The sequence below is a fragment of the Triticum aestivum genome, chromosome 2B, assembly GCF_018294505.1.
Source record: "Triticum aestivum cultivar Chinese Spring chromosome 2B, IWGSC CS RefSeq v2.1, whole genome shotgun sequence".
In the NCBI taxonomy this organism is placed as follows: Eukaryota; Viridiplantae; Streptophyta; class Magnoliopsida; order Poales; family Poaceae; genus Triticum; species Triticum aestivum.
The window spans coordinates 468,590,214-468,662,302 of NC_057798.1; positions in this window are offsets into that span (position 1 = coordinate 468,590,214).

Consider the following 72,089-nt stretch of genomic DNA (forward strand, 5'->3'; position numbering starts at 1 on the left):
TGTCGCATGTAAGTAATGTCGGGGTTCCAACCTTCCGAAAGAATTCCTTCGTTTTGCCGTACCTTATGCTCACATGTCGTACTTTTATAGAAATGGCAGTCGGGACGCCGTACGGAACCCGCGGGGTCCCCTCAGCAAGAGGTGCCTAGACAAGGTAGGCTTGAAAGCAGGGCAGTTAGGAGTGAGACGCAGGCGCAGAGGTATTCATTAAACTTGCCCCGTGGTTTATTTGGTCTTTTTGTCGAGGCGCGATGGCTTTAATTATGTCCTGACAGTAAACGCCGGACTATGTCCAGGGACCCTACCGGGCACGCCTCCAGCATCCGGATTCTAGGACCGGATTCACGGGTGGAGGCTGATGTGGGAACAGTGCCAAACTGTCCTCCTGCAGAGGATACGGATATGCTTTCCGCCACAAATTCTGAAGTGGAGAGCGCCATGAATCACCGGCGCCGACGGGCCGTACTCCGCGGTGGTATTTTTTCCGGAGAGGCATTTAATGCCTTCAATTCTAGACACACATATATCCGCGCTACTCAAGATGGACTTGCCAGAGCAACGAACCAGTATGTGAAGGATATACGGGTAAGAGAATTTAATAAGTATGTGTAGTAGTAGCCCCTGAGACTTCAAACAGTTGGCACAACTGATTTAAGGATGATTGAATGCATAGGTTCTTATAGAGAAGAATGCCCAGTTGTCTCAAGAGCTGGAGGAATGTAAGGCCCAAATGAAGGCCAATGTAGCTGAACAACAGGAATCCAAAAAGGCTTCTTCTGGTAACAATTTCCTTCTACTAGTTTGTTTGTTCGGCATGGTTTATAAATCTGATGAAAGATTCGGCAGACAGTCCCGGAGGAAATCCGAAGACTGTGGGAGATAAGGAGCTGCATCTGCAAAGTCAGCTGAAGGCGGGCGAACGCACGCTGACGCAGTCTATTCAGGAGAAGAATAAGCTGCAAGATGCTAATCTCCGACTGAGCCGCGAATTGAAAGATGTTCGGGCTCAGCTCGCGGACTCTGTGAAGGAGAACCGGAGGCTTCGACGTGGTATTTATAGTAAGTGCTTGAACGAACTGTAGTATAGTTCGGCGAGGAGGTGTATTGATAGAGTTATGTCTGCAGGTATGTTGACGGGCCGCCCTGAAGGGGAGATGCCCGGTTCTGCAGGCGATATGCTGCAAGAGCTTTCGCAACTGCACGAACGAGCTCGGTAGGTGATGCAGGGTATTGCCCATGCTTTGTGGCCATCCGCTTCCCTGCCAGAAGGCATGAGCAAACTTGTAGAGATGCTTAAAGGAGCACGGCGGCGCTTCCGATTATGGAAGGTACCGGCTTGCCGGCAAGGTGCGAGAGAAGCTTGGGCCATGGTGAAGACGCGATACGCGAAGGCTGACCCGAACCATATGGCCGAAGTCGGACCGGTTGGGTCAGATGGACAAGAGATACCCGTTAGTCTGGTATATGACCAAGTAGAGTTAGCTGCAAAGTATTCCCAACGGGATTGTAAGCTAGATAGCCTGTTGGATGGTATAGAGGAAGAGTACAACCAGTCTAAATGACTATGTAATTTGAATGGGCTCATGTACTCCCTAGCCGGATTGAAAATCATTTGTCATGGCGTACCTTTTCGCTGCAGCCCCCGGATCCGACAGTCTGGGGTGTATCCGAATACCCACACAGTTATGAAAAACCGGGGTATGCGTGGAAACCAGGCGCAGGGGTCATAAGTGCTTGAACAGACAAGTACCCAACTAGTTATGTTATATTACATGGATAGTAAGAAACATCTTCTAGAGAGAATAGTTCCGTCAGGGGTTCCTTTCTCTGGGTGCGCATGCATCGATGTGCATGTCCAAACTGCGAACAGAAGCGCAGGAAACAAAACATCTGGGTATTTTTGTTGTAATAAACGAGAACATCTTTTGTTCACCGACCGAATATTCCCTTAAGAACGCTAGCTTTCGGCTTCACCCAGTCTGAGGTACACATCCGGCTCAACCGGCAGTAACAATCGCAGAGGTGCTCCCCTAATGACCTAGCCGAATTAACGGGAACGTAGGGCATAAATACAAGAGCCAGGCAACCCAGCATGGCCAAAACTTAAGTCATAACGATGCATATAATGGTGAAGAAAAGGCACATATGGAAAGAAAAATGCATATGTGGCTGGCAAGGAGCCATTAAAGTAGTTGTATTTAGCTTCCGAATAGGAAGCCCCCAGGTATAGTGTGCACACGTAATGCGGCCGGAGTGCTCAGGGCATCCATACAGTTTTAAGACTGTATGTTAAAAAGGAAAAAAGGGGGGCGAGAAAGGAAAAAAAAGGAATGTAATTGAAGAGGCGGAGTGAAGGAGACGAACACTGAGTTCAGCGCTAGGCGTAGAATCTCCGGAGTCTGGCCGTGTTCCTTGGGTTCGGCTCGAGACTGTTATCAGATGCACTGCACAGACGGTACGCTCCTCCGGTGAGAACTTTATCAATGATGAAGGGACCATCCCACTTGGATTAGAGCTTGTCCTTCTTCTTCTCGGGGAGGTGCTACGTCTTGAGCTTGTGTTGGTTTTCCTCGAAGAGGAGAGGTCTCTCAGTTTTTGAGAACCAAGGTATCAATCCAGTAGGAGGCTCCTCAAAAGTCCCATGCACCTACACAAACAAACTGAGAACTCGCAACCAACGCGATAAAGGGTTTTTCAATCCCTTCACGGCCACTTGCAAAAGTGAGATCTAAGAAAGATAGTAAGATAAGATAAATATATTTTTGGTATTTCATAATATAGATGCAAAAAGTAAAGATGCAAATAAAAGTATATTGGAAGCAAATATGATAGGAGATAGACCCGGGGGCCATAGGTTTCACTAGAGGCTTCTCTCAAGATAGCATAAGTATTACGATGGGTGCACAAATTACTGTCGAGCAATTGATAGAAAAGCGAATAATTATGAGATTATCTAGGCATGATCATGTATATAGGCATCACGTCCATAACAAGTAGACCGACTCCTTCCTGCATCTACTACTATTACTCCACACATCTACCGACTCCTGCATGCATCTAGAGTATTAAGTTCATAAGAACAGAGTAACACATTAAGCAAGATGGCATGATGTAGAGGGATAAATTCAAGCAATATGATATAAACCCCATCTTGTTATCCTCGATGGCAACAATACAATACGTGCCTTGCAACCCTTTCTGTCACTGGGTAAGGACACCGCAAGATTGAACCCAAAGCTAAGAACTTCTCCCATGGCAAGTAAGATCAATCTAGTAGGCCAAACCAAACTGATAATTCAAATAGACTTGCAAAGATAACTCAATCATACATAAAAGAATTCAGAGAAGATTCAAATATTATTCATATATAAACTTGATCATAAACCCACAATTCACCGGATCTCAACAAACACACCGTAAAAAGAGATTACATCAAATAGATTTCCACAAGAGAGGGGGATAACATTGTATTGAGATCCAAAAAGAGAGAAGAAGTCATCTAGCTAATAACTATGGACCCGTAGGTCTGTGGTAAACTACTCACAACTCATCGGAGGGGCAAGGATGTTGATGTAGAAGCCCTCCATGGTCGATTCCCCCTCCGGCAGAGTGTCGGCGAAGACTCCAAGATGGGATCTCGCGGATACAGAAGGTTACAGTGGTGGAAATTGTGTTTCGTCTGCCTCTCGGATGTTTTCGGGGTACGTAGGTATATATAGGAGGAAGAAGTACGTCGGTGGCCGCCCGAGGGGCCCATGAGACAGGGGAGCGCGCCCTACAGGGGGGGCTCCTATCTCGTGGCCGCCTCGGCTGCTTATTGACTTGCACTCCAAGCCCTCTGGATCACGTTCGTTCCAAAAATCACGCTCTCGAAGGTTTCATTCCGTTTGGACTCCATTTGATATTCCTTTTCTTCGAAATACTGAAATAGGCAAAAAAACAGCAATACGGGCTGGGCCTCCAGTTAGTAGGTTACTCCCAAAAATGATATAAATGTGTAAAATAAAGCCCGTAAACGTCCAAAAGGGGTAATATAATAGCATGGAACAATCAAAAATTATCAATACGTTGGAGACGTATCAAGCATCCCCAAGCTTAATTCCTGCTCGTCCTCGAGTAGGTAAATGATAAAAAAGAAATTTTTGATGTAGAATGCTACCTAGCATAATTCTCAATGTAATTTTCTTTAATGTGGCATGAATGTTCAGATCTAAATGATTCAAGATAAAAGCTTATAAAACATAAAAATAATAATGCTTCAAAGCATACTAACAAATAATAATGTCCTATCAAAATAGCACAGCCAAAGAAATCTTATCCCTACAAAATCATATAGTTAGGCCATGCTTCATTTTCATTACACAAAATACTCCCATCATGTACAACCCCGATGACGAGCCGAGCAATTGTTTCATACTTTTTAACGTGCTTCAGCTTTTTCAACTCTTACGCAATACATGAGCGCAAGCCAAGGACATAGCACTATGGTGGTAAATGGTGGTGGTTGTAAGGACAAAAAGGGAGAAGATAATCTCACATTGACTAGGCATATCAACGGGCTATGGAGATGCGCATCAATAGATATCAATGTGAGTGAGTAGGGATTGCCATGCAACGGATGCACTAGAGCTATAAATATATGAAAGCTCAACAAAAAGAAACTAAGTGGGTGTGCAACCAACCTGCTTGCTCCCAAAGACCTAGGGCATTTTGAGGAAGCCCATCATTGGAATATACAAGCCAAGTTCTATAATGAAAAATTCCCACTAGTATATGAAAGTGACAACATATGACACTCTCTATCATGAAGATCATGGTGCTACTTTGAAGCACAAGTGTGGAAAAAGAGATAGTAGCATTGTCACTTCTCTATTTTTCTCTCATTATTTTTTTCTTTCTTTGGCCTTTTTTTTGGCCTTTCTCTTTTTTCTTTTTTTTTTCTTTTCTCTTTTTTTTGTAAAGTCCGAAGTCTCATCCCGACTTGTGGGGGAATCATAGACTTCATCATCCTTTCCTCACTAGGACAATGCTCTAATAATGAAGATCATCACACTTTTATGGATTTACAACTCAAGAATTACAACTCAAAGCTAGAACAAGATATGACTCTATGTGAATGCCTCCGGCGGTGTACCGGGATATGCAATGAATCAAGAGTGACATGTATCAAAATTATGGAGGTGGCCTTGCCACAAATACGATGTCAACTACATGATCATGCAAAGAGCAATATGACAATGATGAAACATGTCATAATAAACGGGACGGTGGAAAGTTGTATGGCAATATATCTCAGAATGGCTATGGAAATGTCATAATAGGTAGCTATGGTGGCTGTTTTGAGGAAGGTAAATAATGGGTTCAATACCGGCGAGAGTTGCGCGGTAATAAGAAAAGCTAGCAAAGTGGAAGGATGATTGTGCGTATATCCATGGACTCACATTAGTCATAAAGAACTCATATACTTATTGCAAAATTCTACTTAGCCCTCGAAGAAAAGTACTACTATGCATTCCCCAAGAGTTATAGATTGGTAGGAAAATACCATCGCTCGTCCCCGACTGCCACTCATAAGGAAGACAATCAAAAGAGCACCTCATACAATAAATTTGTCACACAACTTTTACCATACGTGCATGCTACGGGACTTGCCAACTTCAACAAAAGTATTTCTCAATTTCATAATTATCCACTAGCATGACCCTAACATTACTACCTTTATATCTCAAAACAATTATCAAGAAACAAATTGATCATAGCATCCAGTTCAATTTCTATGATAGTTTTTATTATACCCAACTTGGATGCTCATCATTCTAGGACCAAATTTGTAACCAAAGCAAATACCATGCTGTTCTAAAAGACTCTCAAAATAATATAAGTGAAGCATGAGAGACTAGAAATTTCTATAAAATCAAGCCACCGTCGTGCTCTAAAAGATATAAGTGATGTACCAGAGCAAAAATAATCAGGGTCAAAAGATATAAGTGAAGCACATAGAGTATTCTAGCAAATTCTAATCAAATAGGCTTCTCCAAAAAGGTGTGTACAGCAAGGATGATTGTGGTAAACTAAAAAGCAAAGACTAATATAATACACGACGCTCCAAGCAAAACACATATCATGTGGCGAATAAAAATATAGCTCCAAGTAAAGTTACCAATGAACGAAGATGAAAGAGGGGATGCCTTCCCGGGGCATCCCCAAGCTTAGGATTTTGGCTATCCTTGAATATATTGGGGTGCCTTGGGCATCCCCAATCTTAGGCTCTTGCCACCCTTTATTCCATAGTCCATAAAAGCTTTACCCAAAACTTGAAAACTTCACAACACAAAACTCAACAGGAAATCTTATAAGCTCCGTTAGTGAAAGAAAACAAAACCACCACATAAGGTACTGTAATGAACTCATTCTTTATTTATTTTGGTGTTAAACCTACTGTATTCCAACTTCTCTATGGTTTATAAACTATTTTACTAGCCATAGATGCATCAAAATAAGCAAACAACACACGAAAAACAGAATCTGTCAAAAACAGAACAGTCTGTAGCAATCTGTAACTAACGCAAACTTCTGGAACTCTAAAAATCATACCAAAATAGGACGTACTGTACAATTTGTTTATTGATCAGCAGCAAAAAGAATCAATGCAAAAGCTCGTTTCTGTGATTTATTGAATTTTTTCTCGTGAGCACAAAGTTTCTGTTTTTCAGCAGAATCAAATCAACTATCATCATAGTTTATCCTATAGGTTCTACTTGGCACAAACACTAAATAAAACATGAAAACACATCTAAACAGAAAGTAGAAGCAAAATTTATTACTAAACAGGAACAAAAACAAAGAACATAAAGAAAATTGGGTTGCCTCCCAACTAGCGCTATCGTTTAACGCCCCTAGCTAGGCATAAAAGCAAAGATAGATCTAACGAGTGCCATCTTTGGCACTTGATTCATAAGTAGCCGCATGATAGATTCATAAGTTAATTTGACTTTCTTTCTTGGAAAGTGCTCCATGCCTTTCTTTAATGGAAATTGGAATCTAATATTCCCTTCCTTCATATCAATAATCGCGCCAATCGTTCTAAGGAAAGGTCTACCAAGAATAATAGGGCAAGAAAGATTGCAATCTATATCAAGAACGATAAAATCCACGGGCACCAAATTTCTATTTGCAACAATAAGAACATCATTGATCCTTCCCATTGGCTTTTTAATGGTGGAATCCGCAAGGTGCAAATTTAACGAGCAATCATCAAGATCATGGAAGCCTAGAATATCACATAAAGTTTTCGGAATCGTGGAAACACTAGCACCCAAATCACACAAAGCAAAACACTCATGATCTTTAATTCTAATCTTTATAGTAGGTTCCCACTCATCATTAAGTTTTCTAGGTATAGAAACTTCCAAATTAAGTTTTTCATCATAAGATTGCATCAAGGCATCAACAATGTGTTTGGTAAAAGCTTTGTTTTGACTATAAGCATGAGGAGAATTAACAACGGATTGCAACAAGGAAATACAACCTTTTAAAGAACAATTATCATAATCAAATTCCTTGAAATCCGAGATAGTGGGTTCAATGCTATTTAAAGTTGTGACTTCTCCAATCTCACTTTTACCAAATTTAGCATCAAGATCTAAAGACTCCGAATTCTTGGGACGCCTTCTAGGAAAAGTTGATTCATCATCAGTCCCATAATCATCAAAATTCATATTGCAAAACATAGATCTAATAGGAGACGCATCAATAACTTTAAGATCCTCATCATTATTTTCATGGAAACTAGAAGAACATGCTTTTATAAAGCTATCTTTTTTAGCACGCAATCTAGTGGTTCTTTCCTTACACTCATCAATGGAAATTCTCATTACTTTGAGAGACTGATTTATATCATGCTTAGGAGGAGATGATCTAAGTTTAAGAGAATCAACATCAAGCGAAAGTCTATCAACATTCCTAGCCAAATCATCAACTTTGAGCAATTTTTCTTCAAGCAAAGCATTAAAATTCTTTTGAGAAATCATAAAATCTTTCACACTATTCTCAAAATCAGAGGGCATCTTATTGAAATTACCATAAGAATTATTGTAGGAATTTCCATAATTATTAGAGGAATTACTAGGGAACAGTCTAGCATTAAAGCTTCCTCTATAAGCATTGTTTCCAAAACTATTCCTACCAACAAAATTCACATCCATAGATTCATTATTATTCTCAATCAAGGAAGACAAAGGCACATCATTGGGATCAAGAGGAGTGTTTTTAGTAGCAAACAATTTCATAAGTTCATCCATCTTTCCACTCAAAACATTGATTTCTTCTATAGCATGCACTTTTTTACTAGAAGATCTTTCGGTGTGCCATTGAGAATAACTAGCCATAATATTATCAAGAAGTTTTGTAGCATCTCCTAACGTGATTTCCATAAATGTGCCTCCCGTGGCAGAATCTAAGAGATTTCTAGAAGCAAAGTTCAAACCGGCATAAATTTTTTGTATGATCATCCATAAATTCAAACCATGAGTAGGGCGATTGCGAAGCATCAATTTTATTCTTTCCCAAGATTGGGAAACATGCTCATTATCAAGTTGTTTAAAATTCATAATATCGTTCCTAAGAGTGATGTTCTTAGCGGGAGGAAAATATTTAGAGATAAAAGCATCTTTGCATTTGCTCTAAGAATCAATACTATTTTTAGGCAAAGACGAAAACCAAACTTTAGCACGATCTCTAAGTGAAAACGGAAATAAATTCAATTTGACAATATTGTTATCCGTATCTTTCTTCTTTTGCATATCACACAAATCAACAAAGTTGCTTAGATGAGTAGCGGCATCTTCACTAGGAAGGCCGGCGAATTAATCTTTCATAACAAGATTCAGCAAAGCAGCATTAATTTCACAAGACACAATATCATTAATAGGAGCAATCGGAGTACTAAGGAAATCATTATTATTGGTATTCGAGAAATTACAGAATTTGGTATTATCTTGCGCCATGGCAACAAGTAATCCAGCACACAAGCAAACAGAAAAAGGGAAGCGGAAAAGAGAGGAGGAGATTAGGAAAGAGAGTGAAATAAAATGTCAAAGGTGAAGTGGGGGAGAGGAAAACGAGAGGCAAATAATGTAAATGCGAGGGAGATGAGTTTGTGATGGGTACTTGGTATGTCTTGACTTGAGCGAAGACCTCCCCGGCAACGGCATCAGAAATCCTTCTTGCTACGTCTTGAGCTTGCGTTGGTTTTCCTCGAAGAGGAGAGGGTGATGCAGCAATAGTAGCGTAAGTATTTCCCTCGGTTTTTGAGAACCAAGGTATCAATCCAGTAGGAGGCTCCTCAAAAGTCCCACGCACCTACACAAACAAACTGAGAACTCGCAACCAACGCGATAAAGGGGTTGTCAATCAATGCAAAAGTGGAAGATAAGATAGTAAGATAAGATAAATATGTTTTTGGTATTTTATAATATAGATGCAAAAAGTAAAGATGCAAATAAAAGTAGGTTGGAAGCAAATATGATAGGAGATAGACCCGGGGGCCATAGGTTTCACTAGGGGCTTCTCTCAAGATAGCATAAGTATTACGGTGGGTGAACAAATTACTGTCGAGCAATTGATAGGAAATAGAATAATTATGAGATTATCTAGGCATGATCATGTATATAGGCATCACATCCATAACAAGTAGACCGACTCCTGCCTGCATCTACTACTATTACTCCACACATCGACCGACTCCTGCCTGCATCTAGAGTATTAAGTTCATAAGAACAGAGTAACACACTAAGCAAGATGACATGATGTAAAGGGATAAACTCAAGGAATATGATATAAACCCCATCTTGTTATCCTCGTTGGCAACAATACAATACGTGCCTTGCAAACCTTTCTGTCACTGGGTAAGGACATCGCAAGATTGAACCCAAAGCTAAGCAGTTCTCCCATGGCAAGAAAGATCAATCTAGTAGGCCAAACCAAACTGATAATTCGAAGAGACTTGCAAAGATAACTCAATCATACATAGAAGAATGCAGAGAAGATTCAAATATTATTCATAGATAAACTTGATCATAAACCCACAATTCATAGGATCTCGACAAACACACCGCAAAAAGAGATTATATCAAATAGATCTCCACAAGAGAGGGGGAGGACATTGTATTGAGATCCAAAAAGAGAGAAGAAGCCATCTAGCTAATAACTATGGACCCGTAGGTCTGTGGTAAACTACTCACAACTCATCGGAGGGGCAAGGATGTTGATGCAGAGTGCCGGCGAAGGCTCCAAGATGGGATCTAACGGATACAGAAGGTTACGGTGCTGGAAATTGTGTTTTGTCTGCCTCTCGGATGTTTTCAGGGTACGTGGGTATATATAGGAGGAAGAAGTACGTCTGTGGCCGCCTGAGGGGCCCACGAGACAGGGGGCGCCCTACAGGGGGGCGCCCTCCTATCTCGTGGCCGCCTCGGCTGCTTCTTGACTTGCACTCCAAGCCCTCTAGATCACGTTCATTCCAAAAATCACGCTCCCGAAGGTTTCATTCTGTTTGGACTCCGTTTGATATTCCTTTTCTTCAAAATACTGAAATAGGCAAAAAAACAGCAATACGGGTTGAGCCTCCAGTTAGTAGGTTAGTCCCAAAAATGATATAAATGTGTAAAATAAAGCCCATAAACATCCAAAAGGGGTAATATACTAGCATGGAACAATCAAAAATTATAGATACGTTGGAGACGTATCAGGAGGCGTAGAACGAGTTCTCCAATGTTATTAATTTTGGCCCGTACTTCTGTGCTATGATACCTTCGAGCCTGTTGCTGATAGAATGCGGAACAGGCTTTAGCGACATCACGCTCCTCCTCCAAAGCATCTAAGTTGTCCTGCCGATCTAGCTCGGCTTCCTTCTCTTCATACATGCACACGCGAGGTGAGTCATGGATTATATCGCAGGGCAGCATTGCTTGTGCGCCGTACACCATAAAAATGGTGTGTATCCGGTGGTACGATTCGGCGTGGTCCACAGCCCCCAGAGTACGGAGTCTAGTTCCTCGACCCAATGCGTGTCTGATTCCTTCAAGGATCGCACTAGTTTGGGTTCATTGCCACTCATGATAAGACCATTTGCATGTTCGACTTGACCATTTGTTTGGGGGTGATAGACAGAGGCATAATCGAGCTTAATGCCCATTTTGCCGCACCAGGTTTTCACCTCCTCGGCTGTAAAATTCGAGCCATTGTCGGTGATGATACTGTGGGGGACACCGTAACGGTGTACAACCTCCGATATGAAGTCTATCACTGGTCCGGATTCAGCCGTTTTAACTAGTTTGGCTTCTATCCATTTGGTGAACTTTGTCCACCATGACCAATAAGTATTATTTTTCTTATGGCTTCCCCCTTAAGGGGTCCCTCCATATCCAGCCCCCAGACCGCGAAGGGCCAAGTTATGGGGATTGTTTGGAGAGCGGTAGGGGGCATATGGCTCTGATTGGCAAATAGTTGACAACCAACGCAATGTTGGACAAGGTCCTATGTGTCCGCCCGGGCTGTCGGCCAGTAAAATCATGTCCGAAAGTCCTGGCTTACGAGATCTCGGGCTGCCGCGTGGTGCCCGCCTAGTCCGGAATGGATTTCGGCTAAGAGCTGCCGCCCTTCCTCTTCGGAGATGCATCGTTGGAGCACTCCGGTGGCGCTCTTCTTGTAGAGCTCTCCTTCATGGACTTTGTAGGCCTTAGAGCGTCGCACAATACAACATGCCTCATTTTGATCCTCGGGGAGCTCTTGCCTATTTAGGTAGGCCAAGAAAGGCTCGGTCCATGGGGTGATGACAGCCATTATTTCGTGGGCCAATGGTGTTATTTCGGTGGCAGAGCCTCCGATTACATCAGAAGGTTCAGAATCTGGGGTTGTGTTTAGAGACGGACTAATAGTGCCGACTCCCCTTCCCATGCCACGGACGGCTTGAACAATCTTTCTAAGAAGATATTACGTGGGACGGGGTCGTGTTTAGCGCCGATGCGGGTGAGGATATCGGCCGCTTGGTTATTTTCTCTGACCACATGGTGGAATTCGAGTCCCTCGAACCGAGCTGACATTTTTAGGAAGGCATTGCGATAGGCCGCCATTTTTGGTCCTTGGTGTCAAAGTCTCCATATACCTAAGATATTGCGAGGTTCGAGTCCCCACGCACTTCGAGGCGTTGGATGCCCATGGAGACTGACATCCGATGACCATGCAACAGAGCCTCGTATTCGGCTGCATTGTTGGAGTCTGTGTATAATATTTGTAGGATGTACTGCACCGTGTCTCTTGTGGGGGATGTCACGATGACACCCGCTCCCAATCCGGCCAGAATTTTAGAGCCATCGAAATGCATGATCCAATTTGAGTATGCGCCGTATTCTTTAGGGAGTTTGGCTTCTGTCCACTCGGCGATGAAGTCAGACAGTACTTGCGACTTAATGGCCCGCTGTGGTTTGTATGTTTTGTCGAACGGAAGGAGGTCAATAGCCCATTTGGCAATTTGGCCTGTTGCGTCGCGGTTATTTATTATGTCATTGAGTGGTACTTCGAAGGCCACCATGATCGAATACTCTTGAAAGTGGTGTCGTAGTTTCTGGCATGCCATGAAGACCGCGTACGCTATCTTTTGATAGTGTGGGTACCGAGATTTGCATGGAGTGAGGACAGTGGACACATAATATACCGGCTTTTGGAGCGGGAACTTGTGTCCGTCTGCCTCTCGTTCGACGATGAGCACTGCGCTCACAACTTGGTTTGTTGCGGCTATGTATAATAGCATGGGTTCGCCAATGTTTGGCGCGGTCAGGACTGGGTTTGTGGCTAATAGTGCCTTCATTTCTTCCAGTCTGGCCGTGGCCGCATCCGTCCACTCGAAGTGTTCGGTGCATCGAAGAAGGCGATACAGAGGTAGTGCATTTTCTCCTAAGCGGGAGATAAAGCGGCTTAAGGCAGCCACGCATCCAGTTAGTTTCTGGATCTGCTTGAGGTCTATTGGGATAGCCAACTGTGGCAGAGCTCGGATTTTGTCGGATTTGCTTCAATTCCTCTATTGGAAACAATGAAGCCGAGCAATTTCCCGGGGGTACTCTGAAGACACACTTCTCCGGGTTGAGGTTGATGTCGTATGTTCGGAGTTTGTCGAATGTAAGCCTCAAGTCATCTATTAAAGTTTCAAACGTGTCTTGTTTAGATGACCACGTCATCTACACAGGCCTCTACTGTCTTGCCGATTTGTTTTTCCAGGCATGTCTGAATCATGCGTTGATAGGTTGCACCGGCGTTTTTGAGCCCGAAAGGCATGGTATTAAAACAGAAAGGGCGGTATGGTGTAATGAAGGCTGTTGCGGCCTGGTCGGACTCCGCCATCTTGATCTGATGGTATCCGGAGTATGCATCGAGGAAACACAATGAGTCATGTCCTGTGGTGGCATCGATAATTTGGTTAATGCGTGGGAGGGGGAAGGGATCCTTAGGGCAAGCATTATTAAGGTCCTTGAAATCGACACATAAGCACCAAGATTTGTCCTTCTTTGGTACCATCACCACGTTTGCTAGCCAGTCCGGATGTTTGATGTCTCTGATGAATCCGGCCTCGAGTAGCTTGGCTAGCTCCTCTCCCATGGCTAGCTGCTTAGGCTCTGAGAAGCGTCTAAGAGTCTGCTTGACTGGCTTGCATCCTTTCAGTATATTGAGGCTGTGTTCGGCCAGCCTGCGTGGGATGCCCGGCATGTCCGAAGGGTGCCAGGTGAAGATATCCCAATTCTCACGCAGGAAATCTCGCAATGCGGCGTCTATTGTGGGGTTCAACTATGTCCCAATTGAAGCTTTCTTTGTAGGGTCCGTTGGGTGGACCTGGAATTTGACTATCTCGTCTGCGGGTTTGAAGGAGGTGGATTTAGATTGCTTGTCGAGTATCACGTCGTCTTTGTCCATCATTGCTCGCAGCATTGTTAGTTATTCGGCCGCGAGGGCTTCCGATAATGCTTCCAGGGCAAGGGTGGCGGTTTTATTTTTGGCGTGGAGTGCAACGTCCGGGTCACTAGCTAGAGTGTTGATTCCGTTGGGCCCGTGCATTTTGAGTTTCATGTACCCGTAATGGGGTATAGCCTGGAAACTTGTGAATGCGTCCCGCCCCAAGAGGGCGTGGTATCCGCTGCAGAACGGGGCCACTTGGAATGTAATTTCTTCAAACCTATAATTCTCCAGCGTGCCGAATACCACATCTAGTGTGATTTTTCTCGCGCATCGTGCCTCCCGACTAGGGATGATTCCCCTAAAGGTTGTGCTGCTTTGCACAATGCGGCTCCTGTCAATTTCCATCTTGTTAAGGGTTTCCACATAAATGAGGTTTAGCCCGCTTCTGCCGTCCATGAGCACTTTAGTGAGCCTGAAGCCGTCCACGATTGGACTAAGGACCAAAGCAGCTGGTGCTCGGACTGTTCAGAACTGAGGTTCATCACTGGCATTGTAGGTTATAGCCGTGTTGTTCCATGGGTTTATTGTTGCCACATGGCAAACTTCGGCGAGGCTGCGCTGAGCTCGCTTGTGCCTATTAAAGTCTCGAAGACTGTAAACACCGTATTGTTGTCTCCGGCGGGATGTTTCACTGATGTATGTTCCATCAAGAGATCCTTGCCGCTCCATGCTACCCGCCAGAGTATCCAACATGCTCTAAGGCTATGTGTTGGCGTAGTATCCAGTGTGTTGTGAATCTTGCACAACCTGTTTAGCCATTCTTCCAATACGGTTCCGCGCCTTGCGGCGGGCTTTGGTTTTTTGGTACTTGAATCGGGTGAATTATGAAAGCTTACCATTTTAGTTCGGACGGAGGATTTGGTTAGATCCGGATTGTCCCAAAAGCTTGTTTGGGTTTTCCAGACGCTTTCCATCGCACAGTATTTTTGCACTATGGCCGCTAAGTCAGCAAAGTGTACTATGTCACGGCGACTTATAGCATTGAGAATCCCTTTGTCCGTGCATTTTTTGCAAAAGAGGGAGTTTGCGTCTGCCTCACGACAGTCCTTAACCCTGTTTATCACAAGGAGGAATCTGGCCCAGTAATGATGTGTTGTTTCTTGGGGCTCTTGTCTGATATGTGAAAGATTGGATAAATCTACGTGGGTGGGTGGATCTGAATCTGAATCCTGACCAGATTTGGGACCCAGGGGCAAAGAGGCTTCCGAGCTTAACGACTCGGGTTCATGGGCGTTACCTGATCTCTTTGGCCCGCCACCCGATTCTGAGTCCGGGGCCTGGGTCATGTCCTCCCTTGAGCGGGTGTCCGGCTCGGAGAGCTCGGAAATCCGGACATAGTTCGTCTTCAAGGTGGAGGGAGAATTAGGATGATGCTCTTCCACCGCCGCTATCTCGTGGGTGACCGGTGGAGAGTGAATCTCCCATTGGTCGGGTTTAAGCCCGATCCGGTCATAGTCCGTAGCGACGCCCAGGGCGGCGATACGATCCAAGAGCTCATTGAGGGAGAAGATCTCCATAGGGTCCATCTGTTCGGCAAATTCCGAATCAATGTGGAGGTTATTTTTAATGACCTGAGAAGTCATTGTCGGCGCGACAGCCGATCGGGCAGCCATAACGAAGCCGCCCAGTCGGAGAGTTTGGCCTAGAGCCAGGGCTCCCCCGGAGGTGATGTTGTCTTTAACAACGAGATGAGCCATCAAGCCTTATCGCGATGACAAAGTGGAACTCTCAATGAAAGCACCAATGTCGGTGTCAAAACCGGCGGATCTCGGGTAGGGGTCCTGAACTGTGCGTCTAAGGCTAATGGTAATAGGAGGCTGGGGACACGATGTTTACCCAGGTTCGGGCCCTCTCAATGGAGGTAATACCCTACTTCCTGCTTGATTGATCTTGATGATATGAGTATTACAAGAGATGATCTACCACGATTTCAGAGGGGCTAAACCCTAGAAGCTAGCCTATGGTATGATTGTTGTTGTTGTCCTACGGACTAAACCCGCTGGTTTATATAGACACCGGAGGGGGCTAGGGTTACACAGGGTCGGTTTACAGAGAAGGAGATCTACATCCGAATCGCGAAGCTTGCCTTCCACGCCAAGGAGCGTCCCATCCGGACACGGGACGAAGTCTTCTATCTTGTATCTTCATAGTCCAACAGTCCGGCCAAAGTATATAGTCCGGCTGTCCGGATACCCCCTTATCCAGGACTCCCTCACCCGCCGCCTACTGCTTTGGTGCACATGTCCTCCGATGATCGTTCCTCCGAGGCCATCATGGACAATATGGTGGAGGAATCCTCCGCCCTGCGGCAGAGGGAGCTCGTCCGCGACTTCCCCGATGATGATGATGAACCTCCGATGGTGGAGGTGCCGCACCCTTCTGGAGTCACCACGAGATCTGGGATGTCCTCTTTGAAGCAGCCCAAGCGGGCGGCCACGAAGAAGGGTAGGACCGTGTTGATCCCTCTGGGCGGTGTTCCACCTTCGTCGACGACGTCCTGAGCAGCTCCAACCGCAAGCTCTCCTGCTCCCAAGAGCTCGGCACCAGCCGCTCCGCCTCAGCGCCCACTGCTGAGCATGAAGAGGAGCTATGCCTTCACCGGCCAATAAGCCTTTTCCTTAACCTTGTTTGTTGACTCTCGAACAGATGCCTAATACCCTCGTTTGTCTTTAGGCAGCAGCCGTTGAAGAAGCAGAAGGAGGGCATAGAGATTGCTGCGGCCGCAGGCGCTGAAGTCGCCGCCACGACCTTGACGAAGCAGAATGCTGCTGCCACAGCAGCCCCAATGGTGATGCCATCTCCCGAGGATGTGGGAGCCCGCCCTCAGGATGTGCCGGTGCCTTCGGCAAGCCTGACCCCTTCGGCGCCCAGCCTTGCCGTGGCTGCTGAGGTTGACCATCCTCCGGAGCCCCCGGTTCTTCCCGAGGTTGAGGTTTCTTCTGTCTTGGCGCCGAGGGTGTTTTCTCCTCCGCCCAGCATGTGGTCGAGTCATGGTGCTCCTGCCGCCTCCGGGGCCCTGTAGGAGGCAAGGGCGGCGCTAGACCTCCTCCAGGGTAAACTTCAGGGCCCGGATCATCGTTCAGCACAGGGATGCTTGGGGCCGATTTCTGGTTGGCTCCGGGCCGACACGTCTGTTCGCGGGGCCTGGGGCTCTGTGGAGGAAGCCCAGAAGGTGCTCGGGGTGACCGCCACCAAGCGCGACCTGGCACGGAAGGAGGCCGCGGGAGCTGAGGACCTGTGCCGCGTGGCGGAGGCTGAACTGAAGGCTCTTCAGGATCGATAGGCCGCCCAGGCCAGCTAGCTCCAAGAGCGCGAGGAGAAGCTGAAGGCCGAGGAAGCTGTCGTCGCCAATCGAGATGCTGAGGTGAAGAAGGCGACCTTAGAGTAGGTCGGAGAACATGACCACCTGACGAAGCTGAAGGAGGAGGCAGAGGTAGCCCAAGCGGCCCTCGCCGAGGTCAAGAAGGTGGCCGCCATGGAGCGCAACACTCTTACTTCCCTTGAGGCACATTTCCACAAGGCCCAGAAGTCGCTCTTTGGAGATGATCCCTCGAAGAAGGCAGTGGTGACGACCCCATAGGAGAGCCCTGCTGCTCTGCTTCCTAAAGTCTTGGCGGTGCTTGAAGATGATGTTGACGGTTTTGCCTCTCTGGTGGAAAGCGAGGCGCGGTCACTTTCTTCCTCGGCTCTGACGTATGTCTTCAACCATCTTTCTCTCCAGGATGTCGGCTTCGACCTCTCCTCCTTCCTTATTCCGGTGGATTCCAACTCCGAGGATGCTGCTGCTGTCGCCGTGAAGAGATCTGTGGACGCCATGCTGAGTAAGTTCCTGGTCGTCGGTCCTCCGACTGAAGTCGATGGAACAGGCGACGCGCCTGGCGACGAGGCTCTATAGGCGGGCAGTGGTGACGCCCAAGTCTGAAGAGGTGGCCTGGTGATTCTACTTTTCCCTGTCTATCCTTTATCATGCAACATGCCTTGGGGAGGCGTTTAAAACTAATTGCTTGGAACAATATGTCTTCTAATAACTAGATTATGCTCCTTCAACTTTTCCGTTTGCTTTGTTGTTCTACATTTGCAGAGCCCGGCCCCACGCGTACCTCAGCCACCGTTGGGTCGTCCGGATTGCCAGGACGAGCCCAAGGGGTGAGGGGCCACGTGACCAGTTTGGCTCCTGAGACGCGATGCTCAGGAGTCCTCCTTGACGTACGAACAACTTAGGAAAAGGTGCAGGGGCAAGCCTAGGTGTTCTGCATCGGCAGGGCCCGGCCCCGCGCATGCCTCAGCCATTGTTGAGTCGTCCGGATCACCAGGATGAGCCCAAGACGTGAGGGGCTACGTGACCATTTAGGCTCCTGAGACGCGATGCACAGGAGTCCCCCTTGATGTGCGAACGGCTTGAAAAAGAAGGGTGAAAACCAGGTCTTGGCGTTCTGCGTCGGCAGGTGTCGGTGTCAAATCCGGCATATCTCGTAGTAGGGGTCCTAAGCTAGGCGTCTTAGAGCGATGGTAACATAGACACGGGGTTTTACCCAGCTTCGGGCTCTCTCGAAGAGATAATACCCTACATGCTGCTTTTGATTGTATTTGTATGGGGTGTAGTACAGAGTACATGTATCTACCACGAGATTGTAGTAATGAATATGATATTGTCTATTTACTAGCCTGGCCTCGGTTTATATAAGACGCCGGAGGCCTAGGGTTTAGGAGAGTCCTAGTCTTGGGCGCCAAGTCTTGTGGAGTCTTCCTTGTATGCGGCAGGGGTGGTCCGAACCGGCCCATGAGTATGCGGCCATGGGGGTCCTCGGCCCAATCTAACTGATTGGGAGACGACGTGGTGAGTATCCCCTAGTCCAGGACACCGTCAATAGCCCCCTGAGCCGGTCTTCAAGTTGGGGACGCTCCTTGATTCTTCCGAACTGTTCTACATCTTCGGTTGTCGGTCTTGAAAACTGGTTCAACAAATCTTCCCATCTTCGATCTTGAGGATCGCGAAAGTGAATCCGAAGAGTTTACACGTCGGGTATCCAAGGAGCCCCTTTAAGTTTCCGGCCTTTATTAATGCCTTATTATTTTTATGCCATACCTCGCGTTTGAAGTTGTTCCCGAGCGGCAACGTCGTCTTGCGTCCGAGCTCCAACTCCGGACTGCATTTGAGGTATCTTTTGCAGCTGAGCACCAACGCCGGACCGCTTCCGAGCTCCAACGCCTGAATGTATCCGAGCTCCAACGTCGGACTATGTCCAGGCTCCAACGCCGGACTATGTCCAAGCTCCAACACCGGACTGTATCCGAGGTGTCATGGATCACCTTGGTTCAGAAAAGTTGAAGGAGTTTAGCCGAGCTTAATGCCGGAAATGCCCTCTACGAAGCCAGCCACTGGCGTCCGAGCTTTATGCCGGACCGCTTCCGGGGTGTCTATTGTAGTCGAGCGCCGACGCCGGACTACATCCGAGGTGGTGCACCACCTCGGCCATGGGATGATTTTTATGAATTTAATTCCGAATTATGCAATGTAAACTATGTCGAGATGTATAGCTAGTATCCCTCAAGGTGCGTGTTGGCCTAATATCCGGGATGCAGCTGAAGGAAAAAAATCAAACCGCTGACCCTAGTAGCCCCTGAGACTCAGGCCAATTCATAAAATCAGCCTGAGGATCAATTCCCACCTCAGCGACATAATTAGGAATAGAAACACGGTGTGCAAAGTCCTCGAGACTCGGGTTGGGTGCGGCCGACCAACCTGAGGATAATAATCTCCTCGACAACTATATTGCATTTTAAATTTTCTGCATTGGATTGTCAATGCAGTAGCCCCCGAGACACTGGTCGGGTGGCAACACCATATGAGGGGATCGATGTGCCCTTTTAATATTTATAAATAATAAGCCCGAAGCCCAGTAGCCCCCGAGCCTTAATGCAAGCATGGGAGGCCGAATTAAGGATCGATATCCATAGTAAAATCACAAATTATATGTAATGACTATGTATCCAAGTACTTTACGTCATTAATGCTCAGATCCGCATTGTACAAAACTCTGTTGACCGACCATCGGCTTCAACCTCCTCGGCCAGCAGCCGAGGAGTGTTTGTCCTACTTTATAAAGCCTTTATGAGGGCAAAGATTTACGACAAACAAGGCAATCCGGCCATACGGTTTTATAAACAAAGGTACGCAGAGAGACATGTTATATTATTGTTTAACATAAGAAACATCGTCCAAAGAAAATAGTCCCGCTATCGGTTGGGGTGTCATGTTAAGCATGATCATGAAACCTTAGTTCCGATCAATATGGGAGGAAAATACTGAGGATTTAGTTTGGGGAAAGCTTCAAACTCTATGGTCTAAATGAACCCAAATTTTTACTTCCGTTGCGACCGTTTATAGTCTGAAAGTGGCCCATCGTCGGCTTCTACCCCTTTGTAGATGCTACGCAGGGTGTTTCCGAAATAACAAAACAACCCTTAGCCGATGTCTCGGTGCCTAAAGGCAGTTGGGTTAGCGGAAACGAGGCAATCAAATATGCGGGCTTTATAACTTTCACTTAGTCATAGGAGCTTAAAGTTGGGAGGTCAGCAAGTAGCCCCCCGGTTAGTGTTCAGCGACATCTGAGGTCAAGCCGTAAGCAATTCGGCCAATGCTATGAACGTCCCATCATTTAATACTGTCATCGGACCGCTGACCAGTTTACGCTTATTGTAACAGTCAGTTTTCGGCTTTCTCCACTAAGGTGCTTAACCATGCAAGCTGGAAGCACAACCGCAGTGGTTCTCCCTTTGCACATCTAGCCGAACAAAGCGGAACGTAGGAGGCAAGCGCAGGAGCCGGGCAACCCAACTATTGACAGAAGACACAATTCAAAACTGATGCATATATAGCAATATCGAAGATTTTTTGCCGAATCTCTAAAGGTGTCCGGCGTTTCACTTCAAGACTTATGTGGAAAACACGCAAATAGTTGAAAAGTGCCATAGGATTGGAAAACCAAAAAACGTCAGTAAAAACTCGACGTCCGAACTAGATCTATTGTTCGGTGCCAATCGGAAAATTGGTCTTGGAGAAAAAAAATGTGCTTCTGTCGTGCTTTAACATGACACATCCTATCTCAAGACTTCAAGCGGGCCAGCCTACGGCTTCAACCTCCTACCCTGAAGGCGGAGTACTTCTCGTTAGGCCAGTTTAGCAAACTTTAGTGGCTTTGAGAGAGAAATTAGGCTCCCCGGCTATTGACCGCACACTCGCGTCGAAAAAAGGACTGATAGAAAAAAAGACTTTGCAATGACTAAGAAGAAGAACACTTATTATAAAATAGCTCACATAAATTTAAGAGCCCCTGAGTGACTTGGGTAAAAGAATTTTATGTATAATGATTGTATGTACCAAAATACTTATATCATATCTGTGTTCACCCGAACTTTATACGCGTCTTAACCGACCGTCGGCTTCTCCCTTTTCGGTCAAGGACCGAAAAGTGTTATGTACTCCCCCTGTCGAGAATATCGACGGTGTTTCCGATAACCAGGAAATCAGGCCATAAGGCTGTAATAGACAAAGCGTGCTCAGGGAACTTATGCTATATTACCGACGAAGTGTAAGAAGCATCTTCGAAGAAAATAGTACCCCCACCGATACCTTTCTTCGGTTGCTCACTATGAGACTTGTGCAATAGATTTTTTGTACTCATGAGTTCCGTTGTGTGCCGAGCATTATTGAAAATAGTAAGAGTGCTAGCTTTCGGCTTCACCCAGTCTGAGGTCCGGCTCGGATGAACCGATTGTGACAATCGCAGAGGTGCTCCCTTTACTCCCTAGCCAAACAATCAGGAACGTAGGGGTAAACACAGGAGCCAGGCAACCCAGCTTGCAAATCGCTTAAGTCAACATGGTGCATATTGTGGCGTAATACACGAATAAGGAACGAAGTCGTACAAATATAATCATTTGCAAGAGGAAAGGCTTCATAAAGGAAGCCCCCAAGTAAACGGGCTATTTGAATTTGTGTGTCACAAACAAAGTTTGGACAAGGAAGTTTTTCACAAACAACTTTTTGCTAAAAAAAGTATAATGCTTGGTCGGACTGAACAAGGTTTAAAACTGGAAGATTTTGAGCATGAAAGCGACTTAGCTGATTAATGTGTTCGGCATTGATGACGCGGTCCGAGCTTGATGAGGGACAAGGTTCTATCCCCCAAGCCGGTCCCGAGGTGGCGGTGCGAAGAGCTCGACAATCCGAAGTGGTGATATAGCATGGCCAAGGCAGGTCGGCAGAGTGACGCCGAAGTCCCCAGCGTGGGGTAATGAAGTGTCGACGAAGCCCCCCGTCCGGGCGAGGTGACGTGGTATGTCGGTACGCCGAGGTGACAACACTGCCCGACCCGGATCATTTTTCTATGCACAAAAAATAGTGCAAACCAGAGATAATAGTAATAATAGTAAATTAAAAAAATATTGCATAATAAATAATTTATGCAAAGTGAGTAATAAAAGAAGTATGGCATGTGCGCCGAACACTCGATGAGTAGAGCTTTCTCGGCGTGGCTGAAGTCCCCGAGGCAACCGAACACGTCGGTATGGCAACCCGACCAACAAGTTGATCATGCGAGCTGATTTACGCCGATTGGGACGACGGCGTCGGCTTGCCGAAGAGACCACGTGACGCAGTCGAAGTCCATTACCTGCTTAATTAAATAATATAAAGGGAGAAAGGAAAAAAAGAAGGTAAAATCTCCGTGTGGTTGCGCCGAGCCGAACTCTCTTCGGGCTCAATGGGCGTCATTGCGCCAGGTAATGCGTGGTGTAAGTCAATTGCCTGTACAGATAAAATAGTGCAAGGCCAGAGGTGATAATATATATGCTTTTTTTTAATAAAAAAATCCTCTACTTACTTATCTTAAGTAAAGTACATAATTAAACAAGTATGGCCTGAACACCGAGGTCGTCCCGATAGAATGGCCGCAGACATGCTGACACAAGGACGCGCGCTGAGGCGACGCCGCAACTTGATCGATGCAGGTAGGACGACGACGTCCACAAGATGACTACGTCAATGCAGCCTGATGACAGCATAATGATGCCGACCATGGTGGATGAAGTTTGCTTGACATGCAGGACTGGTCGTACTGTCATCACTTCGACATAAAAAATCGTGTTGCAAATTAATAGTGCATTAGTACACCACCTACACATAAAAAGTGTCGGATGACAGCAGCTTACTTAACAAGATTGCTCCTCATCAAAAAATTACTGTTTTAGTACTTGCATACTACCTCCGTCCTGGTTTATAGGTCCTCTTTGTAGTTTGTGCCAAATTTTGACTAAAGATTTAACTAACAAAATGTTAATGCATGTCAAGAAAAATTATTTCATTGGTTTCGTATTTGAACATAGTTTTCAGAAATATAATGTTTGGTGATATGCGTGAACATTTTGTTAGTTTAATTTATGGTCAAAATTTGACACGAAATATAATGGGGACCAATAAACCCGGACGGAGGTAGTAATTGCTAAGAAGTAAAGCAATCAAAACGGTCATCCTTGGCAATATAGGATTCCAATAGAAACCGGACTGTCCCATAATTGCTTGCACAAATATTTCCTATCGACACGCTTCGTATATCTGGGTAGAAAAAACACGTCCATATTTGTACGTGACTGTTCAACTATTAATTTATGATAATATTTCTATGTGACATTACAACTTTAAATCACAACCGTTAAAATGAGAAATTAATGGATAAGATAATTTAATCTATGTGGATGAACGTGGTGGCTTATTTGTCTCTTGTCTTAATTATATAATAGATTTTTTAAAGGAAAACAAATTAAATGGGCTTCCCTGGACGCGTGGCTGCTTGGGACCATATCGTGTGTAGCCGTAGGACGTGTGGGGCGGCAGCAGCCCTACATCTGCTCGCAATCCGATGAATTGATGGCAACTACAAGTCCGATGATAATGTGGTGACGCAGGCGCCTTCTTGTTCCCTTGTCATCAAGTATCGTATGCATGCAAAACCAGCTCCACCTTTAATAAATCAAAACCTTGAAAAACATGCTGCAAAATAGTACTAGTATACTAGTACTAGTACATTAGGATTTGTCTTATGCATGTTCGGTCGGAAGTAGCAGGCGACGAGTAAGCACTTAGCAGATAAAATAAAATAAAAAAGGGAAAGAGGATGGAGAGAGCCTCCCTGTTGCAGCCGATCTGGGCACCTGCCGGCCGGCCCGCCTCCACTGTGCAACGTGGGCAGTACGGGCACACGCTATCCTTGGCCGGGTCGCCGCATACGCAAGGTAGCCCGGATTCGAAGTACTACCGGACGGCGGATAGAATTGCTACCGCTGAAATATTATTAATCCGATCTGTCCGCAAACAAATAGCACAATGCGGCAGCAACAATTTTGCAGGAGATAAAATTTACAAAAAACAGATCCGACTGAAAACAATATCACCTGATCATCCCATCGATCCGTGACGATCACCTAGTAGACTCTCAATGAAAGCATCAATGTCGGTGTCAAATCTGGCATATCTCGTAGTAGGGGTCCTAAGCTAGGCATCTTGGAGCGATGGTAACATAGACATGGGGTTTTACCCAGCTTCGGGCTCTCTCGAAGAGATAATACCTTACATGCTGCTTTTGATTGTATTTGTATGTGGTGTAATACAGAGTACATGTATCTACCATGAGATTGTAGTAATGAATATGAGATTGTCTATTGACTAGCCTGGCCTCGGTTTATATAAGACACCGGAGGCCTAGGGTTTAGGAGAGTCCTAGTCTTGGGCGCCAAGTCTTGTGTAGTCTTCCTTGTATGCGGCAGGGGTTGTCCGAACTGGCCCATGAGTGTGCGTCCATGAGGATCCTCAGCCCAATCTAACTGATTGGGAGACGACGTGGTGAGTACCCCCTAGTCTAGGACACCGTCAGAAGGGCCCGGCCCCGCGCGTGCCTCAACGATCGTTGGGTCGTCTGTATCACTAGGACGAGCCCAAGAGGTGAGGGGCTACGTGACCAGTTAGGCTCTTGAGACATGATGCTCAGGAGTCCTCCTGGACATACGAACATACCATCATACCTTTTCCTCGCCGAGCTCTCGCTTGGGAGGGGTGCGCGAAGACCAGGCCCGTGAGGCCTGGTGAGGATGGGTACACCAGGCGTGACCTGAGCGTAGCCCCCGTGCCTAGCCCCCTCACGCTACCCTCCCGAGGGAGAGCAGCACGGTTAGGCTAGCTACTGAGCCCGGAGGCTCCCTGAGGTTAGTGCGGCCGCGAGGCCACCCCTAGTTGTTTATCACCAGCGTGGAGCATGCTGCTTCCGCACTTGCCCGGACATAGCCGCTCCTCGGCAGTGTCGACGGCCAGCGCGGAGCACGGTGCTTCCACTGGTGCGTGGAGGGGGCTCCCTCTAAGGAGAGCCCCTGGGGCGTCTACAGCCCCGCCCTGACACGTGGCTTGCACGGCAGGGCTGATGGAGGTGTGTAGGGGCACCCGTGAGCCAGCGTGGGACTCACGAGGCCCTACCTCAAGGCGGGTTGCGCCTGGTCTTGATGGGGGATGCTTGAGTTCATCTTGTGAGATGGTTAGGCAGCCTGCGCCGAATGAGTCTCCTGAGGTTATTGCATGAGAAGGCCAGACACCAACGACCCCAGGAGGTGATGTGAACGGGACCGGCCTGCCAGACAGAGCCTAGCCGTTGGGTTTATCGACACTGCAGGGACGGGCCCGAGCACAGACGCCGTGCCTAGTCTTCTCATGCAAAGATCCTGAAGAAAAACAATCGGTGCGCAGTTCTCGTGGCCACGGGGACACCAGGTCGCGCGCCCTCACTCATCCACCCGCGATTAGCTCATGCGAGAAGGCCCCAAGAGCCATGGGAGGTGACGTACACGGGGACTGTCCCATGAGACAGAGCTCAGCCACTTGGGTCTAGCGACGCTGCATGGACGGACCCTAGCACAGACACTGTGCTAGTCCTTAATAATGAGGCGGTCGCGGGAGGGCTTGCAAGGGTGCGAGACATTCTTAGCGACGAAGCACCGGTCAGGCAATCAATAATTCAAAAGTAGCTTGCAAGGATTGTAACTAGCTCTGATAGATGGAGAAGGGATACATGCCGCAAGGACGGAACCACACGGCCTGGGGATAATGCAAGCCGAGGGGTGCCCCCAAACTGAACGAACTAGAGAGATATCACCTGGTACCGTTGCTGAAGAGGTGTTGAAGTAGCCAAAAACGCGCGCCGCTGGAGCCATTCCTCATGAGTCGCTCTGGTGTCGGGCCTCAGGAGACTCGGAGGGACCGAGAGGCTCTTGAAGTTGCTCCTCCATCTCCGCCAGGACCGCCTGGTGTCTATCCTCGCAAGCCATCTGAGCATCCCTCATGCAGCGCTGCAACGCCTCAAAGGGACAAAGGGACACGACAGTTTATACTGGTTCAGGCCACCGTTGCGGTGTAATACCCTAATCCAATGTGGTGTGGTGGATTGCCTTGAAGGGCTGAGGATGAACTAGTACAGTGGATGAACAAGCCTCAGGAGGTGAGGTGTTCCTAAGATGGTGTGGTGTATGCTAGCTCTACTTGCCTTGGTTGCGTCCCCTTCTATGGTAGTGACTAGTCCTATTTATAGTGGCCTTGGTCCTCTTCCCAAATATGAGCGGGAAGGGATCCCACAACGGCCGGATTTGAAAGGGGACAAGTAGTACAGTCTGTCCGGACAAAAGTAGTCCTCGCCTACGAAAAGCCTCTGGTCGTGACGCTGCGGGGGGCTCGTCGATGACCTTAGTCCTGCCGGTCTTGGTCTCGTTGCACCAGATTGGAAACCTTTGGCTGATTCCTCGGGACTCCGCACCTGTGCCCTGTCTTCTTTGCACCGATGAAGAAACCTGCGCTCTGCGCCCGCCTGGCGCCCGCCTGGCCTTGGTCGTCATGGCTCACGTCAGCTGAGCCTCGTGAGGTACGTTGCATAGAACTCTCCGCCCCTTAGGACCCAGCCTGAGGAGGCCGATTCCTTCAGGGGTCTTGGCGTCATCCTCCTCGCGAGGCTTGGCCCCTGGCGAGGGTCTTGTATTGTTGATGTTGAAGCCGGGCCGTACCAGGCCATCGAGGGAGCCATGTGGTGGGCCGCAGGCAGGCAGGGCTGGATACCCCCGAATCCAGGACACCGACAGTAATCAACTACAAGATGTAATCAACACTACTAGTCACCCACTAGCACCAATCTATAGTTTTGGTACAGAGATTGAACTCAAGAGATGAATTAGGGTTTGAGAGGAGTTGTTGATGTCAAGATGTTGATGAAAATAGCCCTCCCCAAGATGGAAGAGTTGTTGGTGATGATGATGACGACGATGATTTCCCCCTCCGGGATGGAAGTTCCCCCAGCGGAATCGCTCTGCCGAAGGGCAAAAGTGCTCCTGCCCAAGTTCGGCCTCGAGGCGGCGGTGCTTCGTCCTAAATGTCCTCCCTTTATTTTTTTTCTAGGTCAAAATGACTTATATACCAGAAGATGGGCACCAGAGGTGGGCCGAGGAGGGCAGCACCCACCAGGGCACGCCTGGGCCTCCTGACGTGCCCAGGTGGGTTGTGCCCACCTGGTGTCCCTCCTCTGGTACTTATTTGCTCCAATATTCCTTAAATATTCCATAAAAAGTCCTTGGGGAGTTTCAGCTCATTTGGAGTTGTGCAGAATAGGTAGCTTGAGATAGCTTTTTCAGGTCCAGATTTCCAGCTGCCAGAATTCCCCCCTCCCCCCTTGGTGCATACCTTGCATATTATGATAGAAAAGGCATTAGAATTACTCCAAAAATCATTATTATACAATAAAACAACATAAATAACACTAGGAAAACATGATCCAAAATGGACGTATCATCGTCTCGAACCGCCTGCCGCCTCTGAGCCGTTGTCCTCACAGCCTCGCCTCGGGCCGGCCCTGTCGGTGTCAAAACCGGTGGATCTCGGGTAGGGGGTTCCAAACTGTGCGTCTAAGGTTGATTGTAATAGGATACGAGGGACACGATGTTTACCCAGGTTCAGGCCCTCTCTATGGATGTAATACCCTACTTCCTGCTTGATTGACCTTGATGAATATGAGTATTACAAGAGTTGATCTACCTTGAGATCGATATGGCTGAACTCTAGAAATCTAGCATGTATGATTATGGTTGTGTCCTATGGACTAATCCCTCTGGTTTATATAGACACTGGAGGGGTCTAGGGTTGTACAAAGTAGATTACAGAGAAAGTTATCTACATATCCGAATAGCCAAGCTTGCCTTCCACGCCAAGGAGAGTCCCATCCGGACACGGGAAGAAGTCTTCTATCTTGTATCTTCATAGCCCAACAGTCCGGCCCATGTATATAGTCTGGCCATCCGAGGACCCCTTAATCCAGGACTCCCTCAGTAGCCCCTGAACCAGGCTTCAATGAAGAGTTGTCAGGCGCGCAGATTGTCTTTGGCATTGCAAGGCAGGTTCCTTCTCCGAATACTCCAACATAGTCTTCGAACATAGAAAACATGTCCGGCTCTGCAAAACAAGTACCACACACAAACATAGAGAGTATAATATTTCACGAGTCCAATCCGCTGACAAATTTTTGTAGCATGACATCACGTCACCGCCCGAACATTATTCGAACCGTTTTTAGCCTGTCGCTCCATACTTCGAGGTGCAGTTTCATTGGCACGTCCTGTCAAAGCAGAGATCGTGTCCCCTTATTAAGGGAATCACATCAATACATGTATTGGTAACCCTACCGTTCCATGGGCATGATTCCTTGGGAATAGGCATGTTTTAAGGCCTAGGAGGGATGTTTGATATCCATTGCCTTTATAAAGGAGCAGAGGCTCATCCTTCTTCCTTTACGCCAAGTCTTCTCAACCTCTCCCACCTCGAGTTCCAGCACCCAAAGTTCAACTCAATTGCTTTGCGCTTCCCAATCATGACCGGTCCCAGCTTTCAAGGCTGGTGGGTGGCCTCCTCTGTCACAGAGGAGGATATCGCGAAGCTTCGAGAGGCAAGATACCTGACCGCGGAAATCCTCCACAGGCTTCCTGCTCAAGGGAAAGTTATTCCTACTCCCAGATCCAGTGAGAGGGTTGTATTCATCTCCCACTTCCTCCGAGGGCTAGGATTCCCTCTTTGTCCCTTCGTCCAAGGGCTCATGTTCTATTATGGGATAGATTTTCATGATCTAGCCCCGGATTCTTTTCTTCACATCTCGTCGTTCATTATTGTGTGCGAAGCCTTCCTCCGTATTCCCACACACTTCGGCTTGTGGCTCAAGACCTTTAATGTGAAGCCGTAGGTATTCAATGGGAAACAGCCGGAGTGCGATGGTGATGCAATGAGCAAGCTCGCCAATGCTACCTGGCCAAAGGGCTCCTTCACAGAAACTTCCGACCTATGGCAGTAGGAGTGGTTCTACATCACCAAACCCCATGGTACCAGGTGGGCAGCTACTCCTACGTTTCGATATGGCCCTCCATTACAGCTTGTGTCATGGATTAATAAGGGGCTGGACTGGGGATCCATTGATGAAGTGCAGACGCTGCAAAGCTGCATTCGGAGCCTCATTGAAAAGGACACCGATCTCATCAACTTAATCCAAGTAATGTTAGTCCGGCGGGTCCTACCGTGCCAACGACGGCGTCTCCGCATATGGGAGTTTAATCCAGAAGGACCACGAAACCTTCAACACCTCTCCTGCGCGACGCTCAGAGGAATGTGGAAATCATTCTTTGGGACACGAAAACAGTGGCCGGGTACCACAGAGGACATCCATCTAGACTGCAACCATCCGGATACCCAAGTAAGTACTCGACTTCCGAACACCGCTTAGTCAAATTCCTCATAACAATATATTGAGAAAATCATGCTCGGCCAGGGCTAGATAAAGAAGGCGGAGAGAATCAGGTGTTCGGCCCCTCTTCCTGAAGACTCAGCCGATCTATTGTTAACAAGGATGCTGGCTCCGGCACCCACCCAAGTGCCGGCGAGGGAAGACAAAGAGGAGAGCGAGGAGGCTCAAGGTGGCCTCCAGTTTGGAGGCACGGCAGGCACTTTGTCCGGGGAGATTAGAACTTCTACTTCTGAAAGTGGAAGGGAGGAGCAAACTGACACCCCCCTCTCCTCATGGAAAGAAGACGACCGCCTCCGAAGACTTGAAGAGAGAAGCTTCTAAGCGGGGAAAGATATCTCGGTTAGGGGGTTCTAGTCTGGGAGGTGAAGTTGACACGCAGTCTCTCTGTAAGGATAGGCCCTTAGCTGAGTCGTAAGTGAACAAGGGTGTTTTAAACATATCCCAATTTTTCGTGGCTGTAAGGGTAACATTTAAAGTATGTGTTTGCAGTCCGGCATGCAACCTTACTCAACAGTCCTCTGCTACCTCTTGAGCACTACGTTGGTTTTCCCTTGAAGAGGAAAGGGTGATGCAGCAAAGTAGCGTAAGTATTTCCCTTAGTTTTTGAGAACCAAGGTATCAATCCAGTAGGAGGCTCCACGCAAGTCCCTCGTACCTACACAAACAAACAAGAACCTGGCAACCAACGCAGATAAAGGGGTTGTCAATCCCTTCACACCCACTTGCGAAAATGAGATCTGATAGAGACAATAAGATAGGATAAATATTTTTGGTATTTTTATGATATAGATTGAAAATTAAAGATTGCAAAATAAAGTAGATTGGAAACTTATATGATAAAAGATAGACCCAGGGGCCATAGGTTTCACTAGTGGCTTCTCTCAAGAGAGCATAAGTATTACGGTGGGTGAACAAATTACTGTCGAGCAATTGATAGAAAAGTGCATAGTTATGAGAATATCTAGGCATGATCATGTATAAAGGCATCACGTCCGCGATAAGTAAACCGAAACGATTCTGCATCTACTACTATTAATCCACACATCGGCCGCTATCCAGCATGCATCTAGAGTATTAAATTCATAAGAACAGAGTAACGCATTAGGCAAGATGACATGATGTAGAGGGATAAACTCAAGCAATATGATATAAACCCCATCTTTTTATCCTCGATGGCAACAATACAATACGTGCCTTGCTACCCCTGCTATCACTGGGAAAGGACACCGCAAGATTGAACCCAAAGCTAAGCACTTCTCCCATTGCAAGAAAGATCAATCTAGTAGGCCAAACCAAACTGATAATTCAAAGAGACTTGCAAAGATAACCAATCTTACATAAAAGAATTCAGAGGAGATTCAAATATTTCTGATAGATAAACTTGATCATAAACCCACAATTCATCGGATCTCGACAAACACACCGCAAAAAGAGTTACATCGAATAGATCTCCAAGAAGATCGAGGAGAACATTGTATTGAGATTCAAAGAGAGAGAAGAAGCCATCTAGCTAATAACTATGGACCCGAAGGTCTGTGGTAAACTACTCACAACTCATCGGAGAGGCTATGGTGTTGATGTAGAAGCCCTCCGTGATTGATTCCCCCTTCGGCGGAGCTCCGGCGAAGGCCCCAAGATGGGATCTCGCAGATAAAGAAGGTTGCGGTGGTGGAAATAGGGTTTCGTGGTGCTCCTGGATGTTTTCAGGGTATGCAATTATATAGGCGAAAGAGGTCGGTCAGGGGAGCCACAAGGGGCCCACGAGGGTGGGGTGCGCCTAGCACCCTCGTGGCTGCCTCGGCTGCTTCTTGACGTCCACTCCAAGTCTCCTGGACTGCGTTTGTTCCAAAAAGATCGCTCTCGAAGCACTACAAAAAAATACACTTCCGTGATGATACGTGTTTGTCACAGTAGGCCGCGTTTTTGTCATGCATGTACATCCATGATGATTTTATGACAGAATCAGGATAGTCATACATGTGCTGTCGTAGAAGTGTTCCATGACATTACCAAAATTATCATCAGGAAGTGTCCACTTCCATGACAATAAACCGCGCGTCACAGAAGTGCTTTCGTCAAGGGTAACCGACACATGGCATCCACCGTAACGGAACACCGTTAAGCTATCGGGTACGGTTTTATATCCGATAACCCCTTAACAGCCCGGACTAGTGGGGATTTTCCACGTGTAAAATCATCATTGGCTGGAGGAAACGCGTGTCAGCTCCTCGTTGGCACAGGTGTCACTCATCCAATGGGCGAGATGCACTTATGAAATGTTGACACATGGACCGGCCCAAAAGTGACCCATAAAGTTTAAATGGGCCGGCCCAACTAAAGGCCCACAAGATTTTGCGGTCCATAATGGGCCGGCCCAGCAAAAGGCCCACGAGATTTTGCGGGCCATAATGTGCTGGCCCAGCTAAAGGCCCACAAGTTTTTGCGGTCCATATTGGGCTGGCCCAGCTAAAGGCCTGCGAGATTTTGTGGGCCATAATGGGACGGCCCAGCTAAAGGCCCCCAAGACTTTGCGGACCATAATGGGCCGGCCCAGCTAAAGGCCAACGAGATTCTGCCGACCATAATGGGCCGGCCTAGCTGAAGGCCCAAAAGATTTTGATGACACTAGTAGGCCGGCCCGTTAACATACTGCCATGTTTTGGGCCAAATGCCGGCCCATATTTGATCCGGTCCATTAATAGCCTACCACATTCTGGGCCTAATAAAGGCCCATATGAGATCCGGCCCGTTAAAAGCCTACCGCGTTCTCGGCCGAATTACATCCCAGATCAGGTCCGACCCTTTGAGAGGCTTTGGGCGAAATTATGGCCCATATCAGATTCGGCCCGTCAACTAGACGCTATGCTTTTGGGCCCACTTGATAAAGGCCCATTTAGTAATTCGGCCTGATATTAGTTTCGGCCTATTAAAGACCCGTTTAACATTCCGGCCCTATATATATCTCAGCTTGTTAAAAGCCCGTCATATAGTTGGGCCTAACTACGGCCCTGTTTGCATCTGGCCTGCTCATAGCCGATAATCTAATTGGGCCAAACAAGGACCGAGACAATTTTGGCATGTTATAAGCCCATGATTTGATTGGCACAATCATGGGCCGGGGTCTATTTCGGCCTGCTGCCGGCCCGTGAACTGTTCGACAGGTTTCAGGCCCAACCTACTTTTCAGCCTCCTAAAAGCCCATTGAGTTTTCTTGGAAAAATAGGGCCGGCAGTTTACTCGGCCTATTAAAGGCCCGAATCTACTAGTGGTACGGTTTACATTTAGGCTTGTCAACGGACCAAGACGACGGGGCCCATGATGCAGATCATACATAGTGATTTGCATGATGGCCCAATTATGTACCGTAATTTTACGGTTTGGCCGGTTTACTGCGAAGACAGGATATATATATCGTAAAATAACCGCAGCATCTTGAATAAGAAAAAAAACCTAGACTATACAATAATGAAATTACGGCATATTACATCCACTGGGCATAAAAGTTTGCCACTATGATAATAAAGCACAAGCAGACAACAGATTACATACACTATGCATCAAATATCGCTACCAGTGCAATTAAACACGCCGACAAAATAATATACAAAACCGACAACACTTCAATAGAGTTCAAGAAAGGTTAGCCCTGCTCGGGAGCTGCAGCGCAAGCAGCTAAGCAAGCTGATGAGACTGCACTTGTTTGACATTTATATCCTCCTCAGTCCTCACTTTGAAAGATAAACAAGCAGACAGATGACAGGTTTTGCACATATAAGTATCAATGCTGATAATTCATCACATTTTTTACTTACGAATAAAGTGACACAGTTTAAAATAGCATTAACACAATCTGGTATTGTTCAGGTCAAGACATGGCAGGAAATGACATTGTGAAGGAGTTGACTGCTTCATGACACCACTAGATTACAGATCAAGAACTCATAAGTATCAATGGTTAGTGTGATGTCAATTTATCCCATTTCAGATTGGCAAAATAAGGTCACTTGCTCTGTATAGTTTAATTTACATGGCATGAAGAAGGAACTTGGTTGTACAACTGAAAACTTAAATTGAGAAGGACAAACTTTTGTTTATGAACTACATAATAAACTTTAAACATGCAATTTGACGCAAACACCAAAAATAAACAATTGTCGCACTTGTCAAAACCGGCGGATCTCGGGTAGGGGGTCCCGAACTGTGCGTCTAGGCGGATGGTAACAGGAGACGAGGGACACGATGTTTTACCCAGGTTCGGGCCCTCTTGATGGAGGTAAAACCCTACGTCCTGCTTGATTAATATTGATGATATGTGTTACAACAGTAGATCTACCACGATATCAAGGAGGCTAAACCCTAGAAGCTAGCCTATGGTATGATTGTTGTTCGTCCTACGGACTAAAGCCATCCGGTTTATATAGACACCGAAGAGGGCTAGGGTTACACAGAGTCGGTTACAATGGTAGGAGATCTACATATCCGTATCGCCAAGCTTGCCTTCCACGCCAAGGAAAGTCCCATCCAGACACGGGACGAAGTCTTCAATCTTGTATCTTCATAGTCTTGGAGTCCGGCCGATGATGATAGTTCGGCTATCCGGACACCCCCTAGTCCGGGACTCCCTCAGTAGCCCCCGGACCAGGCTTCAATGACGACGAGTCCGGCACATATGTTGTCTTCGGTGTTGCAAGGCGGGTTCTCCTTCAAACTTCATGTTCCTGTCAAATAGTGTCCGGCTTCCTCATAAATGTTGCACTCCTTGGCTTCTACGCCCAATAATGGCCTTCTTCCACGTGTCGTATGAATGCGAAAAGCTAGGGTATTTTTACATTTCTCCCCCCAGCCGTGCGAACGAGCCGCCTATAAGAGAGGTGAGGATCTAGATCCAACTCACACCATCCTCCTTCCGCAAGTACTCATCGAAGCGCCTCTGACAAAAATCCATTCTATCATGGACAGTCGATGCGGCTCCTCCTCTCGCGCTCCCAGCCCTAAACCAGGAGATTGGGGGGGATGCTCAGTTCCACACAGCGAGCTAGTGGCGCTCCAAACCGAGGGATATCTTCCCCCAGCCTTCATGGTTCCGGTTCGGGCCGGACTGGCCACCTTCCGGGGTGGAAAGCAGGCGGAGAGCGTTCCCAACCCCTCCAAAGGGGAGCGGGTATGCTTTGTCCCTTATTTAATAAGGGGACTTGGATTTCCCATACATCCGTTTCTCCGGGGGCTCCTGGAGTTCTACGGACTCCAGCTTCACCACCTTACACCTGCCTCCATTTTGCACATCGCGGGCTTTGTGGCTCTTTGCGAGCTGTTCCTGGGCATCGAGCCCCATTTTGCACTGTGGAAGAGATTTTTTTGCCTCGTACCCCGTTCTCATGAGGGGTCGATATATCAAGTGTGCGGAGCCAAAATATGGCGCATTGCCGGGACCGGATATCCATTCGGCACCCCGAAGAAGGCGTCCGAAGATTGGCCTTCGGAATGGTTCTATATGGAGGACGCTCCTCTGCCGGATCCAGTTCGGATCGGCCTCCCGGAGTTCAGCAATGCCCCCTTGAAGAAACGCCTGAGTTGGCGCCCACGGAGCCCTCAACGGGAGGATGATGGGAGCGTCCATTATCTGATGGGCCGGATTAGGCTACTGGCCCACTCCGGATTGACCATGATTGGAATCATGGCCACGTGCATTATGCAAGGGGTGTAGCCGCTCCAATATAGGGGCCACCCCATGTGGGACTTCAACGGGGAGAACGACGCCACCCGTCATGGCCGCAAGGGGCCAGGATCAGCCGCGGATCTGGTGAAGATCTTGTCCGGCTTGTACAAGGGGGAGAAGGAAGACTTTCTCCAGACGAACCCATTGAATGGGTTCTCCATGAATAACCCTCGGAGCTGGGTAAGCGATCGTTTATTCATTCGACCCGTGCTTTCGAAGTTAAATGCCTTACTCTATGATTTTGACGCAAGAACTGCGTCGAGATGTGGAGGGCATACACAGTCCGGCTCCACAACCCGAGGATCCGGGAAGATCCCTTGATCCGGCTTCCGAAGAGGATCCGGACATAAAGGTGGATTTAATTGACGGGGTGTTCTACCAGCTCAGCATAGATAATGCTTTGGTCGCCATTACGGCTGACTACCCTGGTTTGTGTCCGGCTTCCCCGGTGAGTACGACCGAAGTTCCGACACCGTTGCTTTGTTAATGCTTATTTCTGACCACCGTGCACCAATGGTGCTCGGCAGGCGGTGCCTTCACGGCAGGAAGCCGAGCCCGCGGCGACTGACCAAACAAGGTCAGTTCGGCCCAGCAGGCAGAAGAGGAGTGCGGCGCGAATCAAAACGTCGTCGCAAAGGTATGGTGCACCATTGTCCTTTAAGGGAAAAACTCTTGGGAGGCATATTAATGCTCATGATTCTTCCAGGAGAAAAAGCGCTTGCCGGACTGAGTCCGGAGAGGGTGCCCACCAAGCCTCCGCCAGCCAGGCTCCAACGCCTGGTCCGGAAGGGGAGGCGAGCGCAAGGCGCGAGCCGGACGCTCCTCCAACGGAGGATGCCGACAGGTTGTCCGCCACCAGGTCTGAGGTGGAGAGCGCCATGAATCATAGGCGCCGTCGGACAGTTCTTCGTGACGCGTGTTTCTCCCCTGAGGCGTTAAATGCCTTTAATGCGAGAGACGCGCACCTCCGTACTGCTCAAGATGGTTTAACCAAAGCCACGGAGCAGTATGTAAAGGACATACGGGTAAGGAATTTTAATGGCTATATATGCCAGTACCCCCCGAGACTTAAAATAGTTAAACTAACTGATTTAAGGATCATTTGTTATGCAGGATCTTACTGAGAAGAGTACCCACCTGTCTCAGGAGCTTCAAAAGTGCAAGGCCCAACTTGAGGCCACACTAGCCGCTGCCGGGGGAGCCACGGAGACCCCCTCTGGTAATTCATATTTTGAAAAGAGTAGTTAACAAAAATGCGCCGGGTGCGTATATCTGACAATAATATTGCAGAGGGCGCCGGACTAGATCCGGACAAGCAACAGCTACTGCGCCAGTTGAAGGCCGGCGAGAGGGTGCTTACGAAGGTGCAGCAGGAGAGGAACAAACTCCAAGATGCCCACACCCAGCTTGGAGAAGAGCTAAAAGGTGTTCGGGCCCAGCTGTCTGGCTCCTTGAAGGAGAATCAGCGGCTTCGTCGCGGCATCTATAGTAAGTGCTTGAGCAAACTCTTTTGAAAAGAAGAGTTCGGCGAGGAGGTCGGTTGACAGAAATATGTCTGTAGGTGTGCTCACAGGTCGCCCTATGGAGGAAATGTCCGGTTCAACGGGTGACCAACTTCCCGAGCTGGTGCAACTGCTTGAACGTGTTCGGCAGGCGATGAGTGGCGTCGTTCAGGCCTTATGGCCTTCCGTCTCCCTACCTGATGGCCTTGGAGGGCTTGCTGAGAAGCTTCAGGGAGTACGGCGACGTCTCCGTCTGTGGAAGATATCGGCCTGCCGTCAAGGTGCCAGGGAGGCCTGGGCCATGGTGAAGACGCGGTACCCGAAGGCTGACCCAAACCACATGGCCGAGGTCGGACCTGCGGGGCTTGATGGGAAGGAGATCCCTGTGAGCTTGATGTACGGCCAAGTAGAGCTGGCCGCAAAATATTCCCAACAGGACTGTAAATTAGACAGCCTGTTAGATGGGATTGAAGAGGAGTACAATCAGTCCGTTTGACGATGTAATTTGAAAATGACATGTGAAATGCCTTCTAGCCGGATTGTAGATCGTTTGCCTTTGCGGACCTTTTCGCTTCAACCTCGGGACCCGACAGTCCGGAGTGTGTCTGAATACCCTGACGGTTATAAAAGAACCGGTGCATGCATGGAGACAAGGCGTAGGGGTCATAATTGCTTTATCATACAAGTGCCCAACTAGCTATGTTATATTACATGGTTAGTAAGAAACATCTTCCAGGGAGAATAGTTCCGTTAAGGGTTCCTTTCCCTGGGGGGCATGCCCTAAAGTGCATGGCCGGACTGTGAAAATAGCAGAAAAAGCATCTGGGGGCAGATAAATAAGTAAGTAATAAGTCATCTTTCGGGTCACCGACCGAATATTCCCTTAAGAACGCTAGCCTTCGGCTTCACCCAGTCTGAGGTACATATCCGGCTGACCCGGCAGTAACAATCGCAGAGGTCCTTCCTTTACCTCCTAGCCGAACAATCGGGAACGTAGGGGTAAGCACAGGAGCCAGGCAACCCGGCTTGGCCAAAACTTAAGTCATATCGATGCATATAATGGTGATCAAAAGGTACATGCGGAAGTGTGACACATGTGGTGGGCATGAAGCCCGTATAAATAAGCTTCTGTTAAAGAAGCCCCCAGGTATAACGAGTGCGAGTAGCACATCAAGTGAATGCGAACAGAGTGTAGATCAGCCCTCAAGAGGTTTATGCTGAAGAAAGGGGAGGAGAAAGGAGGGATAACAAGGACAGCGAAAAAATATGAAAGGTGGACGGAGGAAGGAGACGAACCTTGAGTCCGGCGCTAGGCGTAAAATCTTCGGAGACGGGCTGCGTTCCATGGGTTTGGCTCGAGTCGGTTGTCAGATGCGTTGCGTAGACGGTATGCCCCGCCGGTAAGGACTTGGTAGATGATGAAGGGACCTTCCCATTTGGGCTTAAGTTTGTCCTTTTTCTTGTCCGGCAAGCGTAGAACTAGCTCGCCAACGTTGTAAGTTTTGGCCCGTACTTCTCTGCTTTGATATCTTCGAGCCCGCTGTTGATAGAATGCGGAACGGGATTTTGCCACGTCGCGCTCCTCCTCTAAAGCGTCCAAACTGTCCTGCCGATCTAACTCGGCTTATCTTTCCTTGTACATGCGCACGCGAGGTGAGTCATGAATTATGTCGCAGGGCAAAACTGCCTCAGCGCCGTATACCATAAAAAATGGTGTCAATCCGGTTGTGCGGTTTGGCGTGGTCCGCAGCCACCAGAGTACAGAGTCGAGCTCCTCTACCCAGTGCGTGCTAGATTCCGTGAGGGACCGCACTAATCTGGGTTTGATGCCGCTCATGATTAGACCATTTGCTCGTACCACTTGACCGTTAGTTTGAGGGTGGTAGACCGAAGCGTAGTCGAGCTTGATGCCCATGTTTTTGCACCAGATTTTAACCTTGTCGGCCGTGAAATTCGTGCCGTTATCAGTGATGATGCTGTGAGGGATGCCAAAACAGTGTACTACCCCGGATATGAAGTCTATCACAGGTCCGGATTCTGCCGTTTTAACCGGCTTGGCCTCTATCCATTTGGTGAATTTGTCCACCATGACCAATAAGTATTTGTGCTTGTGGGTTCCCCCTTTAAGGGGTCCAACCATGTCAAGCCCCCAGACCGTGAACGGCCAAGTGATGGGTATAGTTTTGAGGGCGGTGGGTGGCATGTGGCTTTGATTAGCAAAGAGCTGGCAACCAACGCATCGCTGGACTAAGTCCTGAGCATCTGCCCGGGCTGTCGGCCAACAAAATCCTGTACGGAAGGCCTTGCCTACAAGTGCCCGGGCTAACGCATGGTGCCCGTCAAGTCCGGCGTGAATTTCAGCCAGGAGATTTCGCCCTTCCTCTTCGGAGATACACCTTTGAAGGACTCCGGTTGTGCTTTTCTTATAAAGTTCTCCCTCATGGACCTTGTAGGCTTTAGATCGCCAAACTATGCAGCGGGCCTCATTTTGGTCTTCGGGAAGTTCCTGCCGGATTAGGTAGGCTAGGAATGGTTCCGTCCACGGGGCAATTACTGCCAGTATTTCGTGGGCCGAATCTGTTATTTCATTGGCCGAGCCACCGATTGTGTCAGAATGTTCTGCGTTAGGTGATGCAGTTTGTTCCGGATTGTCATTTCCGGACTCCCCTTCCCATAATACGGATGGCTTAAAGAGCCGCTCCAGGAAGATGTTTGGAGGGACGGCGTCGTGTTTTGCGCCGATGCGTGCTAACACGTCTGCTGCCTGGTTATTATCCCGGGCTAGGTAGTGGAATTTGAGTCCCTCAAACCGGGCTGACATTTTTAGCACAGCGTTACGGTAGGCTGCCATTTTCGGATCCTTGGCGTCAAAGTCTCCATTTATTTGGGATATTGCGAGGTTTGAATCCCCGCGCACCTCTAGCCGTTGAATACCCATGGAGATTGCCATCCGGAGACCATGTAGAAGGGCCTCGTATTTGGCTGCATTGTTGGAGTCCATGTACATTATTTGAAGTACATATTGGACTGTGTCTCCGGTTGGGGACGTCAAGACGACGCCAGCCCCCAAGCCCGCCAACATTTTGGAGCCGTCAAAATGCATGATCCAATTGGAGTATGCGCCGTACTCTTTAGGGAGTTCGGCCTCGGTCCATTTGGCGATGAAGTCAGCTAGAACTTGCGACTTGATAGCTCGCCGTGGTTTGTAGGTTATATCAAATGGTAAGAGCTCAATGGCCCATTTTGCAATCCTTCCCGTCGCGTCGCGATTGTTTATAATGTCGTTGAGAGGTACTTCGAAGGCCACCGTTATGGAACACTCTTGAAAGTAGTGTCGTAGCTTCCGGGATGCCATGAACACCGCGTACGCTATCTTTTGATAGTGTGGGTATCGGGACTTGCATGGGGTGAAGACAATGGATACGTAGTACACTGGTTTTTGAAGAGGGGATTTGTGCCCTTCTGTTTCTCGTTCGACGATGAGTACCGCGCTGACAACTTGATGTGTTGCTGCGATATATAATAGCATTGGTTCGCCCAGGTTGGGCGCGGCTAGGACCGGATTTGTTGCCAGTGCGGCTTTAATTTCTTCGAGTCCGGCCTTGGCAGCATCCGTCCATTCGAAATGTTCGGTGCGCCGGAGGAGGCGATAGAGGGGCAGTGCCTTTTCTCCCAAACGGGAGATGAAGCGGCTTAGAGCCGCCACGCATCCGGTTAGCTTTTGTATTTGCTTGAGGTCTTTTGGGATATCCAATTGTGACAGAGCTCGGATTTTGGATGGGTTCAATTCCTCTACCGGATACAATGAAGCCCAAGAGCTTTCCAGCTGGTACGCCGAAAACACATTTTTCCGGGTTGAGCTTAATGTCATATGCTCGGAGGTTGTCAAATGTCACCCTCAAGTCGTCTACTAGAGTTTCGACGTGTTTGGTCTTGACGACCACATCGTCTACGTATGCCTCGACTGTTTTGCCTATCTGGGTGGCCAGACATGTCTGAATCATGCGCTGATATGTTGCGCCGGCGTTTTTGAGTCCGAAGGGCATTGTGTTGAAGCAGAATGGTCCATATGGGGTAATGAATGCCGTTGCGGCCTGGTCTTTTTCTGCCATCTTGATTTGATGATATCCGGAGTATGCGTCGAGGAAGCACAATGAATCGTGCCCTGCGGTAGCATCGATGATTTGATCGATACGAGGGAGAGGGAAGGGGTCCTTTGGACAGGCCTTGTTAAGGTCTTTGAAATCGATGCAAAGGCACCAGGATTTGTCCTTTTTTGGTACCATTACCAGGTTGGCTAGCCAGTCCGGATGTTTGATATCTCTGATGAATCTGGCTTCTAAGAGTTTGGCTAGCTCCTCTCCCAATGCCTGTCTTTTGGGTTCGGAAAATCGCCGAAGAGCCTGTTTGACTGGCTTGAATCCTTTTAGGATATTTAGGCTGTGCTCTGCTAGCCTGCGTGGGATTCCTGGCATGTCTGAAGGGTGCCAGGCGAAAATGTCCCAATTTTCCCGAAGGAATTCTCGTAGTGCAGCTTCTACATCAGGATTTAATTGTGCCCCAATGGAGGCCGTCTTTGTGGGGTCCGTTGGATGGACCTGGAATTTGACTATTTCGTCTGCTGGTTTAAAGGAGGTGGATTTGGACCTCTTATCGAGTATCACATCGTCCCTATCCATCATGGAGCGCAGCGCAGTTAGTTCCTCTGCCGCTAAGGCTTCGGATAATGCCTCTATGGCTAGTGCGGCTGTCTTATTTTCAGCGCGGAGTGCTGTATCCGGATCACTGGCAAGAGTGATTATTCCATTGGGTCTGGGCATTTTGAGGTTCATGTACCCGTAATGGGGTATAGCTTGGAAGATTGTGAATGCTTCTCGCCCTAACAAGGCGTGATATCCGCTGCCAAATGGGGCCACTTGGAGTGTGACCTCTTCGGACCTCTAGTTGTCCAATGAGCCGAACACAACATCTAGCATGATTTTTCCTGTGCAGCGTACTTCTCGACTAGGGATTATTCCCCTAAAGGTTGTGCTGCTTCGCTCAATGCGGCTCCAGTCAATTTCCATTTTTTCGTAGATGAGGTTTAATCCGCTGCCGCCATCCATGAGTACCTTGGTAAGACGAAATCCGTCCACTATCGGACCGAGGACCAATGCGGCTGGTGCTCTAGCTGTTCGGAATTTAGGTTCGTCGCTGGCATTGAAGGTGATAGCCGTGTCGCTCCATGGATTTGCTGTTGCTACTTGGTAAACTTCGGCGAGGCTGCGAATTGTTTGTTTCCGCATATTATTTGATGCGAAAGTCTCGAAGACTGTTAATACCGTACTGGTGCTGCTGGGCTGGTTGCCCGGGGCTAAAAAGCCTTCGCCACTTTTGGCCACCTGCCGTAGTATCCAACATGCTCGAAGGCTATGTGTTGGAGTGGCGCCCTCCGTACTGTGGATTTTGCAGGGTCCGTTGAGCCAACCCTCCAGTACGGTTCCGTACCCTTTAGGGGGGTTTTGCTTTTTGGTTTTTAACCCAGGTGCTTGAGTATGACACACTCTTTTATTTCGGACTTGGGTTGTATTCAGGGCCGGATTGTCCCAAAACCTAGTTTCGGTTTTCCAGGCACTCTCCATTGCACAGTATTTTTGTACAATGATCGCTAGGTCGGCGAAGCGTGTAACTTCGCAACGACTGATGGCGTTTATGATTCCCTTGTCCGTGCAATTGTTGCAGAAAATTGAAATTGCGCTTTCTTCACGGTAGTCCTTTATCCTGTTCATAACCAGGAGGAATCTGGCCCAGTAACGATGTACTGTTTCATCGGGCTCTTGCCGTATTTGAGATAGATCGCTTATGTTTGGGTGGGCGGGCGGTATTAAGTTCAAAACCCCGCCAGATCTGAGGCTCAAAGGCCAAGAAGCTTCCGTATTTGGAGGCTTGGTTTGTTGGATGCTTTCCAACGAATCTAGTCCGATGCCTGACTTTAAGTTCAGTATTTGATTGGCGTCCGTCCCTCCGCGGGAATCCGGCATGGAGGGATCGGGAATCCGGACATAGTTGGTTTTCAACATAGAAGAAGAGTTGCCGCATTGTTCCTCTACCACCACCATGCGGTGGGTGGCCTGGGGAGAGTTAATTTCTCTCAGATCGGTTTTAAGCCCAATCTGATCATAGTCTGTAGCGACTCCCAGGGCGGCGATGCGATCCAAGAGCTCATTTATAGAGGAGAGCTCAATCGGATCTAACTGCTCGGCGAATTCCGAGCTGACGTGAAGATCACTTTTGATGACCTGAGAGGTCACCATCGGAGCGGTGGCCGACCAGGCGGTCATAAGAAAACCACCTAGCCGGATAGTTTGGCCGGCGGCCAAAGCCCCCTTGACGATGGTGCCGTCTTTAAAGACGGGAAAAGGCATCCTTCCTGATCGCGACGGCACAGAGGAACTCTCAATGAAAGCACCAATGTCGGTGTCAAAACCGGCGGAACTCGGGTAGGGGGTCCCGAACTGTGCGTCTAGGCGAATGGTAACAGGAGACGAGGGACACGATGTTTTACCAGGTTCGGGCCCTCTTGATGGAGGTAAAACCCTACGTCCTGCTTGATTAATATTGATGATATGTGTTACAAGAGTAGATCTACCATGAGATCAAGGAGGCTAAACCCTAGAAGCTAGCCTATGGTATGATTGTTGTTCGTCCTACGGACTAAAGCCATCTGGTTTATATAGACACCGGAGAGGGCTAGGGTTACACAGAGTCGGTTACAATGGTAGGAGATCTACATATCCGTATCACCAAGCTTGCCTTCCACGCCAAGGAAAGTCCCATCCGGACACGGGACGAAGTCTTCAATCTTGTATCTTCATAGTCTTGGAGTCCGACCGATGATGATAGTTCGGCTATCCGGACACCCCCTAGTCCGGGACTCCCTCAGTCATGCCTAACCAAATATACACAACAAAGTTTGAAGGCTTGAGAAGGACAAACTTACAGTATTGGTGAAGGCAGGCTCTATAAAGCCCTTGTCCATTCTGACGGGGGGGGGGGGCAATTCAAGAAGTTTACCACAGAATGTTCTTCATAAGCATTGCCTTTATTCTACATTTTGTTAAGAGTAAATATAGATGTGGCAATATAAGAAAAAATGGAGAATATTTAAGATAAGATGAAGAGTGATGCTACATAACCAAGTAGCTATAAATGTAAGTACAGCGATACAGGCAAAAGGTACAGCCAAGAGCAATGCAGAGCTAAACTTCTTCAGTACCATCACTGTTATCCAACCTTATGGTAAGAGTAAATATAGATCTCATGTGTAGAAAATGGAGGGCAAAGGAAAATAAGTTACAGAGTGATGGTACATGAACAACTACATGTCAATATAAGTACACTCATAAAGGACAGCAGGTACTTACAAGAACAATGCAGAGTTAAAAAAATTCATTGGCTTTGGATATATTCTACACTAATGTAACCATTCATACAGATCAGATAATTTGGAGCGAACAATTGATAAGCAAGCTATCATGCATACTGCTGTCACATAATGAACTAGGTATATATGCAAGTACAGTGATACAGAACAACATGTACTAACAAGAGCAAAGCAGCAGGCAGCATATTTGCGATATCCTGTTGTTCTTTTCAAAACGGATTTCTTTTTCGAGCAGATTTCCTGCAAAAAAGATCTGTAAGGCACATGCGGAAAAGTAAAAGTTCAAATTGTCATGTGATATCATAGACATTACCTCATCCTCGGAACAAGACTAGTGCATAACAAGGTTTTTCCATTCAATGTCTTCTAAATTTAGCACAGGAGACTTCCCCGAAAATTCGTTTATAGACTTGCCATCAAAGTGTGATTTCCTCAGGTAACACCAATACTGTTGCAATGCTTCCTTGAAAACCGCAAGCAAGCTTTGCTCGTCATGACCATCCAGATTGACGCTCGCCTACTTACAACAATGTAATGTAAATCATTGATGTGTTCAATCAACAGAAATAGGAAAATAATCACCATGAATAATAGCACTTACACGTAAGTGGGACAGGAAGATGTGAAAATGGTGTTTGTCTTCACTATAATCTTCCCATGATGGGAATATACGCACGTAGTCCCTAACAACATTGAAAGCATTGTCTTTGAAACTGGGAATAACTGGAATAGGGTTCCAATCTGCAGGAATTGGTCGTCTCTGTAGTTGGGATAGGTCTTCGGCCGGTGGACTTGCTGTACTTTTTGCTGGAGTGGGATTTTTCTGTGGTACGGCTGGTGCTATGGCAACTGAAACCGGCATACCTTTTGCTGGAGTGCAGGTCCTGTGTGGTGGGGCTAGTGGTGTGGCTAGTGAAGTATGGGTACAGTCTGCTGGAGTCGGTCCTACGTTTTGTGTCACTGGTTGTACAACCAATATAACTTGGGTGTTGTCTGATTTCTCCGGCACAACCACGTTTTTCAAGGACTTTGCTGGTGCTCCTTCAGGTTCGGCAATCACCCTCTTACTTTTTGATGTCTGATGCACAAGAACAACATTTGAGTGGAAAAACATGGTATGATGACAGATGAAATATGTATTGATAATGGATGGGCATGGCATCTTGACATATATGATGAGTAAACTAAGCATATGGTGGTGCAACAAAGTAGAAGAAATGCAAGACAACATATGCAAGATACGTGCAATCTATAAAACCTTGCGAAATTAGAACAGGCACCATGATGGGTGAACATGACAGGCCATCTGCCATTGACTCCTTGAGGTTTGAATAGTCATTAGGATCATATTCTGAACAAGAATCTACAGGTGGGGAGCGTATGAGTTTCATTGCATCCAGAATGGCACTCAATGCCTTGGTGCCACTTTTGTAAGTCATTGCAGTGTTCCACAATATTCTTCTGATGCGCGAATTCTGATATTCACTGTAATTACGTATAATATCTGAGAACCATGAAAACATAAATAGTTGTGAGATTATCTTTGTAATGCAGATGATATTCTAATATAGGGGTGCCCCTGTAAACACTTGTATGCTATCACTGGATTCTGATGAGAGAGCTCATGTGTGCTGTAATATGGTGCGTGCATTTATATAATCTGGCACAAGTACACAAAAAAATAGGCTCCAGAAGTAAGGATAGTTGGCAGTTGATAGGTTCATAATATACTGTATAGAGAGTTTATTGCCAAACCATGATAACAAGAGCACTCAACAACTAGGCAGATCATAGTGTACATAAAAGGGGTACACCATAACCACGATATATAAATCAGGAAACTGGAACTGGCTTGAAAATACGGTGTTGTATCGCCGCTATTAATTGAAAGCCTATCGATCACATACAGGCCAGTTCTATCAGCTATTGACTGCAGATGTCCCTGCTCCCCTTCCTAACAAGGAACATACTGTACGTACTAAATACAGAATAAACAAAGAGGAACATGTTAAAGAACAGAAGAGGAAGCATATTCTTGAGGTTCCGCTTCATTGCATACAATGTTGGTTGCCCACTCATGATGAATCATAGCGCCCAAAGAAATGCAATTCCATGTTGTCTCTCTATATGTGGCAATTTTGAACAAGAGTCATTAGGATCATATTCTGAACAAGAGTCAACAAGTGGGGAGCATATGAGTTTCAATGCATCCAAAATGGCACTCAATGCCTTGGTGCCAATTTTGTAAGTCATTGCAGTGTTTAGCTTCAAGAGTGGGTTGCTGCTAGTGCGACACGAAGCAGCTACATAGATCATAGTGTAGATATAACGGGAAAACCTTAAGCATCAGAGTAAAATCAGCAAAGTGGAACTTGCTGGAATATATGTGCTAGTACTGCCGGTATGGCTAGAAAGGCTTCGGATACCAGCTCTCTTCAACTGAAGGTGCGGTACTGTTAATATCAGTGTGACTCTCAAAGGCGACACAACTACTCGCATTTCCTTGCTATTCTTATAGGATTCAAGTGGACAGGCCACTTCAAATCCTATTCCCATGTTTACAAAATCCTACGAATCAAAGAGGCCCGAAGAGTTCAAAGTGTCCATCACAACCGACCGGATAGACCTCTACACTGCAAATGTCCCTGCCCATCTTCAGTACAAGGAACATACTGTACTACTATCATACTCCCTCCGTTCCAAAATATAAGTCTTGGTAGAGATTTCCACTATGGATCACATACAGATGTATCCAGATACATTTTAGAGTGTAGATTCACTCATTTTGCTTCATATGTAGTCCATGGTGGAATATATACAAAGACTTGTATTTAGGAACAGAGAGAGTACTTATTAAAGAAGAACGGAAGAGGAACATGGTCAAGAAGAGCAAGCAGGTTTTGGATAAAAAAATGTTCGTTGCGCAGTGCCCACACATGATGAACCAGAGCGCATTAAGAATGCAACTCCCTGCTGTCTCTCGACCATTTCAGACGGTTGGATGAAGATCCTACGTCTCCTAACCCTTCTTCTTCCTCATCTCCGATTCTTCCCATACAGAACACCGCACGGGCCGCCGGCCGGACCACCGGCCACCACAGCCTGTGTTCCTCTGCCACCCCTACCCCCACCCTGCCCCCACCTGCGTCGAGTTTTCTTCGTTCGGTGAGGCCCCACCACTGCCCCGCCACAACCACCGTCCCCACCTGAGCCCCTTCATTCGCATCGGCGAACTCCGGCGAGCTCTGAAAAATTGACTGACCCAATTTTGAAATTTAGTCTACTGTGATTTAACTAGTGTGGAATATGAAACGGGAAAACCATAAGCAGTGGGAGTATAGTGTTGAGCGTGCCATGGCGGATCTGAAGGTGCAAACCGGACAAAGGCAACTTCGCAACCAATGTTTGCTTTCAACTAGCAAGTAAGTGATGGACAAGAAATCAGAGTAAAGTAGTGGCGATCTATTTTCTTGCTGCGATAAATAAGTTGAGCTGGTACGAAAGAGTACCGCCTCTGGTGCGGCACCGTGTATGCATCCGGTGAGAATTTGACGGTGCTACGGTAGCGATGGCTGTCGGCAGCGTGGAAGCAGAACTAGGAGGGTACATAGTGGCTGCGGGGTGCGGTGGACGAGACGCTCGTAGGAGCGGTGCCAGCAAGGTGGACGACCGCGGGGATGAAGCGAGAGGATGGGATGAAAGGATCCCGGTTCGAAGCCGTGGATGAGAGAGGTCGATCTCTTGTAATGGACGGCGGCGTCGGGGTATCAGCTCCGGCATGGTGGAGGAGGACTGCGGTGGATAGGGTGGCGGACGGAGGAGGCTGGGGTGGAGAGGGTGTTTTGGCGCCCACGGAGTACGAATGGGGAAAAGGGAGGTAGAGATGAAGGGCGGAACCATGTATTCAGGGTGCGCTTGTCTCAAATGTGAGGAAATTTACAAACTTTGCCCCCATTTCAAATTTCCTACATCACAGCACTATCAGTCGGTTGGGGATAGGACGGTAATCTCGCATACACGGAATATTTGCCGACGAGAGTTTGTTTTTGGCGCCACTGTGTATGAATCGGGGAGGGAGTCGATTTTGGCCAAGGACACACTGTGTTTTGGCGCCCACCGTGTATGAATCCGGGTGAGAGGCGGTTATGTCTCGTTTGGGTGAAATTACAAACCTACCCCTATCGAAACCTATAGAAATCAAGCAGATAGGCTTTGCGTGGCAGGGATAGGCAGTAGTAATTTCTGTCTTGTAGATTTTGGTTTTGGGTGGTTACTGCGACTTTCCCCGCTTCATTCAAATTTTGCAGAGTGCATGTTATGAAACCACTTTATGTTGAAATCCAATGTATGCATTCCTCGCTAACTGTCTCCAATTAATGTGCGTTTAATGCGTGTTTTTTTACTTCTCAAACGTGTATAATGTGTTTCACACACACAACATATAGTGTAATCCCATTTAGACATTAATTGCATATAAACCATGCATTGTTTCTAATTAAAGAATCTATGGATCACCAATATTGATAAACTATATAACATTACATGTGTGCCCAAATTCAAATGAATATGCATGTTTGATACACCAATTTGCGTTATGATATTATTGATGTCGTGATCTCTAGTTTAAATATTTGAATCCCCTTTAATCCAGATATTCATCTCATATAGCTATCACTCATGCTTATATAGGACTATCTCTCTAGACCTATACACGTTCATCGTCTCTCAGGTATCTCTCGTGCCACCTGTATGTCGACAATGATCTTTTATCTTCGTAACACACTGATGATACTCTCTCCCTCGACCTTCATCACTCTATCTCTCTCTAAGTATATCTCGCTCCCTGCTATGTGTCTCTAACTATGATTCTCCATGTGGAATCTCTTTCTCTCACACAAACACAAAACTTTGTCTCCCGGGGTATCATTTCTCTCTACTATTCCCCTATGTGCCACTCGCACACCCCTAATACTGAGATGTCTTTCGCTCCTTAGATATGAGAACCTACGACTCTTCCTCTTAAATATCTCTTTCTGACACACAAACACAAACTCTGTCTCCCAGGGTCTCATATTTCTCCACTGTTCTCTTGTATGTCGCTCACACACACTCTCTCTCCCTAGAGATATCTTGCGTTCCCTCATATGTATCTCTAGCTATCACTCTTGTTGTGAAATATCTTTCTCTCTCGCAGACACAAAACTCCGTCTCTTGGGATCTCATTTCTCTCTAATATTTGTTTGTATGTGACTCACATGCACCCTCTCTCTATCTCTCTCACACCCACACACACATTGTTGGGGAACGTAGCAGAAATTCAAAATTTTCCTACGTGTCACCAAGATCTATCTATGGAGAAACCAGCGACAAGGGGAAGGAGAGTGCATCTACATACCCTTGTAGATCGCTAAGCGGAAGCGTTCAAGAGAACAGGGTTGAAGGAGTCGTACTCGTCGTGATCCAAATCACCGGAGATCCTAGTGCCGAACGGGCGGCACCTCCGCATTCAACACACGTACAGCCCGGTGACGTCTCCCACGCCTTGATCCAGCCAGGAGAGAGGGAGAGATTGAGGAAGACTCCATCCAGCAGCAGGACAATGGCGTGGTGGTGATGGAGGAGCGTGGCAATCCTGCAGGGCTTCGCCAAGCACCGCGGGAGAGGAGGAGGGAGAGAGGTAGGGCTGCGCCAGGGAGAGGTCAAACTCATCTGTTGGCAGCCCCAAAGTCCTCAAGTATATATAGGGGGAGAGGGAGGGCTGCGCCCCCACCTAGGGTTCCACCCCTAGGGGCGGCGGCCAGCCCAAACCCATCTAGGGTGCGGCCAAAGGGGGGGGAGGGGAAACTTGCCCCCCAAGTTAGGTGGGTGCGCCCCCTTCCCCAAACCCTAGGCACCTTGGGCCCTTGTGGGGGGCGCACCAGCCCACCTGGGGCTGGTCCCCTCCCACACTTGGCCCATGGAGCCCTCCGGGGATGGTGGCCCCACTTGGTGGACCCCCGGGACCCTCCCGGTGGTCCCGGTACGATACCGATAAAACCCGAAACTTTTCCGGTGACCAAAACAGGACTTCCCATATATAAATCTTTACCTCCGGACCATTCCGGAGCTCCTCATGACGTCGGGGATCTCAGCCGAGACTCCGAACAACATTCGGTAACCACATACAAACTTCCTTTATAACCCTAGCGTCACCGAACCTTAAGTGTGTAGACCCTACGGGTTCGGGAACCATGCAGACATGACCGAGACATTCTCCGGTCAATAACCAACAGTGGGATCTAGATACCCATGTTGGCTCCCACATGTTCCACGATGATCTCATTGGATGAACCATGATGTCAAGGACTCAATCAATCCCGTATACAATTCCCTTTGTCTAGCGGTATTGTACTTGCCCGAGATTCGATCGTCGGTATGCCGATACCTTGTTCAATCTCGTTACCGGCAAGTCTCTTTACTCGTTCCGTAACACATCATCCCGTGATCAACCCCTTGGTCACATTGTGCACATTATGATGATGTCCTACCGAGTGGGCCCAGAGATACCTCTCCGTCAACCGGAGTGACAAATCCCAGTCTCGATTCGTGCCAACCCAACAGACACTTTCGGAGATACCTGTAGTGCACCTTTATAGCCATCCAGTTACGTTGTGACATTTGGTACACCCAAAGAATTCCTACGGTATCCGGGAGTTGCACAATCTCATGGTCTAAGGAAATGATACTTGGCATTAGAAAAGCTTTAGCATACGAACTACACGATCTTTGTGCTAGGCTTAGGATTGGGTCTTGTCCATCACATCATTCTCCTAATGATGTGATCCTGTTATCAACGACATCCAATGTCCATGGTCAGGAAACCGTAACCATCTATTGATCAACGAGCTAGTCAACTAGAGGCTTACTAGGGACATGGTGTTGTCTATGTACCCACACATGTATCTGAGTTTCCTATCAATACAATTATAGCATGGGTAATAAACGATTATCATGAACAAGGAAATATAATAATAATAACTAATTTATTATTGCCTCTAGGGCATATTTCCAACAGTCTCCCACTTGCACTAGAGCAATAATCTAGTTCACATCGCCATGTGATTAACATTGACAGGTCAAGTCGCCATGTGACCAACATCCAAAGAGTTTACTAGTGTCACTAAACTAGTTCACATCACCATGTGATTAAGACTCAATGAGTTCTGATGTTTGATCATGTTTTGCCTGTGAGAGAGGTTTTAGTCAACGGGTCTGCAACATTCAGATCCGTATGTATTTCGCAATTCTCTATGTCATATTGTAAATGCTGCTTCCACGCTCCACTTGGAGCTATTCCAAATGGTTGCTCCACTATACGTATCCGGTTTGCTACTCAGAGTCATTCGGATAGGTGTTAAAGCTTGCATTGACGTAACCCTTTACGCCGAACTCTTTATCACCTCCATAATCGAGAAACATGTCCTTTATTTACTCCAAGGACAATTTTGAACGTTGTCCAATGATCCATTCCTGGATCATTCTTGTACCCCTTGACTAACTCATGGCAAGGCACACTTCCGGTGCGGTACACAACATAGCATACTATAGAGCCTACGTCTGAAGCATAGGGGACGACCTTCGTCCTTTCTCTCTCTTCTGCCGTGGTCGAGCTTTAACTCTTAACTTCATACCTTACAACTCAGGCAAGAACTCCTTCTTTGACTGATCCATCTTGAACACCTTCAAGATCATGTCAAGGTATGTGCTCATTTGAAAGTACCATTCAGCGGTTTTTGATCTATCCTCATAGATCTTGATGCTCAATGTTCAAGCAGCTTAATCCAGGTTTTCTATTGAAAAACACCTTTCAAACAACCCTATATGCTTTCCAGAAATTCTACATCATTTCTGATCAACAATATGTCAACAACATATACTTATCAGAAATTCTATAGTTCTCCCACTCACTTCTTTGGAAATACAAATTTCTCATAAACTTTGTATAAACCCAAAATCCTTGATCATCTCATCAAAGCGTACATTCCAACTCCGAGATGCTTACTCCAGTCCTCAGAAGGATTGCTGGAGCTTTGCATACTTGTTAGCGTCTTTCAGGATTGTCAAAACCTTCTGGTTGTATCTCAGACAACCTTTCCTCACGAAAAACTGGTAAGGAAACTTGTTTTGACATCCATCTACCAGATTTCATAAATGCAGCTTATGCTAACATGATTCCAACAGACTTAAGCATCGCTACAGATGAGAAAAACTCATCGTAGTCAACTCCTTGAACTTGTGAAAAACTCTTCTCCACAAGTCCAGCCCCATAGATGGTGACATTACCGTCCACGTCCGTTTTCTTCTTAAAGACCCATTTATCTCAATGGCTTGCCGATCATCGGGCAAGACCACCAAAGTCCATGCTTTGTTCTCATACATGGATCCTCTCTCGGATTTTATGGCCTCGAGCCATTTGTCGGAATCCGGGCCCACCATCGCTTCTCCATAGCTCGTAGGTTCATTGTTGTCTAGCAACATGACCTCTAAAACATGATTGCGTACCACTCTGAAGTAGTACACATCCTTGTCGACCTACGAGGTCCGGTAGTGACTTGATCCGAAGCATCATGATCACTATCATCAGCTTCCACTTCAATTGGTGTAGGTGCCACATGAACAACTTCATGTGCCCTGCTACACACTGGTTGAAGTGATGGTTCAATAACCTCATCAAGTCTCCACCATCCTCCCACTCAATTCTTTCGAGAGAAACTTTTCCTCGAGAAAGGACCCGTTTCTAGAAACAATCCCTATTGCTTTCGGATCTGAATTAAGAGGTATACCCAACTGTTTTGGGTGTCCTATGAAGATGCATTTTATCCGCTTTGGGTTCGAGCTTATCAACCTGAAACTTTTTCACATAAGTGTCGCAGCCCCAAACTTTTAAGAAACGACAACTTAGGTTTCTCCAAACCATAGTTCAAACAGTGTCGTCTCAATGGAATTACGTGGTGCCCTATTTAAGTGAGTACGGTTGTCTCTAATGCCTAACCCATGAACGATAGTGGTAATTTGATAATAGACATCATGGTACGCACCATATCCAATAAGGTGCAACTATGATGTTCGGACACACCATCACACTATGGTGTTCCAAGCGGTATTTCTTGTGAAACAATTTCCACAATGTCTTAATTGCGTGCCAAAGCTCGTAACTCAGATACTCATCTATATGATCATATCATAGACATTTTATCCTCTTGTCACGATGATCTTCAACTTCACTCTGAAATTACTCGAACCATTCAATAATTCAGACTTGTCTTTCATCAAGTAAATATACTCGGTATCTACTCAAATCATCCGTGAAGTAAGAACATAACGATATCCACTGCGTGCCTCAGCACTCATTGAACGGCACACATCAAAAGGTATTACTTCCAACAAGTTGCTTTCATGTTCCATTTTACTGAAAACGAGGCTTTAAGTCATCTTGCCCATGTGGTATGATTTGCATGTCTCAAGTGATTCAAAATCAAGTGAGTCCAAACAGTCCATTTGCATGGAGTTTCTTCATGCATATACACCAATAGACATGGTTCGCATGTCTCAAACTTTTCAAAACGAGTGAGTCCAAAGATCCATCAACATGGAGCTTCTTCATGCGTTTTATACCAATATGACTCAGTGCCACAAGTATGTGGTACTATCATTACTATCTTATATCTTTTGGCATGAATATGTGTATCACTATGATCAAGATTCAATAAACCATTCATTTTAGGTGCAAGACCATTGAAGGTATTATTCAAATAAACAGAGTAACCATTATTCTCCTTAAATGAATAACCGTATTGTGATAGACATAATCGAATCATGTCTATGCTCAACGCAAACGCCAAATAACAATTATTTAGGTTTAACACCAATCTCGATGGTAGAGGGAGCGTGCGATGCTTGATCACATCAACCTTGGAAACACTTCCAACACATATCGTCAGCTCACCTTTAGCTAGTCTCCGTTTATTCCGTAGCCTTTTATTTCGAGTTACTAACACTTAGCAACCGAACCGGTATCTAATACCCTGGTGCTACTAGGAGCACTAGTAAAGTACACATTTAATTCAATGTATATCCAATATACTTCTATCGACCTTGCCAGCCTTCTCATCTACCAAGTATCTAGGGTGGTTCTTCTTCAGTGTCCGTTCCTCTCATTACAGAAGCACTTAGTCTCGGGTTTGGGTTCTACCTTGGGTTTCTTCACTAGAGCAGCAACTGTTTTGCTGTTTCATGAAGTATCCCTTGTTGCCCTTGCCCTTCTTGAAACTAGTGGTTTTACCAACCATCAACAATTGATGCTCCTACTTGACTTCTACTTTTGCGGTGTCAAACATCGTGAATACTTCAAGGATCATCATATCTATCCTGATATGTTATAGTTCATCACGAAGCTCTAGCAGCTTGGTGGCAATGACTTTGGAGAAACATCACTGTCTCTTCTGGAAGATCAACTCCCACTCGATTCAAGTGATTGTTGTACTCACACAATCTGAGCACAAGCTCAACGATTGAGCTTTTCTCCCTTAGTTTGCAGGCTAAGAAAAATCATCGGAGGTCTTATAACTCTTGACGTGGGCACGAGCCTGAAATCCCAATTTCAGCCCTCGAAACATCTCATATGTTCCGCGACGTTTCGAAAAACGTCTTTGGTGCCTCAACTCTAAACCGTTTAACTGAACTATCACGTAGTTATCAAAACATGTATGTCCGATGTTCGCAACATCCGTAGATGACGTTTGGGGTTCAGCACACTGAGCGGTGTATTAAGGACATAAGCTTTCTACTATCCGCATAATCGCTACTGTCAACTTTCAACTATATTTTCTCTAGGAACATACATAAAACAGTAGAACTAAAGCGCGAGCTATGACATAATTTGCAAAGGGATTTTGACTATGTTCAGGATAATTAAGTTCATCTAATGAACTCCTGCTCAGATAGACATCCCTCCATTCATCTAAGTGATTACACGATCCAAGTCAACTAGGCCGTGTCCGATCATCACGTGAGACGGACTAGTCATCATCGGTGAACATCTTCATGTTGATCGTATCCACCATACGACTCATGCTCGACCTTTTGGTCTCTTGCGCTCGAGGCCATGTCTGTACATGCTAGGCTCGTCAAGTCAACCTAAGTGTTTCGCGTGTGTAAATCTGGCTTACACCCATTGTATGTGAACGTTAGAATCTATCACACCCGATCATCACGTGGTGCTTCGAAACGACGAACTTTCGCAATGGTGCACAGTTAGGGGAAACATTTTCTTGAAATTTTAGTGAGGGATCATCTTATTTACTACCGTCGTTCTAAGCAAATAAGATGCATAAACATGATAAACATCACATGCAATCAAATAGTGACATGATATGGCCAATATCATTTTGCTCCTTTTGATCTCTATCTTCGGGGCTCCATGATCATCATCGTCACCGGCATGACACCATCATCTCCATCATCGTGTCTTCATGAAGTTGTCTCGCTAACTATTACTTCTACTACTATGGCTACCGGTTAGCAATAAAGTAAAGTAATTCCATGGCGTTGTTTAATGACACGCAGGTCATACAATAAATTAAGACAACTCCTATGGCTCCTGCCGGTTGTCATACTCATCGACATGCAAGTCGTGATTCCTATTACAAGAATATGATCAATCTCATACATCACATATCATTCATCACATTCTTCTTGGCCATATCACATCACAAAGCATACCCTGCAAAAACAAGTTAGACGTCCTCTAATTGTTGTTTGCATGTTTTACGTGGCTGCTATGGGTTTCTAGCAAGAACGTTTCTTACCTACGCAAATACCACAACGTGATATGTCAATTGCTATTTACCCTTCATAAGGACCCTTTTCATCGAATCCAATCCGACTAAAGTGGGAGATACTGGCACCCTCTAGCCACCTTATGCAACAAGTGCATGTCAGTCGGTGGAACCTGTCTCACGTAAGTGTACGTGTAAGGTCGGTCCGGGCCAATTCATCCCACAATACCGTCGAAACAAGATTGGACTAGTAACGGTAAGCATATTGAACAAAATCAACGCCCACAACTACTTTGTGTTGTACTCGTGCAAAGAATCTACGCAATAGACCTAGCTCATGATGCCACTGTTGGGGAACATAACAGAAATTCAAAATTTTCCTACGTGTCACGAAGATCTATCTATGGAGAAACCAGCAACGAGGGGAAGGAGAGTGCATCTACATACCCTTGTAGATCGCTAAGCGGAAGAGTTCAAGAGAACGGGGTTGAAGGAGTCGTACTCGTCATGATCCAAATCACCGGAGATCCTAGTGCCGAACGGACGGCACCTCCGCGTTCAACACAGGTACAGCCCGGTGATGTCTCCCACGCCTTGATCCAGCAAGGAGAGAGGGAGATGTTGAGGAAGACTCCGTGTAGCAGCAGCACAACGGCGTGGTGGTGATGGAGGAGCATGGCAATCCTGCAGGGCTTCGCCAAGCACCGCGGGAGAGGAGGAGGGAGAGAGGTAGGGCTGCGCCAGGGAGAGGTCAAACTCATCTGTTGGCAGCCCCAAAGTCCTCAAGTATATATAGGGGGAGAGGGAGGGCTGCGCCCCCACTTAGGGTTCCACCCCTAGGGGCGGCGGCCAGCCCAAACCCATCTAGGGTGCGGCCAAAGGGGGGAGAGGGGAAACTTGCCCCCCAAGTTAGGTGGGTGCGCCCCCTTCCCCAAACCCTAGGCGCCTTGGGCCCTTGTGGGGGGCGCACCAGCCCACCTGGGGCTGGTCCCCTCCCACACTTGGCCCATGCAGCCCTCCGGGGATGGTGGCCCCACTTGGTGGACCCCCGGGAGCCTCCCGGTGGTCCCGATACGATACCGATAAAACCCGAAACTTTTCTAGTGACCAAAACAGGACTTCCCATATATAAATCTTTACCTCCGGACCATTCTGGAACTCCTCGTGACGTCCGGGATCTCATCCGGGACTCCGTACAACAGTCGGTAACCACATACAAACTTCCTTTATAACCCTAGCATCATCGAACCTTAAGTGTGTAGACCCTACGGGTTCGGGAACCATGCAGACATGACCGAGACGTTCTCTTGTCAATAACCAACAGCGGGATCTAGATACCCATGTTGGCTCCCACATGTTCCACGATGATCTCATCGGATGAACCACGATGTCAAGGAATCAATCAATCCCGTATACAATTCCCTTTGTCTAGCGCTATTGTACTTGCCCGAGATTCGATCGTCGGTATGCCGATACCTTGTTCAATCTCATTACCGGCAAGTCTCTTTACTCGTTCCGTAACACGTCATCCCGTGATCAACCCCTTGGTCACATTGTGCACATTATGATGATGTCCTACCGAGTGGGCCCAGAGATACCTCTCCGTCAACCGGAGTGACAAATCCCAGTCTCGATTCGTGCCAACTCAACAGACACTTTCGGAGATACCTATAGTGCACCTTTATAGCCACCCATTTACGTTGTGACGTTTGGTACACCCAAAGCATTCCTACGGTATCCGGGAGTTGCACAATCTCATGGTCTAAGGAAATGATACTTGACATTAGAAACGCTTTAGCATACGAACTACATGATCTTTGTGCTAGGCTTAGGATTGGGTCTTGTCCATCACATCATTCTCCTAATGATGTGATCCCGTTATCAACAACATCCAATGTCCATGGTCAGGGAACCGTAACCATATATTGATCAACGAGCTAGTCAACTAGAGGCTTACTAGGGACATGGTGTTGTCTATGTACCCACACATGTATCTGAGTTTCCTATCAATACAATTATTGCATGGGTAATAAACGATTATCATGAACAAGGAAATATAATAATAATAACTAATTTATTATTGCCTCTAGGGCATATTTCCAACACACATAACTCAGCCTTCTGATCCAGTCGACTCCTATCTCTAACACACACTAGCTAGCATCTTTATCTTTCTATTTATCTGTTTCTCCATCAACCTTATTTCTCGCCCTCACTCTTGCTTCCTATCACGCACACTACATATGTCTCTCTCCACATGTAGTCAAGTGCCCTCCTTTTATCTTTCTCTCACACACACATATATAACTTTACCCTCTGAACCACCCGGCGGTCATCTCAAACACTCAAACTAGCGGATGTCCCTGTAGCTAGCATCTCCATCTCTGTATCTATCTGTAGTTTCTCCGTTAACATTTCTTTCTCGCATGCAGTCTTGCTTCCTATCACCCACACTATATATGTCTCTCCATACATATGCATTTGTGGGTTGATCTCTTTTGCACAATCGTTGTGCATCACTCCCTCTGCTCGCCATAGATGCATGCTCCAGCCCACGCCTCTATCATTTAAAGACAAAAACACATGCTCAATTGTCGGTCCTTCTTCCCTGCATTCTCACATGCATGCATATTGTCATACCGATCCGTCTCTCCCATGTCATTGATCTTATGACTTATGTCTTCTTTCTTTTATCTTGATCATGCGCGCGCACACACACACATCCCACGTATACATGTATACCTCTCACACATGCATGTTCAAGGTCTCTAGGTCTCCATACGTAGTTAATTACCCTCAACCCTAACGACACATCAAATCGTTCTCTTCTTGTGTGCGCATAACTTTCGCCTGGATGGGTAAAACACACACTCACACTTAACAATATCCTTCTAGCTACCCCCCCTCACTCTTCCGCTATATCCCCGAAACCAATAAGACCATCCCTTTGATTAATTCCAGCCTACATGCACCATCGATATATAGTAGTCTTCCTTGGTGTCTCTCGAACAAACACGTTCTCTCGATGTCGACTCCTCTCACGCGCACACACCTTCTCTTCCCTCTCTATGGGCATTTTCTCCCTCGCACCCCATCGTTGGTGGCCTCTGCCATACACATCACCTCTCTATGATGAAGCCTTGCACACTTAAATTACATCCGCCACCGAGGGGCCCGTGACACCCACACACACACACAAACGCGCGCACACACACACACTAAGACTCCATCTCTCTCTCTCACACACACACACACACTAAGACTACATCTCTCTCTCTCACACACACACACCCCCCCACACACACTAAGACTCCATCTCACACACACATGCTGTAGGCGGAGCATTTTTTCCTACCACCCTTCATCCAACCTTACCCGTATGATAAACAATCACCTTAATTTACTTGTATAACATGGACAAATTCCACTTTACTTTAGTAGTTAGCAAACTTATCATCTATACCCTTATAAAAAATGAGTTGGCAATGATGATGTGCCTGCCATCTTGTAATATAGACCATCTGATCTATATCTGACGGATAGAAAGAAAACTATGATAATTTTACAAAAGATACCCGCACCTCTCTCCACATCCTTATCTCCCACAACCTCATTGCTCAGCAATTAAAAAAGGAAGTCTCTGGAACAATCTAGCATGGTGGCCGCTGCCGCCTGCCGGCGCCGTCCATCCCCATGCCTCCGCCCATTCTGACCACCAGTCACTACCACGCTCCACTCCTCCTCACCTTATCTCTCATCTTTCATTTTTTCGATGACATTCTCGAGATACCAGTTTTCCGATAAAATTCTCGAGATATCATTAGTTTTTACACATGGGATTACTCCTGCATGGGTCAATCACAATAGGTGTTTTGTAAAAAAATGCATATTGATGCTCCGTTCAATGCATGAGAATCTTGCTTGTAATTATATAACGCAAATCACGAGTAGGAGGTGACATCTTTTTTACACAACCATGTTAACATGGCCACGTAAATCACTAGCTAATGTAAATACCATTATACTTATATCCCGATGCAAAAGGTTGAGTACATGTCCGAAGAGTAAAGTCACACACATGCACTCTGTCTCTCAGAATATCTCTCTCTCTCACACACACACCAGTTACGTGACGCCCACTTAAGCAGACACATATGTTACAATTTGTGCACCCACGGGTACACGTGATGCTGCACATTTATTTGAGCCAGACGTCGAACCCAAACAGTAGTTGCATTCATTCCCCTCCCACTGCCTCTTCTCTGGTCGTTGTCGCCCGGTAGCCATGGCCCGGCCGAAGGTAACAACATACGCCATACTCCCACCGGAGCAGCGCTTTAATCTGGAAATTTTAGTGGTCATGCATGCATCTTTTTGTGCTAGCACTCCTATATAAGGGTTGACCAGTCGCTTCTCGTGGATGTGCGCGGGCGGTGGAAGAGGAAGGAGAAGGGAAGCGGGCTGTGGAGTAACGTTTTTTACCACAATTTCTTAGGAAACTGAGTGCAATAATTGAGTAGTTTTGCAAACTACCAGTACTACACCTGAAACGGTTCAAAACCTATACTCCCTTGCCAGTGCGCGCTTCCCGCGTGAATCGGTCAGCGTCGCACTGGAGTGTCAATGTCGCATTAATGCCCGGCCAGAGCGGAGGCGACCTCTCACTGGCGCCGGCTTTGAAGTTGCGCGACGGCCGAGAGAGCGCTGCTTCCCGGTGCACGCGACTACTCCGCGTCGAGGCTGGGCATAGGCCCTGTTTGGATCCATGGATTAGAGTTAGTTTGAGCTAGTTGGGGCTCAAATAGCCCTAAAGTATCCAAGCATTAGGGTTTAAATTGGAGCAAGTTGCACCAAACCCACCAAAAAAAACTATCCCACCCAAGAGGTGCTAACTAGAGATAGTTCTCATTGGGACCACTGAAAAATCACTTTTCTCTCTCCATCAAGTGAATTTATTGTCAATCTAACCCTGTCACCCAAACACCTCTTTGGCTACAGTTAGTTCAGGGTTAGTCATGAGTTAGTCTAACCTCTAGCTAAGTTAGAGTGTCCAAACAGGAGCAGTATAGGACATGCAAGTTGCTCAAAGCATACAGTCAAATTTGTACGTGAAAGGATTTTTTTTCCTTTTGAAAACGGAACGTGAAAGGAATTTTTTTAGAATGCTCTTGGCATGTCGCTAACATGTGATGAGTTAACCAACATCAATAGACGGCAAAAATGCCAGCCCGCCGCACTTTGAGAGAGACGAGGAGGGAGAAGCGATACAGGCTGCTAGATTACTATAGATAGGTGTCGCACGGAAGCCAAGAAATATGGTGATAGCATGGGTTAGCCATGTACTAGTATGATGTAACTACACTGGGCTGTCGTGTTTTGTACTCTTCCAGTCCACTGTGGAGATGATTGGTTGATTTTATATTGCTGAATAATATTAAATATTATGAGTGCAGACGCTCCACCACGAGGTTCCTTGCTCCTTCTCGGTCGTCGGGAATATATGTTCTTCCACTCTATTTTTTTATGTGAGCTTTGTTCATCCTTTTGCCAACACGCGAGACATCTAGCATCAAGGTGCATGTGTCATGCAAGGATCGTACCATCTATATGAAGAACATGTGGGACTGGAACTACGAGACGGACATGTACCCAGGAGTGGACGTACGAACCTGAGTAATGTAGCGCAGTAAGTGAAGTAGAAAGGAAAAATGGTATGAACATGCGTGGCATATAGGGTGTGTTTGGTTGCGTTCTCGTCTCAACATAGTTGTTCCCTCTTCATGTATGCTCAACTCAACACCCCTCTTCATGCATGCTCTCTTCATGCATGCTTCTAGTGTATTTGTGCTAAACTAGTGTGGACTCATGCACCCTCCATACACTCTACCTAACACCCAAAAGTGGGTTGAGAAGGGAACTCTTGGGCGGCATTTGTCTCTTACTATGTACTATCACTAAATGTTGTACGTGCAATGCACAGTGATGTTATGGAGTACGTGCCTAAGTGATGTAGGGTGGAACCCTATGGTGACGATCTTTCACGTTTGGAGTGGATCCTACTCGGAATCACGAAGAACACGCGGAAGAACTAGAGGGAAAACACGGGGAGAATGAGAGAAACACTCTACCGACAAGGAATCAATCACACGAGTGCTAGATCACCGACAACATAGAGTAACATATGATCCACAATCAACAAAGGTAAGGATACAAAGGAACCGTTCTTCTCCGTACGGAGGTCTTGATAGTCTTCCCTAGAAAGGGGTCTTGAATCCGCTTGGGGGATCTTCTCTGAAGAGGTCGTGAGCTCCGAGGAGAAGTAACCAAGTGGATGAGCAAGGATCTCACACAAAATTTGAGCTAAACCAATGCTAAACCTAACTAGGAGGAGGTGGAGGAGTATATATAGTCTAGGGCCACGAAGGGGTAAGTGAAGGGGTACATGGGCTGCGGCCCAACACATGGCAGCGCACAGGCGCCGGTCGTCCGACGGGTACCGGACGTCCGGTGGCTCGCGAGGGTCCTGTCGTCCGGTACTTGTCGGACGTCCGGCGATTTGGCTCGGGTGTGGATTTGTCGGATTTCCGGACATTGTCGGTCGTCCGGTGGCTGATGGTTGTCGGACGTCCGGCCTTGGTCGGTCGTCCGGAGCCTGGGAGTCGTCGGACGTCCGGTCCTGGTCGGACGTCCGGCCGCTGTAGCTTCGGGCAGCTTCTTCTCTTGGTCCTTGTACTTGGTGTCCTCGCCGTCCTGTCCATGGTCTTCCTCCTTGTTCCTGGTCATGCATAGCACATATATTTGAGGTAGTAATCATGTCTCACATGTGGGAAGTGAAGGTTCGGAGAGGAGCGAGTTCACCTTGTGTCCAATGGCGTTTGTTCGAGGTCTCGTCATATGTCCACTTGGGGCTTGGGGAGTAGTGGGAATGTACATGGGGATGAACGTGGGATGCTCCGCATCATCTCCCCCCCTTGGGAAAGATCCAACCTCAGATCGTGATCCTCATCACCATGGAAACGGTTGTCGTGGGCGGACTTGTAGTTGGACATCGATGAAGGCATTGTGCAATCTAAGTAGTCCAAGGTGTCGCTGGAGTGATAGACATGCAAAAAGAGCAAACACAAGCAACACTCGGAAATACAATGGTTAGCATACACAAAGTGTCCATCATGCAAGAATGAGTCCGTGCGGCAAGATTGGTCGTGACAAAGCGCATGAAGCTTATCAAGATGATCTAGAATGAGATGCAAAGCATTCATGGGAGGAAATGCAATCATTGTGCACACGAATGTGTTGTAAATATGATCAATGCAACCACGGTGCAAAATGATGTCATAGTGAGACGGTTTATCAATAGCATGAACATGGCAATGGATGCTCAATATGTGTAAGCTATCATGCAATTGATGGTCGACAATATGATCATGATGTATGAATATGCCATCAAGGAAGATCACAACAAATTTGCTAAGGAAGTGCACAAGCTCATATATCATGGATGACATGGAAATAGAAGCAACAAGACAAGCATAATGTGAGTCAATCCATGCATGGGGTGCAAACTTGTGGTGAGTATGATATTTCCATCGAGCATGACATGTATGAGCACAATCAACAAATATGGAGGTGTTGGTGTACCAAAGCTCGATGTCGAGGCATGAGTGGAGTTTCGAAGGTGCATCCAATAAGTGCGAGCGCTCCTCAATGTGAAGGTCCATGTAGCCAATCTCCAATGTCGCTCATCCGTTCACGAGATGTATCATGTAGACAACAAGAAGGAAACAACAATGAAAGAGTGACCCATCCAATATGCGTATTTGAGGATGGATCAAAGAGAAGGAGTTCACCACAGGAAAGTTCCCAAAGATGTTGGAGTTGTACATCATGTATGCCTTCACATAACCAATATGTCGCATAACGACACCGCCTTGTGAATCCTCCAAAATGAAAGAACATGACAAACACTTGGAAAAACAAATGAGGTTAGCGGACATGCAAAACCTATCATTCGAGTGGTAATATACCCAACAAGTGTATGCATCATGCTCATCATAAGAAAGGACAAGGGAGCATTTCATAGTATGGAGGCATATGATGTAAGAACAACCAAATACAAGAGGCTCAATCAAACAATCATGCATCACAAGTAAAGTGTCCAAGTCTCCAAGATCAATAAGCATAGCAAGTTGGCACTCAATACAAGGTGATATGAGAGATGCAACTAATGGAGACAAGAGGCAATGATCATGACAAATCAAGTGAGAGGCATGAACATATATGTCATCAACCCAAGAAAGCAAGTGCTATTGGAACATGGGTGATGCAACATAGCAAGCAATCATAGTGATCAAGTCAAGCAAGCTAGTAGTGCAAAGATGCAATGTACTAGAAGGAATCATGGCAAGCATGTCATGTGTGCAAATAGTGGGCATGAATAATTCACATGTCATAGCACAATCATGAAAGAAAGATATGAGGAAAGTATGTTCGTGGTGTTGGCAAGAAGTCCTATGTAAATAGCAATGGAACATCATGACTCTCCCAACACAAGAATAAACAATAGCATGAGGCACATGATAAACATGGCAAAAGCAACAAGGATCTCCACCAAGCATGCAAATACACATAGGAGTATCATAATGATGCATCATGGGTAAATGCATGCAAGGGTCACAATTGCATGGCAAAGGCATAGAAATAAGCATCACATGCAAAGTGAACACGATAGTATGGGCATAAGGTGACAAGTGATAAATAGCCCATAGCCGTGTGAGAGCCAAGTAGAAGAGATGCGCATAGTCCTTGCACGAAGGGAACGGTGGTAAGGATAGTCCACGGGATCCCAAAGCATCCTTGCTCTCAAGAGCACGTTTCATCAACTCTTGGGATTGAGAGGTTGACGAGTATACATGAGTACCTACACAAAACAAAGACAACGGAAAAATTGTGTGTGCATGGTATATGTACACATCATCCATCATGATGCGCACATGCATGTGTCGGTTAGCACAAAATAGCCAATGCTCAAATAAATGAGATGCGTGATATAGAAACATGTCATCCATCGTGATAGGTTTGTTGTTATGTATGTCATAATGGAGACTCAAAGGATGTAATGCATCATGAGAAATATCTAGAGCATTGTTATTCATGGAACGCATATGGTGTACACTATCATGAGAATCATGCAAAGTATGGAATGCATCAAAATCTCCTAATATGTATGAGAAAACTATGGGGGTCTCCTAATGAGCATTAGTAGTAACATCACATGGAGAACATTGACAACATCCAAAACAAAGCATATTTGGAACAATGTGATCATGGCATGGCCTAGTAGATGAATTGTGCAAATCATGTAAAGGAAGCATGGCAATATCATCACAAGAGAAGCAAAAGCCTATGACCATCATCTCGTCATCTATGCCATAAGTGCAAATGGGATTTATTTTAATGGGGCATGCATAGTTACTATGTTGAGATTGAAATGATGCAATATGGGAGATCTCACTCATAGCATATGACAAGTTCAAAGGATTGTCAAACATGATGTGACCAAAAGAATTTTCACATGATATCCTATGGAGCATAGCATCACAACTAGGCAACTCAACATGCTCATCATCATATTCATCATAAATAGGTAAGTCAAGGCCTGAAGAAGTGTTGCTAGCACGAAGCATGGGAATAGGTGGGTCAACATCATGGGAGCAATCGATGTCAAGAGAGTCCACTAGTGGGACAAGAGAAGCACCATCACCTATGTTACCTTTGGAGTGTCGCTCATGTGCTGTAGGTGAGGTGTTGAAAATCCACTCGTTGTCATCTTCATCTTGATGGAACCATGTGGGGGGTGCATCATTATCCACCATGGCCATCGGTTTTCTCATTGGAGGCATGGACTCGTCGAGGGTAGGCATGTCGTCATGTAGGAGACCTAGCACCAAAGAAGAAAACACACTAGGAGTAGAGGTTAAGTCATTAGAAATCATAGTGGCCTCACATGCCGTGTCAACTACCTCACTCACTAAGTGTTGTGGATCACTCACTCCCTCAAGGATGCTCTCACTCATATGGTTGGTGCAGTCACTCAAATGGCTCTCAACCTCACATAGGATGTGTGGCATGCTCTCATGTGTGGGGCTAGTGGTGGTCACACTCATCCTCTCATAGGAAATGCTCTCAATGTCACATATGGTGGAGTCACTCATGTCACTCATGTGGTGGTGGCTCTCCTCACATGGCACTTGGGGCATCTCTTCAAATGTGGGTGTCGGAGAGATGTTGGTGCAAATGTCTCCATGCACGGTCGCGTAGCTTGACTCGGAGTATGAGTCCAATGTGGGCACCGTCTTCATGTTGTTGAAGAGGTTCGCGCTCGTCGCCGTAGTCGAAGGGGATGGTCCTTGCTCGACCGTCTTGTCGCCGTCTTGTTGTTGGAGGCCCATATGATGTGGCACCTCGTAGCTCGTCTCCATGACCGAAGGGAATTTCCCATGCTCGGCCATCTTCCTTGAGGGGCTTCCGAAGATGGAAGTGTCGCCCTCGCTTGTAGGTGGTCGCCTTGGACTTGATGAAGTCGATATAGGCATACTCGTGGGAAGTAGGCGAAGATGTCATACGTCCAAAGGCGAAGACCCCTTGATAGCACTTGGCGAAGACGCCAAAGTGGTTGTTGTAGCCATAGCTCCGTCTTGGTGGTGGTCGTCTCGCGGTCTTATTTTATGCTCATGAAGCTTCAACTTGGCGTGAAGTAGGGCTTGTTGGGACTTGTACATTTGCGCTTGTGGAGCATCCTCATGATGATGATGATGTCGTTGTCATGCTTGAGCTTGTAGCAAATGTCGTTCGTCGTCGTCGTGCACATGATGCTTGGAGGTGACTTGCCCATCATGACGATGTTGATCACGAACGTGATGGTGGTCGCCATGTAGATGTGGACGAGGACGATTTGCACTTGCATCGCTTTTGCGCTTCGAAGACTTGTGTCTTGAATGTCGCCGCCTTGAAGATGACGAAGGGCAAGAAGACTTGATGAAGGCTCTAATCTCCTCCATCCTTGCATCTTGCTCCTCTTTATGTGCGGCAAGCTTCTTCTGATGTGCTCTCGCAATCTTGATTGTGCGCCTTGCACTTGTTGTAGATCGAAGATAGATGCTTTGGTGATGTAGTTGTTCACGCCGTCGTTGTTGTCGAGGACCGGAGAGGAAATGCCTTGCCTATCCATCACAAGACTCGAGCAAATATGAGTGGGAGAAAGAGAAGAATTTATGCCAGTGTACCTTGACCGAAGTTGACAATGAATCAAGTTCACTCAAATGCGGACAATGAAATAGCACTATTGGTACCAATCCTTGTCGGTTCTCACACCTACACAAGTAAAGCTTATGGAGGAGCTCGGTGAGGATAGTGGCACAAAAATTTAATGCAAAATGTTAGCAAGAGTCAATAATGTTGAAAGAGATTCACAAATTCGCAAGTGAAACAAATGGACCAATAGCAATATGTGGCACACGGAAACACACACACGGATAGATAAATGGGGTCGTGCAACCAAGGAATGAGCACAAAATGTGGAATCCACGGGAAACGCTCGTGTTGCATAACTCAAGAGAGACGCTAGCACGATTGCTCAATAGGCGGATACGACACTTGTGCACAACCTATAAGATGCAAAATATATGGACTTTTATCCCAAGTATGCTATGTATGTATGGTTCCCGGTGTTTCTCTCAAGATGATCCAAGATGATCGGATATGACAATCTTATATGCAATGTGGTATGATGCTATGGAACTTGCTTACAAGCTTCTTTGCTCTCTTTCTTTTGCTTCAAAGCTTTATTTCTTTTCTTTTTTTTTGATATGGCCACTTTTGCACAATGCACAAACCAAGATAGCAATTGTGTATATGCGGGAACAAACTTGTGACACAAGATATGATACCAATATATATGGTATGTATGCTATGGGAAGTATGATCACTAATGTGCACAAGTAACATTGCCGGCAATACTCAAATGGCTAGTCTCGATAGGTAAGTAATGCAAAATGGGCTAGGGGTTAACAATGCAATGGTAAGGGGAATATACAATGGTGTCGTCGAGGTTACCGTCCTTTGCGATGATGAGTGGCGGTGTTCTTGATGTAGATACCAAGATGATGGAGACTCGTCCCTAAGTAGCCGAAACACATTAAGAAATGGAAAAACTGCGAACTCAAAATCTCAAATGATAAATGTCAAATGGTGGTAGTGGAAATCAGTGGTGGTTTGCACTTGGTAATGCGGAAGTGGGATGATGTGCTACACATGTGTCAGAGTTGAAGTTGCCGTCCCTAAGTAGCTGAAACACCTTAGGAGACACAAGCCACAACTCAAACAAGCTCAAACAACTATTGGGTTAAGTTGGGGGTGGCGGAAGTGTATGGTGGGCACGCCTATGCGGAAGATATGGTGGTGGTGGTTGATGAAGAAGCAATCATCCCTAAGTAGCCGAAACACCTTAGGAGACTTGAATCACTACTCAAGCAACCACATATACAATGGGGAACAAAATTGGTTAGGTTGCGGAAGTCGGTGGTGGCTATGCGGATTATAGGGTTGAAGGCCTAGGCAAAGATGCCAAAGTTCCAAAATTTGATGGAGTCAAATGATGTTGGTGGTATTTTTGTGGGAAGGGGGATGTCAAGAGCTTCAAAACGAGCTAAAGAACGTCAAAATCGGAGTTCAGATGAATTAGTTATGGACAAAACAAAAATCAACCGAAGTCTGAAACTACAGGTTACGGACGTCCGTAAAGGTCGGATGTCCAGGGCGTCGGACGTTCGGGAAAGTCGGAAATCCGTAAATTTGGTTCGGGTTAGGGGTTCCGGTCGTCCGGAAAGGTCAGACGTCCGGTCGTTCCTGGGGCTCCGGACATCCGTAAAACTCCGGTCGTCCGGTGGGTCGGGGTCAACGCGAGATGCAAGTTCGGGGGCGCGATTTTGAGCGGAAAATGGAGATTTCGGGATCAAAATTGACGAGATTTCGTGGAGGAAAGATGGGGAAACTTGGGGAAATGCTAGATCCACTTGAAACCAAGCAAATCCATGGATCAAAGTCAACAAAACATCATCAAACCAACAAATCACAAAAAAATTGGGGCTATTTTTTGGTGGAGATTTTCGGATTTTGGGACGAAATCAACAAAATCAAGCTAGAAAAGAGGGGTAGGGGCTCCAAAAACGTGATCAACGTGGCTCATGATACCAAGATGATGTAGGGTGGAACCCTATGGTGACGATCTTTCACGTTTGGAGTGGATCCTACGGGGAATCACGAAGAACACGCGGAAGAACTAGAGGGAAAACACGGGGAGAACGAGAGAAACACTCAACCAACAAGGAATCAATCACACGAGTGCTAGATCACCGACAACATAGAGTAACATACGATCCACAATCAACAAAGGTAAGGATACAAAGGAACCGTTCTTCTCCGTACGGAGGTCTTGATAGTCTTCCCTAGAAAGGGGTCTTGAATCCGCTTGGGGGATCTTCTCCGAAGAGGTCGTGAGCTCCGAGGAGAAGTAACCAAGTGGATGAGCAAGGCTCTCACACAAAATTTGAGCTAAACAAATTCTAAACCTAACTAGGAGGAGGTGGAGGAGTCTATATAGTCTAGGGCCACGAAGGGGTAAGTGAAGGGGTACATGGGTTGCGGCAAAACACATGGCAGCGCACAGGCGCCGGTCGTCCGACGGGTACCGAATGTCTGGTGGCTCGTGAGGGTCCGGTCGTCCGGTACTTGTCGGACGTCCGGCGATTTGGCTCGGGTGTGGATTTGTCGGATTTCTGGACGTTGTCGGTCGTCCGGTGGCTGATGGTCGTCGGACGTCCAGCCTTGGTCGGTCGTCCGGAGCCTGGGAGTCGTCGGACGTCCGGTCCTGGTCGGACGTCCGGCCGATGTAGCTTCGGGCAGCTTCTTCTCTTGGTCCTTGTACTTGGTGTCCTCACCATCTTGTCCATGGTCTTCCTCCTTGTTCCTGGTCATGCATAGCACATATATTTGAGGTAGTAACCATGTCTCACATGTGGGAAGTGAAGGTTCGGAGAGGAGAGAGTTCACCTTGTGTCCAATGATGTTTGTTCGAGGTCTCGTCATATGTCCACTTGGGGCTTGGGGAGTAGTGGGAGTGTACATGGGGATGAACGTGGGATGCTCAGCATCACTAAGTACTCTACAACTACTATATTAGTTGGAGGCACATATTAACTTTTATATTTTTCTACGTGTATGACCTGAGACCTTCGAACTAGACGTGTCTTTCTCTCCAAGTCGCACTTTGTATCGTTCATACCACTAGTACTACTACGTGTGGTCTCCGACCGAGAAGTGGAAGAAGTGGAGACGCTCTACCATGCTGTCTTTTTTCGTTGGGATCTACCACGTTGTTCACGTCCCACTCCTTTCGCTGACGTGTGGGACATCCAGCGCGTGCCGTCTTTGGCACTCTTAGTCGTAAGAGTTGAAATGCTAGCATTCATCAGAAATAAAAAATAATTATAAATTAGCAGTGATACTATTTTTTGAGAACCAATCAGCAGTGATACTATACCACGCGGTTTCCTTGCCCCTTGATATCGGAAAGAATATTTTCATTCGCCAACATGTGGGACGTCGTCCATCCTACTCCACTTGCCATCCACGTAGAACTCCAAGGGAGATTCACCCTGATCGTTGCGCCACAGTAATAATGACTAATGAGCCGTCAAATCACAGGCCCACTTTCCCACTTTGAAGTTGCTCGGACGAAGGAACCAACATGACTTCGTTGAATTCCGCTTCTTGAAGAAAACTACTGTACCAGCAGTACTGCTAGCTACAGTAGTTACTCCAACAGAGGCCTCCTTTCGTTCATAGTATAGGAATTTTATAGGAATATGAAAATCATAGGAAGTGAGATGAAATGCATCTCAATTCCTATAGAGAAAGAGATGCCATTTGATGCATAGGATAGGAATTTTTCCATTTAGTCTAGGCTAATGTACTGGTAATTTGCTCTAAAAACTACAGTAGTAACTAGTAGTATTGGTACATGCTCGTACTCAGACACAGACACACACACACTAACTACTAGTACTACTACTTCTCATGTGCTGGCCAGACACCGTCGTTCTCCTTCCCGGCTTTGTCGGCGACACCCCACCATGCTTGGATCTCTGCTGACCTCTCCGCAGCAGTGCGTGTGTCCTCTTCTTTCTTGTGGTGGCGAGCCTCTATTTTCTTGAGTGATTTCTGACTTTTCCACTCCCTGTGTGCGGCTTTGGCCGCCTCTTGCTCTAGCGCCCATTCGGCCTTAGCAGCTTCAAATTCCTCCCACATAGGTGTGAGTTCGCGAGCGGCGATGAACTCGACATGGCGGGATGCCATCACTTCCCTACCATTTTGTGTGCGGTCATGGGCGGCGAGGAACTCGGCGCGGCGGGATGCCATCGTTTCCTTATCGGTTAGTGTGCGGTGCGATGGCATGAACGGCGCCTGGTGAGAGCTCTGGGGTGGAGTGGCCGGACAACCGTATAGTGCATTAGTTTGTCAAGAGTTGAAGGACAGAAGACGAAGGAAATTTGGAATCCCCTTCAATCCTGGTCATTTATTACCAAGTAAATGCATTGGCGGTCATTGAACTTGTCTTGATAGCCCACTTTGATCATTGTATACGAGATATGGTGATTATACAGTCACTGGCTCAGCGTATAGCTTCGTATTTGTCTGGTTAACCAG